The sequence below is a fragment of the Gymnoscopelus braueri genome (genome assembly GCF_963280865.1).
Source record: "Gymnoscopelus braueri genome assembly, chromosome: 6".
Taxonomy (NCBI): Eukaryota; Metazoa; Chordata; class Actinopteri; order Myctophiformes; family Myctophidae; genus Gymnoscopelus; species Gymnoscopelus braueri.
This window is the reverse complement of record NC_137607.1, coordinates 35637545-35709633: the sequence shown is the minus strand read 5'-3', so window position 1 is coordinate 35709633 and position 72089 is coordinate 35637545. Positions and strand designations below refer to the sequence as shown.

At 40.9% G+C, this 72089-nt stretch overlaps 1 protein-coding gene and 1 long non-coding RNA gene across 3 annotated transcripts in view; both read right to left on the bottom strand.

Annotated features, from left to right (window-relative positions):
• LOC308087745 overlaps positions 1 to 23938 on the bottom strand; it is a 37560-nt gene extending 13622 nt beyond the window's left edge. Inside the window, exon 1 of the long non-coding RNA XR_013933362.1 lies at positions 23742 to 23938. This is a non-coding gene — a long non-coding RNA (uncharacterized lncRNA). The remainder of the gene's footprint in view (positions 1 to 23741) is intronic.
• A 15136-nt stretch (positions 23939 to 39074) lies between these two features.
• Positions 39075 to 71506, bottom strand: kdr (kinase insert domain receptor (a type III receptor tyrosine kinase)). 2 transcript variants are annotated; one of them, XM_080431883.1, is made up of 30 exons: positions 71208 to 71506; positions 69568 to 69661; positions 67423 to 67625; positions 66415 to 66536; positions 64018 to 64186; positions 63164 to 63303; positions 60882 to 61065; positions 59599 to 59722; positions 59002 to 59171; positions 58373 to 58529; positions 56132 to 56261; positions 55260 to 55371; positions 54795 to 55139; positions 54176 to 54319; positions 53900 to 54031; positions 51788 to 51894; positions 49520 to 49655; positions 48473 to 48577; positions 47834 to 47947; positions 47109 to 47197; positions 45867 to 46029; positions 45382 to 45473; positions 44121 to 44243; positions 43889 to 44000; positions 42339 to 42438; positions 41746 to 41851; positions 41420 to 41562; positions 41211 to 41295; positions 40896 to 40972; positions 39075 to 40213 (listed from the first exon to the last, which is right to left on the bottom strand). In XM_080431883.1, the coding sequence occupies exons 1-30, from the start codon at positions 71272 to 71274 to the stop codon at positions 39994 to 39996; spliced, it is 4065 nt and encodes a 1354-aa protein (XP_080288009.1). In that variant the 5' UTR covers positions 71275 to 71506; the 3' UTR covers positions 39075 to 39993. The 2 variants fall into 2 exon arrangements, with proteins under 2 accessions (XP_080288009.1, XP_080288010.1); XM_080431884.1 differs by having other exon boundaries at positions 64018 to 64183.
• Positions 71507 to 72089: the final 583 nt, after the last annotated feature.

Below are 72089 nucleotides of genomic sequence, written 5' to 3'. Positions count from 1 at the left end.
TTGTAATTAGTTGTGGCTTTGTGTCAAGCAGTGACGTATGTTTATTCCATACTCATACAGACAGATGCGGCTGGCACCGCTTACCAATACAAGCTCAGAGTGTGTCAGACTAAGTGGTTAATGCATTTGAAAGCATGGATTGAATTGATAAGACTATCTGAAAAAAAAAAAGAAAGAAAAAAAAAAATATATATATATATATATATATATATATATATATATATATATATATATATATATATATATATATATATATATATATATATATATATATATATATATATATGGCAGGCTATACATTTATTGCTGCTACAAAATATTTGCTCATGTACACAAGATGTAATAAAGAAACATTACAAAATGTCTTTGGCCTACAAATATATAAACTTGGGCCAGTGCACTGCTGACTGGAGGAGTCTGATTTCACCTTACCAGAGTAAAACTTCTTTGTACTAAACCCAATATACTTCTAAAAACACAACATCCAAACATTTATGACAGCACTCACTCAACAAATAACTTTAAAAAGAAAAAAAAGGAAAGAGACAAAGTGTCTTTGTTTGAAACTTCAATCCTTTTTTAGAAAAAATACTTAATAAAAAGATTTGTAAAAATAAAACAACAAATTAGGCCACAATACAACTGTCTTAGTGTGAAACTTGAGCTTGTTTTGCTGAACACAGAGTTTGTATCCTGGCTGAGGCAAGCACACACGGAGCTCCCAGTTGACCACCAAAACACTCGCCCCGAAACACAGTCGCCCACCTGGTATTCCTAAACGTAACCTTATTCCTAAACGTAACATCAGTAAAACTATGCCTAAACCTAAACTTATTTCTAACCTTATCCTCAGTAAAACAAATACAAGAACCGCTGGTCCACGAAAACAAATGGGGGTAAGGTGCTTTGGGGCGAGACTTTCGGTTACCCCAGTCAGCCAACGTCGCTGCAGCCGTGGAGTAATTAAACACCACAAATTACACGGATTATGTTCACACTAACACCCTGGAGCGATTTAGAAGCACTTTATATGAAATCTAACACTTATGTAGTGTTTTATTGTTGGACATTCATCATGGCAGGTTATAACATGGGCTTGCCGGTACGACGTTCAGGTCCGCCGTATCGGCCCGTTCCGACCCACTTTCACCCCTGAGTACCTGCCAGGCGAGTACAGTGATGGTCCCATGAAGACAAAGCCACACATTTGCAATTATGTGTGCGAGGGTCGATTCACTGGATGTGTGTCGGTGTCCGCGACGGACGATGAGCAATGGCGCCCATGACGCATCTATTGTTCTGGGGGGAGGGGGTTGATTTCTTTCTTTTTCATTCGGCACACCTAGCATTATCCTCACGGCACAAAAAAGGTCCGATTGCCAGGGTTGACAAACACTGGGATATGGTATAAGTGAAAACTTACAGCCATGAACCCATAACTTACAGCATACAACAGCACCATCTTGTGTCTGTAGCAATAATGAATCTTGCAGTAGCTCTGTGTGGAACATTGATTGATGGCTGCATGTCATGATGTCATTGGTTGAAATGTGTTGGTACTTGCTGATGTAAGCCTGCATTATATTTGTCTTACATGAAGAAATCTCACACACACACACACACACACACACACACACACACACACACACACACACACACACACACACACACACACACACACACACACACACACACACACACACACACACACACACACACACACACACAATGAAAAAGTATAATTTAAAAGGGTTAAGTTTCATGTTTCATTTCAGCTTTAATAACCTACCAAATACCAGTACACACAATACAACTGATTCATTTGTACAGTATTGCCAGATGTGTCATCATCATCATCACACATAAAGATCCATCTTTTGAGCTTGCTTAGAGTATAACACTCTTGATTTTGTGTTGTCTTGTGTTGTGTTGTGGTCTGTTTGATTGTCTTTGCCCACACAAAACGAGATGCGGCATCTCAAGGGGTTATCATCATCATCATCATCATCAACAGAAATATTTACATCATCAACAGCAAAGTCATAGTTCACAGTTGTTCATTGAACTCTTCCCCCTTGTTTCATGATTTTTGCATAATGACATATCCAGATACATTTATGAATTCCATAATTACTCCACATGAAGCTCTTGTCTAAATAGACCTTCCCATCCCCACACAATCATCACAATTATGTTAACAACTTTCATGCATTTATCAGTTTAGTAGCATATATGCTACAGAGATTCAAACAATATGGAATTCTCTGTCATTCATGTTTTGCACCCAGGTCTCCCGCGTGGAAAGCCAACATCTTAACGCCAAATGTGAAAAGATGGTTGCTTGAAAACCAAAGCTGCAACCATTTGTGATCATATTTTAGGTTCATTTTTAGGCTATGTGATGTTATGTAATTGTATTTCACCGTTTGTCTGTTTTCTGATGTTATTGTTTTTCTGATTTTATGTTTTGTGTGAGGACTGCGGATGAAAATTAGCATCTTTGCTAAATCCGGTGTATTTACGTTCATGTGACGTGTGAGGTGACCATCACCATACGTCCTCTTTTACCCGGACGTGTCCTCTTTTGAGGTGCTGTCCGGCTTAGACATATAAAGGTAGACGCCTCATTCGGCTCTGAAGCGTCTGTATCTCGGGCGCGCTTCCTGCTTCCGCAGGGCTGCCGTGTGCGTCACACACGCGGAAGTTCGGTAGGCCAATCAGAGGCAGGTGGGGGCGGGTCTTTTTGTAACCCAGCTCTTAACCCAGCTCTTAACCCTTTGAGAGGCAGCAGCTGACAGCTGTGCGCAGCATCTAGTTAGTTGGAACTTGGCAAACTCCACACTCTATTTGTGAAATTCAAATAAGAGACTGGTCCTTTTTCATATCAAGGTCCATTATTTATTCAGCATTTGAGTCACGGAACACTGTTTGATAAGCTTTAGCCTCTCACACCCAAAACGTAGAATATGTTATCGTTCGATAAAGCTGTTGTCAAAATAACAATTGTTTACGTTCTCTAATTGTGTACTTGTTTAGTAAGTAATGCAGATGTTTAACTATTTGACTCTTGACAGTGTGAAATGTTATACTCAAGATTTAAAGATCTATAAGGGTCCATTTGGTTATTATCAACTCTACATCATTTAGCTGGGTACCACCTGGAACCCCCTCAATGACCACTGGTGGTTCCCGGACCACTGGTTGAGAACCATTGCACTGACAAGTCCCGGAAAAGACGCACTGTGATTGGCCAGTAGTCAACGCACTGTGAGCGCTGTGATTGGCCAGTAGTCACTTTGAGTGACAGGTTCCCTGCGGAAGACGGAAGAGCCGCCGTGTATTGCGATACAAGTCGCCCCAATGAACTGCAGAGGCCAATGAGGTATCTAGGTTTCTAATATCTATGCTGTCCGGCCTGTCCGGGGGGAGTTTATAAAATCCTTCAAATGTCCGGTGTTTTGGGATTTTATTTTTTTTTACACTGAAAGCGCTAAATATGGTCCTTCCGTAACCCTGGTTCCGCAACACGGCTGCTGACAGGCTGCTGGAGGCACACGTGACTCACGTGTGCCTCCAGCAGCCTGTCAGCAGACGTGACCAAACACACACACTCACACACACACTCACTCACTCACTCACTCACTCACACAGACACACAAGGAACAGTGTCGCGCTCAGCGCTGCCTATCATTGCTCCCCGAAAAAGTTACACAGACAGACAGAGGCGGAGAAAATGCCGAAACGCAAATGTAACTTCACGGATGAAATGCGCAAAAAGTACCCGTGTTTTCGTCTGGGTCGTGACAAATGCGAAGCAGAGTGTACTGTTTGCAAAGCAGGAACATATGTCTCCGTGGCAAATAAGCCTTAATTAACAGGTTTTGAGGCATTTTTAAAATTTTTCCATGATTATAGACATGAGAGAGATGTTATTTTGAAGAATGGGGTACCTAAACATTAAATAACAGGCTACTTCTCTTTTTTCTTTTTGTTTAATTAATAGGTTTTGAGGCATTTTTTTAATTTTTCCATGATTATAGACATGAGAGAGATGTTATTTTGAAGAATGGGGTACCTAAACATTAAATAACAGGCTACTTCTCTTTTTTCTTTTTGTTTAATTAACAGGTTTTGAGGCATTTTTTACATTTTTCCATGATTATAGACATGATAGAGATGTTATTTTGAAGAATGGGGTACCTAAACATTAAATAACAGGCTACTTCTCTTTTTTCTTTTTGTTTAATTAACAGGTTTTGAGGCATTCTTTACATTTTTACATGATTATAGACATGAGAGAGATGTTATTTTGAAGAATGGGGTACCGAAACATTAAATAACAGGATACTTCTCTATTTTCTTTTGTTTAATTAACAGGTTTTGAGGCATTTTTTACATTTTTACATTATAGACATGAGAGAGGTTATTTTGAAGAATGGGGTACCGAAACATTAAATAACAGGCTACTTCTCTATTTTCTTTTGTTTAATTAACAGGTTTTGAGGCATTTTTTACATTTTTACATTATAGACATGAGAGAGGTTATTTTGAAGAATGGCTCCCCCAAAATAATTAAATAACATAACCCTAACCTAACCCTAACCCTAACCTTAAAACCGAAATAAAGTTTAAAAAAAACAGTTACAAAATCCACCCAAAATCCACCCATTTTTGCCCAAAAAAACGGCCAAAACCGCCCAGAACCGCCCCAAAAAACGGCGCGCGCGCATTCGTTAGGTGTCCTCTTTTTGGGAATTCAGAATATGGTCACCCTCGACTATTAGGGTTTATACTCTCGTACAAACCTAATTAACCTTATAAAATAATAAAAAAAAGAAAGGCCGTCTTTCTCCATCCTCAATCCTTCATATGCTGCGAAGGATTGGAAAGTCAAAACCAAACCCAACACGATACCAAAATTGACACCAGCAACACTAAGAGCAATAGCAATACACAGACTAAACGGTAAAATATTTTCAGCCATTGTTTTAGGGTCAGCAAAATGACGCTTATGACAATTAAAACCTATACAAACACCAAAAAATAAATACCCAACAGCAACACCAATAACAACACCACAACCAGTGACGCAACCAAAAAGAACACCACAAACATCAACAAACACAACATAACTTATACCACCAGCAAAACCATATTTCTTAAAAATAAAGTTCAAAGGACCAAAGATAAAAGCTAAAGTTATTAAAACACAACCACAACAAAAAGCACCATAAAGTACAGTTAAAACAAGCCAACCAACAAAAGCAACAAAAGCACCATAAAGTACAGTTAAAACAAGCCAACCAACAAAAGCAACAAAAGCACCATTAAGTACATCAGTGGTGTTTCTTGATGATGAAATCTCTCCACATGTAGAATCACTTGAATGATTTCCTGGTGTTATCAGTTGAAGTCCAATGGATTCACAGCTGGAATAATATTTGAATTAGTTCATGTTAATTTGATGAATTTGCATGATGAAGGTTGGACTTGACTCTTCTGTAAATGACACTTACTCTGTGTGTTGTTGACAAGTTGTAAATGTACCATCTGAATATGTATCACCAGTACAGTCAGCACACACAGTATCTGTAAATGATGTTCCTATAATAAAACAAAACAGAGTCACAACACAAGATACAAGGTCAACATACTTCAATAAATATTCCAGTTCGTATGTGCAAGGGAACATATTACCACATGAACCATAGCGTCCCTCAGTGGTGGTAAAAGTACTCACATTTCTTACTTAAGTAAAACTATCAATACTGCAGTGTAGACATACTGTTACAAGTAAAAGTATGGAATCCAAAATTTATTTGAGTAAAAGTACAAAAGTATTGGTATCAAAATATACTTTAAGTACCAAAAGTAAAAGTACTCTTTATGCATAATGTCCCATTTCACAAGTTTTCAATGTATAAAACGTATACAAATCTTTAGAAAATAGCAGATCTACAAGCTCACAATGCGTCGCATCGCGACGCATTGTGAGCTTGTAGATTGGCTATTTTCAAATGGCCGAAATATATATAGGGTTGAGGTGGTTATTGTGTTTTTTTTTTATAATAATCAAAATCTACAAAGTAACTAGTAACTAAAGTTTTCAAATATTTGTAGTAGAGTAAAAGTTATTTGCCTTTGAGATGTAGTGGAGTAGAAGTAAAAGTACTGAAAATTGGAAATACTCAAGTAAAGTAAAAAATAACTCAAAATTGTACTTAAGTACAGTACTTAAGTACTGTACTGTACTGGCGTCCCTATTCTGTGCATGTAATAACGGGCCAACATTCAAAAATAGCAGATATACAAGCTCATTGTGGGCTATTTTCAGCTTCTTTATTTTCTTTTCAGCTTCTTTTTCTTAATTAAAAATCCTGAAGAACATTTTGGGGGATCTGCTGAAAGGTATTGCTGTGTAATGATACATCTTGATTGCTCCTTGTTGTTATCCTCCTATCATTAGAATCAGTAGAAGCAGACTAACCTCTTTGAACAATATATTGACCAGGCTTGCAGTTGATGTGTTTCTGTGCTTTAATACATCCCTCCTTTGTTGGTGATACACAGTAGAATCCCTCTAGTGGTTCAAAAACTGCTGATGAAATCTCTCCACATGTAGAATCACTTGAATGATTTCCTGGTGTTATCAGTTGAAGTCCAATGGATTCACAGCTGGAATAATATTTGAATTAGTTCATGTTAATTTGATGAATTTGCATGATGAAGGTTGGACTTGACTCTTCTGTAAATGACACTTACTCTGTGTGTTGTTGACAAGTTGTAAATGTACCATCTGAATATGTATCACCAGTACAGTCAGCACACACAGTATCTGTAAATGATGTTCCTATAATAAAACAAAACAGAGTCACAACACAAGATACAAGGTCAACATACTTCAATAAATATTCCAGTTCGTATGTGCAAGGGAACATATTACCACATGAACCATAGCGTCCCTCAGTGGTGGTAAAAGTACTCACATTTCTTACTTAAGTAAAACTATCAATACTGCAGTGTAGAAATACTGTTACAAGTAAAAGTATGGAATCCAAAATTTACTTGAGTAAAAGTACAAAAGTATTGGTATCAAAATATACTTTAAGTACCAAAAGTAAAAGTACTCTTTATGCATAATGTCCCATTTCACAAGTTTTCAAATGTATAAAACGTATACAAATCTTTAGAAAATAGCAGATCTACAAGCTCACAATGCGTCGCATCGCGACGCATTGTGAGCTTGTAGATTGGCTATTTTCAAATGGCCGAAATATATATAGGGTTGAGGTGGTTATTGTGTTTTTTTTTTATAATAATCAAAATCTACAAAGTAACTAGTAACTAAAGTTTTCAAATATTTGTAGTAGAGTAAAAGTTATTTGCCTTTGAGATGTAGTGGAGTAGAAGTAAAAGTACTGAAAATTGGAAATACTCAAGTAAAGTAAAAAATAACTCAAAATTGTACTTAAGTACAGTACTTAAGTACTGTACTGTACTGGCGTCCCTATTCTGTGCATGTAATAACGGGCCAACATTCAAAAAAAGCAGATATACAAGCTCATTGTGGGCTATTTTCAGCTTCTTTATTTTCTTTTCAGCTTCTTTTTCTTAATTAAAAATCCTGAAGAACATTTTGGGGGATCTGCTGAAAGGTATTGCTGTGTAATGATACATCTTGATTGCTCCTTGTTGTTATCCTCCTATCATTAGAATCAGTAGAAGCAGACTAACCTCTTTGAACAATATATTGACCAGGCTTGCAGTTGATGTGTTTCTGTGCTTTAATACATCCCTCCTTTGTTGGTGATACACAGTAGAATCCCTCTAGTGGTTCAAAAACTGCATTTGATGTTGTCCTAGCAGGCCTCTTCACTTCCAAACCACCAGGACCTGTCAATTACATTGAGTAGAAGTTACCGATTGTGTATCAGTATGTTGACTGGATTTAAGATTTTCCACTTAGGAGCAACCTTCCTCTAAAACACAGTAAACATGCTGTTTATGTCAGTCTAATGATGGAATACCTTCATAATATGCTTTATGATCAATAGGTTTTACTATCCATGGTATTAACATCAGAACACCTTGGAAAAGCTCAGCAGGTTGTCCAATGCTGTGATTCTCATCATGGGTCCCCAGCAAAATTGCACAAAGAGCAGGGTTCCCCAATCTGGGGTAGTCTATACTTGGCGCATTGGCTGGGGGTCCACGATAACCTGACTTCGCCAAATGGAAGAAGCTTGTGACACACATTTTGTTTCACAGCCTACTTCCATCTGAGACTCCGGTAGCAGAATCGATGCCAGACGGCGTTTCATTTTTTCAAGCTACTCGGCAGGTGATTGGATGATCCCGCCCCTAGTAGCCGCTGATTGGTTCGTACACGCAGAGACCGGGCAGCTTAACTCCCTGAGAGATTCCAGATCAGGGTGTATTGTGAAACTCAATACCGCCCTCATCTGGCTGAGTCAGATTAGGTCCACGATGCCATGCCTCATAAAAATTATACTTTATTACTACTGCTTTGGGTAGCAAAGAAAACAAACAGCATAGCCTCCAAGGCAATTAACAACAGCATTAAGGACTCAACGAGAGTGGCTTCCCCCTCCGCTCACCACAGCTGCGGGCAGCGGGGCAACTCGCTCGGTGTTCAAACTGTTCTTGTTAAGAGGGGACGATCAGCGCAATCAATTCGTAACTTTTTCTGTATTTTATGAAAAAAGGAAAGGTATAATCCCGTTAAGCTACAGATGCCTGTAGTTCCGACCGTCTGGAAAAAAAGTTATCGATGGATGAAACAACCTTTTAAACCAGGTTTTTAGCCAGCCTGCCACTCCATGTTGAATATAAACGCGTGTCCATTACCGGGAAAGCGCATGCACTATTCCATTCTATTTTAATGTATCTATAACATTACGTACTCACCAAGGACTCGCTGGTTGTCAACTGGGCCACGGTAGACCACGACTACAGAGGTAAAAACCCCAACCAGTGCCAGCACCATGAGCCAGGTGTAGAAGCTGCCTCTTCCAGAAGCAGACACTGAAAAAGAGACAAGCAGAAAAGGGCCTTTTGTCACTTCAAAAGATAATCCTATTTGTGTTGCACAACAAAACCCAAACTATGATAAGCTTGATGGATTTCAGCATTCAGCAGAAACACAGTCAAATCATTATACAATTGTGGAAAATAATAAACAGCCGAATAAACAACAGAAGCAAATATACTGGTGTTCCATTTACATTGGTTCAGAGTGATGCCTGTACATCATGTGTTCCTATGTTACAAATTAGAAATAGATATCTGACTTTGAGGGTAGAGGCAAAAAAGGAGAAAGAAAGAGAGAATAGATGATTTTACACTAGAGTTGAAGATCCTTATTTGTGTTACCTATCTCTAAAGTGCAAGATCTTCTATTCCTGTAAAAGGCTGTCCTTGCCTATTCTTGCTTTGACATCGGCATCTGTACCTCTCTGTTTGTTTGCAGGAGTGCTCCGTTTTGAACAAAATGCCTCAAATCATGAACACAGCATGCAATTTCCGTGAAATTTTGCACACACATTCCCACTAGGCCGAGTTTCATCAGCCTCATGGTGGTGCTATAACAGGCCGATTCGTGTTTTTACCTATAACTGCACCGATCTGTGTAAAACTGTATGGCACTCCTTAGAGGCCAAGGAAAAACCTTTGCCCTGCATTTTTCAAATCTTCCTTTTATAGCGCCACCAGGAGGCCGACTTATGTAAAACAATTTTATTTGTATTACTCCTTCAGATTTTATTGAAATTTCACTCAAATCGTCACACATGATCTCTATAGTCATGTGATCAAGACGGATCTGTTTGATTTGTCATAATGTGTCAATCTTAGCCAATCAGCATGGAATATTATTCCATGCAAAAAATCAACACCACGCAAATTGGTACACATTATCTCATGGTCATGGGATCAGGACTGGTATGTCCTAATTTTCTTATTCCAAAAATGCTGGCCCACAATAACCTACCTGACCTGGCGGAGACCTGTGCTACGAGGAGCACTCTTTCTAGTTACATTATGAGTTGCTACAGGGGGTGATTGGGGGGTCAGTCATATCTTGGTTATTACTAGTAACAGAGCATTTTATAGCATTGGGAAATCTGTCCATTTGATGCCGATTGATGCCTTCCAAATCCTAACAGTTTTCTGAAAAACTTATGTTGCTATAGCTAAAATCTAAAATGACAGTGTGTGAGTGTGAAGCAGGGCCTTCCTGAAAAAGGGAATTTGTTTCCAGCAAACCTATCTTGGGTAAATAAAGGTAAAAAACAAATACTTGAGAACAACTAGAGAAAGTGCTCCTTGGAGCACAGGTCTCCGCCAGGACATGTAGATTATTGTGGCCTCCTGGTGGCACCATAATAGGCCAATGTGAAAAGGGTGCCATTTGCACGGCAATCAGACTTTGCATTCATGATTTGAGGCATTTTGTTCCAAAAATGCTGGTGGCGCTTTAACAGGCCAATATCAAAAGGGTGGCATTGGTTCCTCAACATAGTTTGAATGTGCGTGCAAAGTTTGACCGCAATCGGACGCTGCGTTCATGATTCGCGGCATTTTGTTAAAAACAAGCCACTACTGCAAACTTTTGATGTGAATCTTCATGATTTGAGGCATTTTGTTCAAAACGGAGTACACAATTTTAGCCAATCAGGATGGAATATGACAAATCTGAAAGACCAGTTTTGTGTAATAACTATAGAGATACTATGTACTAGTGATGTGCGGGTCGGGTTTTTTCATGACCCGCCCCGCCCCAACCCGCGACGGAACGCGACCCGCCTCAACCCGCCCCGCGAACCCATATATAAATCTATGGCTCAACCCGCCCCGCGACCCGCGGTGGGAATATATATATATATTATATAGCGCTCTTTTAAGTACCCAAAGTCCCTTTAAATGTCTACAGTAGCACAACATTGTCATGGGCTGAATAAACAAGCATGTTGGTCAAAATAGGGTTTTTTTTTTTTTTTTTCGTGGAGAGCGGCTGACCCGCTCACCCTCAGCCCGCATAATTTTCTCTGAAATCCTGACTCGACCTACCCGCGCCGCGGGTTGACCCGCGGGTCCCGCGGGTTACGGGTCGACCCGCTCATCACTACTATGTACCGAATTGCAATTGAAAACTTTGGGGCAGAGGTTCTGCTCTGGCATCCAGGGAGTGTGTGTGCACAGTTTCGCTTCGGTCAAGCCAACGGTGGCGGAGATTAGCTGTTCACAGACGGACACACGGACAGACGGACAGGGGGCAAAACATACTCTCCGGAGACAATAACGTCTCATATTGTTGAGAAACGTGTCAGTATCATGGTCAGTATTATGGTCAGTATCATGTCAGTATCATGGTCAGTATCAGATCAGTATCATGTCATTATCATGACAATATCATGACAATATCATGGTCAGCATGATATTAGTATAATGGTAAGTATCATGTCAGTATCATGGTCAGTATCATGTACCAACAAGGTCGACTAATGGTTACACTAGTCAAAAAGCCCACACACACACACACACACACACACACACACACACACACACACACACACACACACACACACACACACACACACACACACACACACACACACACACACACACACACACCTGTATTCCTATTGGCTGGGCTTTAAACAGCCATAACTCCAGTGCCCAGCATACTAAACTTCCCAAACTTAGTAAGTGCTCTTAGACGGCCAATAGGGACAGGCATGCTTAAAGGGATATTTCACTTTCAAATAAACTTTTGGTCATTTTATCGTCTCCTCAGGCCTTTGTGAGCCCCCCAGACAGTTTTTAAGTTGCTCGATTCAGTATTTAGACATTTGATATTCATTTTATCAGACCCTTCCTATACAAACCCATTGTAACTTCAAACTCCATTTTAACCATGTTAGATTCATCAAAAACACCCGTCCTTGGTTCTGGTAACTCACCCTGCCCCCCTAATACGCGAGGGGGACGTGTTTTTTCAATTAATTTTTTCATTTATTTTAAATATTTTTTGGGGAAAATTAAAATTAAAATTAAAAATTAAAAAATTAAAAAATTAAATAAAAATAATGAAAAACAATAATCGGAAAAACACGGCCCCCTCACGCATTAGGAGGGCAGGGTGAGTCACCAGAACCAAGGACGGGTGTTTTCGACGAATCTAACATGGTTAAATAGAGTTTGAAGTTACAATGGGTTTGTATAGGAAGGGGGCGTGTCTGATAAAATGAATATCAAATATCTAAATACTGAATCGAGCAACCTAAAAACTGTCTGGGGGGCTCACAAAGGCCTGAGTAGATGATAAAATGACCAAAAGTTTTTTTGAAAGTGAAATATCCCTTTAAGCTTCGCCCCTCTGTGTTCCTGTTGAGAAGCCTTGAAATGAATGGACAGGGATTTAACATTGTTCCTCTAGTTCATATAGCTTAATGAAATTAACGCATCAAAGGCACCACTCACTTCACACTGTGTGACTTTTTTGTTAACCAATGGTCACTACCAAACTTTTGATCATGTGTACATTTTTCTTGCAGAATACATTTCTATACAATCATTATATAATCAATACATGTATTGGTAATTTGGCTTTAGGTTAGAAAGTGTGTTTATCAAATGATACATTTAGATTAGATATTGCAGATCAATTATTCAAATACAATTTCAAGGCATGAGTTCTTCTCATTCCATCAGTCAGTACTCACCCAGCTCGTCTTTGCACTCGACAGGTTTGGTGGCGAAGGAGAACCTGCCCTGTCCCACCTGGTTGACAGCGGCCACTCTGAACTCATAGCTGGAGCCCTCCTTCAGGCCGGCGTGTGTGAACGTCTTCTCCAGCAGGGTGCTGTCCGCCCCCACGTGGCTGAAGTGGTCTTTGCCCAGGAGGCGGACCTCCAGGACGTAGCCGGTCACCTCGCACCCGCCGTCGTACTTGGGTGGTCTCCAGGCCACCGTGACGGATTCCTTGGTGATGGCCATAACTTCCAGTTCCTCTGGGCGCTTGGGGACAGCTGGGACGAGGAGGAGGAGAGAGAGAAAGGAAGTGAGGAAGAGTTCTGTTCTTTTCTTTACGCAAAAAGTTAAGCAGATCTATGGCACTCGGTGCCATGCTATGAGCTTGTAGATCTGCTATTTTTTTGAATAGCCAAAGTATAAAATAATGGTTTAAGTGTTACACAGATGCACTCCATTCACATGTTTTTCTCTTGGAAACCGTAAGGGCTAGTTACAACACTTGGAGGAGAGGTTCACAGTCCATTGGCCTACGCAGGAACAAAATTGTGACACCAGCCGGCCTCATAGTGGTGCTATAACTATAACAGACAGCTTTACCTTTTGCCTAAAACTCCTGAACCGTAGGTTGTAGAATCAAAATTGAACCATGAACGCAGGATCCGATCAAAAAACAAATTAGAATTGCATGTTGTGATTCTAATCTTTTGTATTACATTTTGGGGGGTTCAAAATTGGAGTATCTGCATACCGACCGATAGGGGGCCAGCCCAACTAGTTTGCGACGTCAATCAACTTTAAACAGTACTGACCTGGGTCAGATGCACTTGCTCCTTTGGGATGTGCTACACTGAGTGGTGGAGGAGAAGGCTGAGGGCACCTGATGAGAAATGCAAAATGTTATACTAACTATATATATATAAATATACCAATTCAAATGAATGTTTGGTGTAAATACCAAACATGAGTCAGTAACTCAAATCAACATGTTTTGTCTCTATCAGACCACTTCACATTCACCTCACGTAAACAATCAAATTTAAAAACAACATTCCTGTCAAAATAATGAAGGAAATCCTGGGTAACTAATTCAAATTTGTAAGAATTAGAAACGGAAAGAGGATACTTGAGAATGATACATGATACTTATAGTCAGGGGATATTAGCAGAATATTTTCCAATCTTGGAATAAATTCCTTACCAAAAAAAATCTTCGCCAATGTGTCTAGTAACACATCTCACAAAGACTGAAATGCAGTCCCCCTAGGAGTATTTTTGACATTTATTTTATTTTAAAAACGGCCCAATCTCAATGGGCTTTTTACACAAAAAGTATACCTGGAAAAGGATGGCTATGGCCGTTTTTAGCCCAAGGAGTGGTTTTGGTGCAAAACAAATGCTTGCAATGGATTCAGAAAAAACACCCTAGTTTGACCCCTCACATGCTACTTAAAACAGAATTAAATTTTGTTTTGTTTTTTCATTGATTTTTTTTTAACCAAGGTTATGGTGGGTACCCCAACTTTAAGGAGCTGTCAAAATTTCTCCTAGGGGGACTGCATTTCAGTCTTTGTGAGATGTGTTACTAGACACCTTTACAAACACATTGGTGAAGATTTTTTTTGGTAAGGAATTTATTCCAAGATTTTTTTAATATCCCCTGACTATTAAAGTATAATGGCCTGAAAAGGTGCATTCTCTTGTACTAATACAACGTTTAGCCTAAACATGAATTTAAATATGCATTACTTACAGATCATCAAGAAGATACTCCTCATATTCCTTAAGACCTTGGTAGAAAATTTCTTTGGCCTTTCTTGAGTTCAGGAGTTCATAGAGTGCCCTCATCATCTCCTGAATGTTGGCCTTATTTCTCACATTATCATAGCCCTCTTTGTTGATGACATTCTTCTCAAGAAGCATATCCAGGATGTTATTGACCTTTTTCACGTTCTCTATCAGCTTACGTCGGTGTTGATCAATAAAGTGTTTCGCTGGAGCTAAGTGGAATGAACATTGAGTTGTGGGTGAGACTGTGTGGGCAAAAAGTATTTAAACACGTTTCTGAACATTCTATGTGTGAGAGGTAGGACCCTAGGACCTGGGAGCCTAGAGCAGGTAGTGGCAGTATAGTATAGGGCATAGAGCACCGAAGTCTGACGTAATTTACTCATCCTACCTGGGTTGCGGTTTATTTCCCCCATTCAGAATTCCCATAGACTTGTTTAATATCACGTCAAATAAGAACTGTGTTCCAAAAATAAACAAATGACCCCGGCGGTTTGACTCATATGGATATGAAGCATCAACTGACGGTGAGAAAACGCTAATGTTACTGTGGCCAAATTAGTTACATTTTCGCCAGAAATAGACTCAAATATGAGTGACTGACTATCATAAACGATACAGCGACACATCCCTGACAATATCGCCGGGACAGTTTGTTTATTTTTGGACCACAATTCTTATATGAGACGATTCTAAGATGACCCAATGTTATTCTCCATAGAGAAATTACTTCCGCAACCCAGGGGATGAACGAGTGACAGTGATAGTACTCTATAGCAGTGGTGGCCATTTTGTGGTGCCACAGATGGAAAACCCATAGAGATTTCGGAAAATATTTATATAAATTATGTTAAGCCTGGAACCAAGCCATCCAGGCTCCTAGTGAATCATGACCATAAAACATTTAATAATGTGTCAAAAAAATATTTGAAAAGGGCATTTATTAAATATAATATATAGGAGTGGGACAAAATATCGATATTGTGATGTGTCGCAATACTTCCCCTCACGATAACTATATTGATACACAATCGGCAAATATCAATATTTTACTACACCATGCATTTGGCTGCCATAACCTATTATATTTGTCATTATTTTATTTTCACTCCTATTTATTTTATTTTGCTAAAAAGGTCTGGAAGTTACGTTCTGACGACTTCCGGCCGTCGCCTTATATGGTAGTGTGCCGGTTGAGAGCTCACTATCTCAAAGTGAGTTTCGCTTCCGTGAAGACGGATGTGTTTGTATTTGTTTGTAAGCACCTCGCTGGCAAGGTTTGTTTTATTGTTTTGAAGGTCAACATTTGTGTTTTATGTTAGGTTTCATTATGAGTTTAATTGATCGATTTGTTTTTGTTTCAGGTTTGTTAGTTAGTTGTTCTTTTGGGTTTCCTGGACGCATTCCCTTCACTGCAATATGTAGCCAGTGAGGCAAATTTCATTGCAAGTGTATTTTCTTTCATTATGTTGTCATGGCAGTTGGGAGGTCTGTACTGTCTCTTTAACTTCTGCTTGTTTGTCCATTAGGTTGGAGCTGCACTCTGCTTGTGGGGGGGTGTGTCCTGGCAATTACCTGGCTGTCTTCCATCCTGCAATTACCTGGCTGGCTACTTATACCTGGCTGTGATTGCACTCAGTGCTCAGTGATATTTTCCAGCTAGTGCACTGGTGCAGCTAGTACTAGGTCAGTTCTGCTGCTCGCTTAGCTTTAAGACCAGATTCTTTCTTGACCACTAGTAACTCCTGATCTCTTCCACAGTCCAACCTGGACAGAAGACCGCAGATCTATAAGGAGGACTGTCTTTGCTCCATGCTACTTTGGACCCCCTGCTTAATCTCCTTTGTGGTGAAAACCTACCTACGTTATTACTCGGCTCTTGGAGCCTGTACCTTCGTTCTTTTGAATTAAAGACTCTTTAGTTTACTTAAATTAAGTCTCCTTTGTTTGTGTTCTGCATCTGGGTTCTCTCACTGTCTGCCTTGACATATGTTTTGTATGCGTTACATGTTATGTTTATTCTGATCGTTGTTTATTTTTGTGTCTTTTGTACCAGTTTTGATGTTGGTCTGTGTGCCGTAAGTGTGCTTAATAAACCATCAATCAATGAGAAAACATCTGACTTTGTTTGTGAAAGGGAGTGACAATGCATGTGCTCTATGGATTCCCCCGGTTGCCACAGACTAGAGTGCAGTACTTCATGTCGCCTGTCCTGTCTGTGGTGGCGATATTGAGATAAATGAGGGTAAACTAATAAGTTTGCATAAAACAAATTGGTGATATTTACTAAGCACTGTCAGGTTTACATAAAACAAGTTGCTACTCACTGCTAAGAAAGAAGTTTTCCCCTGTTAATTTTATTTGCACACAATATTTTAGTGAGGGGTTATTTTGTATCCTTTCTTGTTTGCATTCAGTGTTTTACTGTTAGGAGGAAGCACTATGAATGCATATTTTTGTCCATTGTACTAGGCCAGTTCGTTATGCACAAAAATGTAATACGATTTTGGGATTAATGCATAATTCCAGATTTTTGACTTTAATGGGTTTTTTTTCTTCTTCAGTTACAGATATCGGGATATAATTGTTGATAAAAATATATATAATATATCGAGTATCGCAGATATCGTGTATCATGATATTATCGTTATCGAGGGCCAAATATTGCCACAGGTATCGTGAGCATTCCGTATCGTCCCACCCCATCCATCTTCAACCGCCGGAGTCGGGTTCCGGTCCCACCCCTAATAGTATATAATATAATTCAATATTCAAACATTTGTTGACCCAGAATCAAATGTTTTATGGTCATAATTCACCAGGAAAGAAGGGAAGTCTGCACGCCTTTAGCTCCCAGTAGAAAATGATTTAATAGTTTCAGCCTGAAACTATTAAATCATTTTCATCATGTAAATCATGTACGTATTGTTGTCCAGCACCCGATAAGTTGTTTTGGGATGTGCGTGCTTACCTCTGGACTCTTAATTCACCAGGAGCCTGGATGGCTTGTCTTCCAGGCTTAAAATTATATATATATATATATATAAAATATGTTTTTCTCTGAAAGCTCTATGGGGGAAATGAATGGGTTTTCTATCTGTGGCACTACAAAATGTCCGCCACTGCTGTGCCCTATAAGGGAAGGGGCGATCCCGTGGGATCAAACTACTTACCGTAATCAGAGGCGGCCATAGCTGAGTGGTCAGTGAGCACGCCTGGGCAGCCAGAGGCCCTGGTTGTCACAGGTTCAATTCCAGGCCAGCGATGTGTCCCTGAGCAAGACTCTTAACCACTAATTGCTCTCGAGTGCCACACGATGGCTGCTCACTGCTCCTAGTTGTTATAGGATAGGTAAATGCAGAGGACAATTTTCACGTATGACGGAACATCCAGGGCTTACAGTCTGGATTACAGTCCAGGGCCATAGGGATATTTTTGTGCGAATCAATCTAAAAGCACTACATTTGTCCCAGATGTAACCCAGGGCATGCTCTAATGCTCTAATGATTTAGCAAATTAGAAATGTTACACTTTACTATGTTTCCCTAAACATAAGTATTCTGAACATTGTACAAGCTCGCAACACGTGTTGTGAGCTTGTAGATCGGCTATTTTCGCTGTGCAACATGCTTCCATTGAAGACAACATGCTGGCTTCTATGGAAGCCACGACTGAAATCAGTCGTGGCGACTGAGAACTTTAATCCATGCAGTTATCTGTGCTATCTCTGTTGCCCGGGTAACAAGAGAGGGAGACTGATGACAGTGATGAGCTGGTGGGGACTGAGGTTCATATTCTAGATTATATTTTAACCCCGGCTCCAGTGTTATCTGACAGAGAGAGAGCATAAGCAAACAAACAAAGACAGTTCATGTGAGTTTATGCGGGTGCATGAGTGTGCAGGTGAAAACTTGTAGTGTAATCCATAGAAAGTGAGTCTGCACTCTGTACAACTGTATGTGTCTATGTGTGAATGATTTATGCAATACATTGAATTTTCCTAAACCTTAAATTCTAAACATTCATTACGTAAATTAAATGAATCGCTGTTGCATTCAAAGCTGCTGAAAGGTATAATTCAGACAAGCAGTAGATTTTTGAGATGCAGCAGTTATAAGGCAGACAGGAAGTTTGTGGTTTCCTCACGACCAGCGTTCCTCATGTATTTTGCAGAAGGGGGAAATCACCCCTCAAGGGTCTCTGTCAGAAATATCCGCCCACACCGAAGGAAGCAGTTGGTCTGTCTGTCCTACATATTAAAGTTAAGCTGCTAGTTGCAGCTTAAGGCACACTGTTATTATTGTGGGATCGCTAAAGCGATCACACTAATGTTATTGCCACTATTTATTGTGGGATCGCTAAAGCGATCACACTACTGTTATCTTCAACACCGTTATTATATACTTCCCCCCGTTTTTTGACGGCTAACTAGTCCTTCATACTTTTAGCTACAAACTCCGTTCCAACTCTTCAACGTTCGGCCTACTCAGGACATGTCGGCTACCATTTGAATTTTTGAAATAATTTGTACTTTTAGAGATATTTCACTTTTTACTTCTAAAAAACTCCCATTCATTTCAATGGAGAAATTCATACTTTTAGATAGAAACTCCGTTCCAACTCTATAACGTTCAGCCTACTTAGGACATATTGGCTACCATTAGATTTTTTTTGAAATAATTTGTACTTTTAGAGATATTTCACTTTTTAAATAGTAAAAATACTTAAAAGTTGATAAAAAGAGTAAAAATACTTAAAAGTTGTAAAAATTAGTAAAAGCTACTTTAAAGTAAATAAAGTGACTAAAAATACTTTAAAGTAAATACCTTGAGTAAAAATACTTAAGAGTACTTATATTGAGTAAAAATACTTAAAAGTACTCAAAATGAGTAAAAATACTTAAAAGTTGAAAAAAATAGTAAAAATACTTAAAAGTTGAAAAAAATAGTAAAAATACTTAAAAGTTGATAAAAAGAGTAAAAATACTTAAAAGTTGTAAAAATTAGTAAAAGCTACTTTAAAGTAAATAAAATGACTAAAAATACTTTAAAGTAAGTACCTTGATTAAAAATACTTAAGAGTACTTATACTGAGTAAAAATACTTAAAAGTACTCAACATGAGTAAAAATACTTAAAAGTTGAAAAAAATAGTAAAAATACTTAAAAGTTGTAAAAATTTGTAAAAAATACTTTAAAGTAAATAAAGTGACTAAAAATAATTTAAAGTAAATACCCTTTAGAACCTTTCAAACCTTTAGAACCTCTTAAACCTTTAGAACCTTTCAAACCTTTCAAACCTTTCAAACCTTTAGAACCTTTCAAACCTTTAGAACCTTTCAAACCTTTAGAACCTCTTAAACCTTTCAAACCTTTAGAACCTCTTAAACCTTTCAAACCTTTAGAACCTCTTAAACCTTTCAAACCTTTGAAACCTTTAGAACCTTTCAAAACTTTAGAACCTTTAAAACCTTTAAAACCTTTAAAACCTTTAAACCTTTCAAACCTTTAACTCTAACACTATCAATACTCAATACCATCAACATTCTTAGCGATCCCACACTGTTTCTTCAGGAACAGTACCTTCTAGTTTATTTATTTATTCCGCCCGTTTTTTGACGGCTAACTAGTCCTTCATACTTTTAGCTACAAACTCCGTTCCAACTCTTCAACGTTCGGCCTACTCAGGACATATCGGCTACCATTTGAATTTTTGAAATCATTTGTACTTTTAGAGATATTTCACTTTTTACTTCTAAAAAACTCCCATTCATTTCAATGGAGAAATTCATACTTTTAGCTAGAAACTCCGTTCCAACTCTATAACGTTCAGCCTACTTAGGACATATTGGCTACCATTAGAATTTTTGAAATAAGTGTACTTTTAGAGATATTTCACTTTTTAAATAGTAAAAATACTTAAAAGTTGATAAAAAGAGTAAAAATACTTAAAAGTTGTAAAAATTAGTAAACGCTACTTTAAAGTAAATAAAGTGACAAAAAATAATTTAAAGTAAATACATTGAGTAAAAATACTTAAGAGTACTTATATTGAGTAAAAATACTTAAAAGTACTCAAAATGAGTAAAAATACTTAAAAGTTGAAAAAAATAGTAAAAATACTTAAAAGTTGATAAAAAGAGTAAGAATACTTAAAAGTTGTAAAAATTTGTAAAAAATACTTTAAAGTAAATAAAGTGACTAAAAATAATTTAAAGTAAATACATTGAGTAAAAATACTTAAGAGTACTTATATTGAGTAAAAATACTTAAAAGTTGATAAAAAGAGTAAAAATACTTAAAAGTTGTAAAAAATTAGTAAAAAATACTTTAAAGTAAATAAAGTGACTAAAAATAATTTAAAGTAAATACATTGAGTAACAATACTTAAGAGTACTTAAATTGAGTAAACATACCCAGTAGTACTCAAATGAGTAAAAATACTTATACCTTTCAAACTTTTCAAACCTTTCAAACCTTTCAAACCTTTGGAACCTCTTAAACCTTTAGAACATTTCAAACCTTTCAAACTTTTCAAACCTTTAGAACCTTTCAAACCTTTCAAACCTTTCAAACCTTTCAAACCTTTCAAACCTTTAGAACCTTTCAAACCTTTCAAACCTTTCAAACCTTTAGAACCTTTCAAACCATTCAAACCATTCAAACCTTTAGAACCTTTAGAACCTTTAGAACCTTTCAAACCTTTCAAACCTTTCGAACCTTTAGAACCTTTCAAACCTTTCAAACCTTTCAAACCTTAAACCTTTCGAACCTTTCAAACCCTTCAAACCTTTCAAACCTTTCAAACCTTTCAAACCTATAACACTACTAACACTATCAATACTCAATACCAGCAACATTCTTAGCGATCCCACACTGTTTCTTCAGGAACAGTACCTTCTAGTTATTATTATTATTATCATTATTATTATTTTATTTTATATATTTTTCCCTATGTTCCCCAGGGTTCTATGTTCCCCGCTTAGCAAAGGGGTTAGGGTCTTTCTTTCTTTCTTTTTTAAATTAAGGATCCCCATTAGCTGCTACCATAGCAACCAGCTAGCAGTGGTGGAAAAAGTACTCAAATGTTTTACTTCAGTAAAAGTATCAATACTGCAATGTAGAAGTACTCTCTGTTACAAGTAAAAGTCTGGAATTCAAAATGCACTTGAGTAAAAGTACAAAAGTATTGGTATCAAAATGTATACATTGAGTAAAAATACTTAAGAGTACTTATATTGAGTAAAAATACTTAAAAGTTGATAAAAAGAGTAAAAATACTTAAAAGTTGTAAAAAATTAGTAAAAAATACTTTAAAGTAAATAAAGTGACTAAAAATAATTTAAAGTAAATACATTGAGTAACAATACTTAAGAGTACTTAAATTGAGTAAACATACCCAGTAGTACTCAAATGAGTAAAAATACTTATACCTTTCAAACTTTTCAAACCTTTCAAACCTTTCAAACCTTTGGAACCTCTTAAACCTTTAGAACATTTCAAACCTTTCAAACTTACATAATGAGTACTTTTACTTTTACTCAAGTACATTTTGAAGTCCGGACTTTAACTTGTAACAGAGTATTTCTACATTGCAGTATTGATACTTTTACTTATTAAGTAAAACAATTGCGTAGCCTACTTTTTCCACCACTGTCTACCATATAGATTGGACAAAATTGCATATTCATAAAAAAGTCTAATCTTTGTCTCTTTGTATTTAAAAGCAAACTCGCCAGTGAAACGGAACGGCCAAGACTGCACGTCAGGAGCTGCGAGCTTGACTGAGTGAAACTGCTCTAGTGTTTCACCACAGCAACTGGCAGCAACTTTCAAGCTAGTGGTTAGCCTAAAGGGTGTTGAGAGAGATTCTCATAACCCTTGGGCCATTGTTGCCATCATATGATTACACTTATTGTGAAAGTGGAAGTCAGTAAAAATCATATATGCACAATCAACCGGGTTTGAATTCTGGGCATTTCAGTTGAAGTTATGTACCTCAGAGAATACACAGGAATGTATAGTTATTTCTACATTTAGTTAAGAACTATTTGGGTCAGTGAAAGTAAATCCATGTCAATTAAACTCTCTCTCTCTCTCTCTCTCTCTCTCTCTCTCTCTCTCTCTCTCTCTCTCTCTCTCTCTCTCTCTCTCGCCCTCTCTCTTTTTCTCACCGCCCCCCCTCCCTCTCTCTCTCTCTCTCGCTGTCTTTCTCACCTCCCCCCTCTCTCTCTCTCTCTCTCTCCCTCACTCACCCCCAAATACAAAAAATAAAATTGCCTGAGATGGCACGGCTCATGTTTCTGATAGGTACGGATCTACTTCATCTAAAAAAAGGACTTAAAAACGTTTACAATTGTATTTTAAAAATCATTGAAAATGGAAAATGGCACGTTTTCGTAGAATGATACATTATCATGTTGCAGTTGTTGTTGTTGTTGTTGTGTGTGTGTGTGTGTGTGTATGTATGTTATAATGTTCTACTAGCAATATTCACAATAATAACAGCCATGGTGGGAGCAAAAAACAAATTGCGCTGAATGTTCCACTTTTAACAACACAAAACTATCCACAAGTTTCCTAGGGCGTTGTGGGCATCACTTCCTGTCGATTTGATCCCTGATACCTGATCAAATCGACAGGATGTGATGCCCACAAAGCCCTAGGAAACTTGTGGAAAGGTGTGGCTGTTAACCAATGCAGACCGGGAACGCATCTGTGTGTCATTTTTAGATTTCTTTGGCTATTCAAAAATAGCAGATCTACAAGCTCATTGCGCGGCACGCGCTATGAGCTTGTAGATCTGCTATTTTTGAAAAACTACAAATGTCTTCAAAATCCTAACACTTTTCTGAAAAACGTTGCTAACGTACGTGGTTTTCACACCTTTTTCATGTCAAGGGCCCCCAAAATTATATGTATTTGGCCACGGACCCCCATCTCAAAATATGTTGTTCCAGGGACCCCAGAAGCAAAGATTTTAGTTAAAAATGTATATATATATATATATATATACAAAGAATTGCACAAATTTTCACAATTTTTCAAATAAATAGCATGATGTACAAGCTCATAGCGCGGCACTCGGTGCCGCGCTATGAGCTTGTAGATCTGCTATTTTTGAATAGCCAAAGAAATCTTAAAATGACACATGATGTGTTCCCGGTTTGAATGGGTGGCCTACCTTGAAATGTCAGCAGGTATCACAGGAGGTGACTTCTGTCTGCTACGTTGTCCAGAGTCATGAGAATATCCTTGTCCATGGACACCAGCAGCAATGTCTCCTTCAGGGTGGAAAATAAAATGTTGCAGGTCACTTGATGAATGGACACAAATCTAGATGAATGAACTTAGGTGAGACCAATTATGTGAAAGGCACAGGCATAAGAGTCTGTGTAACAAAAACTTTTTTTATGTCTCTAACCTCGGAGGGTTGCTTTCTCAGGAAGACAGCCTGGCCTGGGGAACTGACAGTATATGCAGGAACCTGCCCCTCCTCCATAGTGGGGGAAGGGTCAGGCCCAGGTGCACACCTCAATAGCATAGTGGTACACAGTAAGTCACAACATTTACTTTAATACTGTACTTGAAGGTTTTCATTTGTATTGTTTTTGCATGGATTTCACACATCTCAAATAGAAACATGGTACTTTTGACTCCTCTATATTTCTAGGAAGGGACTCATCAAAAATATTATGAATTAACCACTTAGGTCCTGTTTCAAATCAAGTGAAAATAGCAGATCTACAAGCTCACAACACGTCGCACCGTGACACATTGTGAGCTTGTATATCGGCTGTAGAAAATCCCCTCCTTAAATCCTCTGTGTGCGTGTCAGATCAAATGAATATCAAATATCTTAATACTGAATCAAGCAACTTAAAAACTGTCTGGGGTGTTCACAAAAGCCAGAGTAGGCGTTAAAATGACCTCCAAACATGTTTGAAAGTGAAATATCCCTTTAAATCTAAATCGCAGTGTGAGTATGACTCTCACCCACACTCACTCCAGAGGGCCACATTGCATGTACCGTCGGGCAGACACCCCTTATCTCAGTATTTTAACCTTTTTCATAAATTAATGGCCTACTTCGCCATTCTATGTCACACAAAAGTAGCAAAAATAGCCGATCTACAAGCTCAAAACGTGTCGCAGTGCGACGCGTTTTGAGCTTGTACATCTCCGATAAGGGGCCGCATTAAGTGAAGGTGGGGGCCGCATGTGGCCCCCAGGCCGCCAGTTTCCCATGTATGACGTAGGCAGAACCTTTGTTAAACACACTATGTAACACACCGAGTGCCGCTCTATGAGCTTGTAGTCTGCTATTTTTGAAAAACTACAAATGTCTTCAAAATCCTAACAGTTTTCCGAAAAACTTTGCTAATATTCGTGGTTTTCAAACCTTTTTCATGTCAAGGGCCCCCAAAATTATATGTATTTGGCCACGGACCCCCATCTCAAAATATGTTGTTCCAGGGACCCCAGAAGCAAAGATTTTAGTTAAAAATGTATATATATATATATATATACAAAGATTTGCACACATTTTCACCATTTTTCAAATAAATAGCATGATGTACAAGCTCACTTTGAGCTTGTAGATCTGCTATTTTTGAATAGCCAAAGAAATCTTAAAATGACACATGATGTGTTCCCGGTTTGAATGGGTGGCCTACCTTGAAATGTCAGCAGGTATCACAGGAGGTGACTTCTGTCTGCTACGTTGTCCAGAGTCATGAGAATATCCTTGGCCATGGACACCAGCAGCAATGTCTCCTTCAGGGTGGAAAATAAAATGTTGCAGGTCACTTGATGAATGGACAAAAATCTAGATGAATGAACTTAGGTGAGACCAATTATGTGAAACGCACAGGCATGGAGTCTGTGTAACAAATTATGTGAAATGCACAGGCATAAGAGTCTGTCTAACAAAAACTGTTTTTATGTCTCTAACCTCGGAGGGTTGCTTTCTCAGGAAGACAGCCTGGCCTGGGGAACTGACAGTATATGCAGGAACCTGCCCCTCCTCCATAGTGGGGGAAGGGTCAGGCCCAGGTGCACACCTCAATAGGGCTGGCAAAGTTCGCTTGGGTGGGGGAGTGATTTGGGGGGCGTGGCCAAGATTCACCATGTTGGTTGGGTCACTACCAGTCTACAGACCCATCCAACAGGGTACACTACTATATAGCTAGTACACACATCCAAAGAATTACATCAACAATGTTAAAAGCCAACTGCAAAAACAAACTTTCAAATGTATAAAATGTATAATCATTTGAAAATAGCAGATCTACAAGCTCAAAATGCTTCTAGATCGGCTATTTTCAAATGGCCGAAATGTATATAGGAGAAATTGTGGGCTCACCTATCAGGTCAAAAACCTGGGTGTCATTTTTTACTCTGATTTGAACATCATTTTACCATTTAAGAAACATTGCCAAAGTCCGACCATTTCTGTCCCAGGCTGACACTGAGAAATTAATTCATTGTTTTATCACTAGCAAGCTTTATTACTGTAATTCTCTCCTGTCTGGAGAGCAGCAGAAAAATATGCAGCAGCACGTGTGTTGACAAAGACCAGACGGATAGCACACATTACGCCTATTTTAAGGTCCCTGCATTGGTTGCCTGTCAGTTTTAGAATAGATTTTAAGATCCTTTTACTGGTTTTGAAGTCATGTAATGGGAATGCACCTGCATACTTGTCAGCAATGCTTCCTATGGACGTGCCTGCTTTACTTGTTCTTTTAAATTATTTGTATTATTATAATTTTTTAAATGCATGTATTAAATGCATGTATTTATTTATATGCATCTCTGCTTTTTATTTTCTATTTTTTTCTTGTCTTGAACTTTTCTTTTCTTCCTGTGAAGAACATTGAACTGCACTTGTTGTCTGAATTGTGCCGTATAAATAAAGCTTGATTGATTTATTGAGAGTTATGTCAACATTGCTCCGAAGCATCTTTGTCACTGAACGTGTGTGTGTTTGACATGCCTCAACCAGCTAGAGAATGTGTGTTAATGCCCTACTTAATTACACAAAAACAACAAAAGTAGCCGATCTTCAAGCTCAAAGTGCGTCTCAATGCTGTGACACATTATAGGCTAGTTATTTTTTAAACCTGCACCTGAGCCCACTTTGGGGTGGATGTACTGTACACACCAGTTCACCTTTGTACAAACTATGATGGACTATGAGGATTAAAGGAAAAGAAAACAGTGTTCAGATAAAACAAATTATTTCATTGACTAATATTCATTATTTATCCATGTATGGCCATAAAAGGGACACAGGCAGACAGACAGATACAGAGATCTCCATATATGGGCACACTAGGGACACAGACAGACAGACAGACAGACAGAAAAAAAGACAGACAGACAGACAGACAGACAGACAGACAGACAGACAGACAGACAGACAGACAGACAGACAGACAGACAGAAAAAAGACAGACAGACAGACAGACAGACAGACAGACAGACAGACAGACAGACAGACAGACAGACAGACAGACAGACAGACAGACAGACAGACAGACAGACAGACAAACAGACAGACAGACAGACAGACAGACAGACAGACCATTAGTTACTTTGTGGACTTTCTGGCTGCATTCACTACATGTGGGAGCATCTTGAAGGCATTCATCATCTTAACCATAGATGGTTGAATGATATGAATTCTCCCCTTTGGGGGAGGGAGAGTGGTAGTGCAGTGCAGGCAGTGATTCAAAGTGAGTAAAGCATGAGGTTTTACACACATGTAACTCAGAATGACAGTCCTTTACCAACTAAAATTCAGGACTTTATTTTGATGATGACATACTAGAGCTCATGTGTGTGTGTGTGTGTGTGTGTGTGTGTGTGTGTGTGTGTGTGTGTGTGTGTGTGTGTGTGTGTGTGTGTGTGTGTGTGTGTGTGTGTGTGTGTGTGTGTGTGTGTGTGTGTGTGTGTGTGTGTGTGTGTGTGTGTGTGTGTGTGTGTGTGTGTGCGTGCGTGCGTGCGTGCGTGAGTGAGTTCTGGGAATTGAACATTTCCTTGGTGAGAGAATGAAGAGTTGACACTAATATGCAGTTTAGAACATGTATTCAACACAAAAGATGACAATACTATGACAATAATGTTTTAATATAATAATGAGAATAATGAAAATAAGAGTAAAGAATAGAAGGAAAAGGGATGGAAGGAGATAAAGGAAGGAAAGGTGGACGGGGTACGAAAGTATTGGCATCAAAATGTACTTATAGTACCAAAAGTAAAAGTACTCATTCTGCAGAATGTCCCATTTCACAAGTTAATCATGTATACTACAAATATTTTGAAAATAGCAGATCTACAAGTTCAAAATGTGTCGGATCGCGATGCATTGTGAGCTTGTAGATCGGCTATTTTCAAATGGCCGAAATATATATAGGGCTGAAGTGGTTAATGTATGTTTTGTGATAATAATCTAAATCTGCAGAGTAACTAGTAACTAAAGCTGTCAAATAATTGTAGTGGAGTAAAAGTACAACATTTTCCTCTGAGAAGTAATGAAGTAGAAGTAAAAGTATTTAAAATTCCTCAAAAGTGTACTTAAGTACAGTACTTGAGTAAATGTACTCATTTACTTTACACCACTGGTGACTGGGAATGGAAGGCCAATGCTATACGCCAAGGCCAGAGTCACTGCCCTAGCCAGAATACTGACGCCTGATACGAGAAACGTTCTCCTTGCGTTCAGAAAACCTTATAACTTGTCATCTTCCTGTCTGGGTCTGAAGCTTGCCTACAGAGGAATGGCTACTTGACCTTGCTGTATGAGCCTGCTGCTTAATAACTACACTGAAGGTGTACTCAACTCATAAGAAATATTATCAGACTCATTCACTTGTTCAAAACAAGTGGGTTGGGCACATCCAGTTCCTTGCTGGTGCTGGACACAGAATAACAGTATAATAGAATAAAAGTCCGCACAGAAGCTTTGCTCCTCAGTGTTTAGTTTATTTAAAACACTGACATTACAGGGTACATCATTTACTTCCCTTGCTACAACATTACATTCAGACACATCAGCATACAGTCATATATTAATATAACTGAAGTAAGATGAATACTAAATATGTAATACATCTATAATCGATAAATCAATAGCCTAAAAGGAATATAAATTGTATTTACTTATCAATAAAAGCAGAAACAACACAAATGAACCAAAGACTCAGATCTGACAGAATCTTTTCTCAGGAGTCAGTCAAAACTGTTCCAAATCTGACTTCATTTTGTTGACTAAACGGCAAATGTTTCTTTGACTACCTTTTTTCACTGACGAAAACTACATAAAAACACAATAACAAAGTAAGCTAAACAATCACAAAATATTTTGTCAATTTAAACAAATAAAAACTAGAATAAAAATACTAGGAGACTAGTTCAGAAGAGATCCAGTATAATAACTAAGACAAGCATTTTATGCTTGGTAGCGCGTGGGTGTCACGGTCCTAAAATAGCTATAAGCTCACAGCGCGTCGAGCTTGTATGGAGCATAATGACGGTATAATAATGACACAAGGCCTGCTAAAATAATGTAGTGTCGACTACATCGACTGTAGATATCTAGTCAACTAAAACTAAAATATTTCAGATGACTAAAATATTACTGAAACTAAATGGAATTGTATTCAAATGACTGAAACTATATGGAAATGTGCTGTCAAAATGAACACTTGCTCCAAAGACAGTTGTTCTCTGGCAGCACAATGTCTTACCTGGCTATCAGGTGACGGCTATCAATGTGAGTGAAGCTTTTTGCTGCTTTCACACCCTGGATGCCCCGAGTTGAAAAACATTCACCTCGAAATAGACTATTCACGTTACGCTGTTTCTACCCACGGCCCAATCAGATGAGTTGAAAACTGGCCTTCTGTGGCAGTAGTGGCACGATTATTAACTGGGGCGAATATTCAGTGAAACTAGCAGATTTAAAAGCTCACAAGGCCCTTGTGAGCTTATTATTATTATTATTATTATTATTTAGCACAGTCTGACAATATTCACTTGACCAAGTCTCAAGAGGCAAGAGCCTCTTGAGACTTGGTCGAGCAAGAGGACACACACACACACACACACACACACACACACACACACACACACACACACACACACACACACACACACACACATACACACACACACACACACACACACACACACACACACACACACACACACACACACACACACACACACACACACACACACACACAAACTCGCACACGCACACACATATAAATTGTGTGTCTCAAAACATACAAAAATACAATATGAATTATAACCACTTCAGCCTTATTTAGTGAAATTAGCCAAGCTGTATGTGTACAAGAGATGTACAAGCTTACGTACATGACAGCACGTTTGAGCTTGTAGATTGATCAAAATGTTTGAAATGCAACCAAAAAGGGGGGGGGGGAATAATTTGGATGGGAGACCACCTGTGTCATAAATCGTGTCGTTGGTGACTGCATGTGACTTCACATTTGCCACTATTGTTTTGTTTGATTTCATTTCATTTCCTTTCATTTCATTTCATTTTTATTTATTCCATTTATGATCTTACATAGTAGGCCTACATGAATACATTCATTAACTTCCATTCTTTCTTTCTGTCTTTCATATTCCACAAATGAAAAGGAGCAAGAGGAAGACAACTGTGACCCAGTTTTGTGATCTCTGGTTGAGTCTTGGTAAAGTCAATTATGTTCCAGTTCCAGTTAAGCTAGCATTGTCAGTTTTCTCCACATGCTTAAGCATTTACAGGTCATACAGGCTGTCCAGTTCCCAGGTTGAATGCATACCTCCACTAGACAAAGAATGGCTCAAGGCTCCAGGTGGTTACATTTGTACATTCTTTGAGTTAAATGAAATCTTACTAGACCGGCGCCCTTCGAGCAAGGTGTGGGTGTGTGTGTGTGTGTGTGTGTGTGTGTGTGTGTGTGTGTGTGTGTGTGTGTGTGTGTGTGTGTGTGTGTGTGTGTGTATGTGTGTGTGTGTGTGTGTGTGTGTGTGTGTGTGTGTGTGTGTGTGTGTGTGTGTGTGTGTGTGTGTGTGTGTGCGTGCGTGCGTGCGTGCGTGCGTGCGTGCGTGCGTGCGTGCGTGCGTGCGTGCGTGCGTGCGTGCGTGCGTGCGTGCGTGCACGCGCGTGTGTGTGTGTGTTATCAACTTTAACAACTTAAAGGGCAAGACCACTTTGGTAGAGGTTTGGGTTGTGTAGTTACCTTGCCATGATGTAACTCCAAAGGTGGGCAAGAAATAAAAAATAATTGCTCCATTGATTAGAAATTGATAATTCAAAATATGCTCCTCATTGACTTACATTGTACGGTAAAACTGCTCTCAAAGTCACTCTTTTAGCACAAAAACAAACGCAAACAAAGTTGATTCAGACAATATAGAACATCACCAAACCCCAGTACTGTTTTTTTAAATAAAAATGTCAACTTCCTGTTGATTTTGCCATTTTTAATAAGTAGAAAACCCGGACTGGATCGGCGGATCCGGATCCAGATCTTCAAATAGTAAAATCAACAGGAAGTTGACATTTTTATAAAAAAAAAAAACAGTACTGGGTTTGGTGATGCTCTATATAGTCTGAATCAGCTATGTTTGGGTTCATTTATGTGCTAAAAGAGTGACTTTGAGAGCTGTTTTACCGTACAATGTAAGTCAATGAGGAGCATATTTTGAATTATCAATTTCTAATCAATGGAGCAATTATTTTTGATTTCTTGCCCACCTTTGGAGTTACATCATGGCAAGGTAACTACACAACCCAAACCTCTACTAAAGTGGTCTTACCCTTTAAACCCTATGTACTTGACCATGGTCCCCCAGGGGTCTGTACTCGGCCCCCCCCCTTCTTCACCGAATCACTTAGCAACAGATACTGTTGCAACGGGGTAGATCTGCTATTTCCACTGAATAATTGCTTATTTTAATTGAATGTTCATATTACACACAATTCACTAGACAGACAGACAGACAGACAGACAGACAGACAGACAGACAGACAGACAGACAGACAGACAGACAGACAGACATCATAGCACTTTCTGTCAAAATAAATTGTGATGTGTGTACATGTTTGACTCTACATGGGTCAAAGACGTATAAGGTTTTCTAGGTATATATTTTTAAACAACAATTACAGTTCCCTAAAAGAGTTTATGTTCATTGGAGCGACCACAAAGAGCGCGGTGACATCTTGAGAGACAGAGGACGGCCGGAGAGACGGCGAACCGGGGTGGAGAGGGTTGGCAGCCCAAACCACTTCTTCTGTGAGGAAGAACCCAAAAGCTGCGGACTGTGGTAAAACCTGCACGGAGGGTTTAAAAATCCATCAAGGCAGAATGAGATGTTCTTGCCCAGCAGCAATGACGACGCAACGCACAGAAGAATGCCCACTTCTGGTCAGACGAAGGAGGAGCCAGGCCCGGAGGCAACTCACAGTACCTAGAGCCTCTTAGTGTCGCCAACACCTGCTGCTATCTCACCTGCCACCCTAAACCCCCAAGAGACAGTGGGGGCAGTACCACTTGGACACAGGCCGGGGTCTGATCAGCCTCGGTCGGGTCGCCTGGAGGAGGGTGTCTGTTGCAAGACCCGAAACACCCAGTGACTCCAGGAAACAACACTGATGATGTGTTTGAACGCATACCTCCACTGGAATGGACAAAGAATGGCTCTTGGCTCCAGGTGGTTACATTAGTACACTCTTTGAGTTAAATTCATTCTTACTGGACCGGCGCCCTTCGGGCATGTGTGTGTGTGTGTGTGTGTGTGTGTGTGTGTGTGTGTGTGTGTGTGTGTGTGTGTGTGTGTGTGTGTGTGTGTGTGTGTGTGTGTGTGTGTTGAAACATAATGGTAAACAAGATATAACCTGTTCTCCTACTTGAGTCCCCCCCTCTCAAAGTTCACTTAAAACCACAAATCACAGCAGAGTGACATGCTAGTTGACACTCACTGACTTATAATTACTGCCTTGTCCGACACGTTGGATGAGCCAAGCCTGATTTTCTATCCACATTCTATAGCAATTGTCTAGTGTGTGTGTGTGTGTGTGTGTGTGTGTGTGTGTGTGTGTGTGTGTGTGTGTGTGTGTGTGTGTGTGTGTGTGTGTGTGTGTGTGTGTGTGTGTGTGTGTGTGTGTGTGTGTGTGTGTGTGTGTGTGTGTGTGTGCGTGCGTGCGTGCGTGCGTGCGTGCGTGCGTGCGTGCGTGCGTGCGTGCGTGCGTGCGTGCGTGCGTGCGTGCGTGTTTGTGCGCGTTGACAGGCCAGCCGTAACCTTTCCATAACTCCACGGCACATTGGCAACAGCTTCTCAGTGGACTCCTCACAGGTCAGCACAGAGGAAACTATTTGGCAATGCTCGTTTACAACAAATATAATGTAACTATCTAGATTTCATGACGCACCTGTTTTGAACACATTTAGCCAAAGTGCTTTAACCCATTAAGACCTGAAGCCTATTCTACAAAATGTCTTCTAAATCCCAACAGTATTCTGAAAAACCTATGTTTCTATATCAGTGGTTGAAGGTTCTCAATCTTTTTCATGTCAAGGACCCCCAAAATTATATGTATTTGGCCGCCACCGACCCCCATCTCAATATGTTGTTCCAGGCACCCCCAGAAGCAAAGATTTGAGGTAAAAATGTTTGCTTTAAAAGAGTATATCGTTGCTGTCGTTGAATTTTTTTCCATAAATCAGTGCTATACACCCTTTACATCTGTGTGTTGATTAAAAAAATATTGAACCAATGAAAAGTATTAAAAAGCGCTTCTGACAAAACCAGCTAACTCCATTGGATCCTCAAACTTTCTGCTAAACCAGCCAAGTCCACCAAAGGGGGGTGGAGTTAGCTGGACTCCAGGCTCCACCCCCTTTTGACCCCCAACCTCATTGAGAGCTTGGAGGTCCATTTAGCTGTTCTTATCAATGATGAACAAAACCTCCTAACTCCACTTTTTGTTTTGTTTTAGTCATTTCCTGAAAAATGAACATTTTGGAGTTAGCTGGTTTCTGCCAGACAGCAGACATATAAGATTTGCACACATTTTCACGATAAAAAAAAATAGCAGATCTACAAGCTGCATTCCAGGTCTAAATGGGTTAAATATCAGAAACCCTTAACTATGTTATGCTATTCCTGTTTCATAACAAATAAATGATTAAATCAACACTCACTCACTCCTTGGCGATGATGGTTGGTGATGCCCTAACAAAAAAACAAAAACAAAAAAAAACTGATCAAAAATATTTCATGAAAAAGTGAAATACTGGTTGAAATCAAACCAAAGCTGCAAACACTAATATGTTATGCACGTTAATAATGTTAAAGTCACTGCTTTCATGACTGTAATTTGGGAATGTTGTTGCTTTTGTACTTGTTTAGATTAGAGCTTCATATTATGTGCTTTTTGTAATTGGATTGGATTTTTGGATCTTTTAACTAGGTAGATATTTGTATAGAAAGGCCTAACCAGGGACTGGGGTCTCAAATTAGCCTCGGCCAGAAACCACATTCAATGCAATGGTTTCATGTTTTTATAACATGAAACCGTTATTTATGCTTTTTTGTTTTGTCCCTGTCAAATTAACATAAATACAAAATAAAATAAAAACATTATTTTCTGAACCGCTTCGTAAGTATGACCAGTTCGGACGCAGTGCTCTTGTGTATCCAAGCATTTCTTCACAGAAGTGATGGTCCTCTATATCAGTGGTTCTCAAACCTTTTAATGTCAAGGACTCCCAAAATGATATGTATTTGGCTGTAGAACCCCGCCTCAAAATGTTTTGTTCCAGGGACCCCCAGAAGCAAAGATTTTCGCTTTTTGTGTGTGTGTGTGTGTGTGTGTGTGTGTGTGTGTGTGTGTGTGTGTGTGTGTGTGTGTGTGTGTGTGTGTGTGTGTGTGTGTGTGTGTGTTTAAACATAATGGTAAACAAGATATAACCTGTTCTCCTACTTGAGTCCCCCCCTCTCAAAGTTCACTTAAAACCACAAATCACAGCAGAGTGACATGCTAGTTGACACTCACTGACTTATAATTACTGCCTTGTCCGACACGTTGGATGAGCCAAGCCTGATTTTCTATCCACATTCTATAGCAATTGTCTAGTGTGTGTGTGTGTGTGTGTGTGTGTGTGTGTGTGTGTGTGTGTGTGTGTGTGTGTGTGTGTGTGTGTGTGTGTGTGTGTGTGTGTGTGTGTGTGTGTGTGTGTGTTTGTGCGCGTTGACAGGCCAGCCGTAACCTTTCCATAACTCCACGGCACATTGGCAACAGCTTCTCAGTGGACTCCTCACAGGTCAGCACAGAGGAAACTATTTGGCAATGCTCGTTTACAACAAAAATAATGTAACTAGATTTCATGACGCACCAGTTTTGAACACATTTAGCCAAAGTGCTTTAACCCATTAAGACCTGAAGCCTATTCTACAAATGTCTTCTAAATCCCAACAGTATTCCCGAAAAACCTATGTTTCTATATCAATGGTTGAAGGTTCTCAATCTTTTTCATGTCAAGGACCCCCAAAATTATATGTATTTGGCCGCCACCGACCCCCATCTCAAAGATTTTCGCTTTAAAAATATACATATTCAAAGATTTGCACACATTTTCACGATTAAAAAAAAGTATGTAATTTGGTTAAAGTGGTTAAAATTAATGTGAAGCTATATTAACTACTTTTGCTGGGGACCCCCTGGTATCCCCACTGTCCACAAGGACCCCTGGGGATATATATATACCTGGCACCAAATATTTTCAGATGGGGGGCCACTGCTAAATGCATATTGTGGGGGTCCTTGACATGAAGAAAACACTGCCCTAGGGGTCGAGTTACTATGGTTGAAGACCCATTGTTTATATGCATAGTTCCTTAACACTTTTAAATCATTCTTTTACAGTCCCCCCTAACTTGTATGTGGACCCAAATAAAATGTTTGATGGTAATGATTCATCTCGTAGTTAGTTGGCTTGGTTCCAAGCTGTCATTTTTGTATAAGGATTTTGTGAATAATGTTAAATGATGGGAAATTCATTCAGCGCAAACTGAGCTGTTCAAACAATTGGAGTTATTGGACAGTCGCTGGTGTGCTGTTCACGTTGTCCACTTGAGGGCGACAGAGACAGCAGAATGAAAACAGCAGCCTCTTCCAGCTTCACCAGCTTCACCAAGTTCTCAATCTCATCTAAACAAAATGTTTGGCTTTATTATGGCTTTAATATATATGTTTTAATGAAATATTACTGTTAATAAAATAATGATAATACCAATGATAATGAAAACATTATGCAATGATAAGGAACAGGGTAATAGTAATAATAAAAATGATAGTACTTTAAACTAGTCCATATAATGACTTGGAACATGCATTTTCTGTTTATGAAAGAGTTGAAAAGACCCCTGTTACTGAACTATCTATCTATCTATATTTTGTCCACACAAATTAAGGTATAGTGTATAAAGCATTAGCATAAATATACTTTTATTATTACTTGAATTGCATTAATATTACTTTAAGCCAAGAGTGAAGATGGCATTTCAGAAGTGATAGTTACATTCAAAGTGGCATGTCTGGAGTTCCTCCTCCCCAGTGGTGTAAAGTTTACACTACTGGGGCCAGTTGCTAACCTGACACCGTCAAATGGAAGAAGCTTGCGACACACATTTGTTTCACAGAGTGCTTCGCTATGAGCTTGTAGATCTGCTTTTTTTTTTTGTTATGTGAACATTTTTGCAAATCTTTAGATATATATATATATTTTTTTAATATATATATTTAAAGATTTTCACACATTTTCACGATTTTTCAAAAAATAGCAGATCTACAAGCTCATAGCGCGGCACTCGGTGCCGCGCTATGAACTTGTATATCAGCTATTTTTGGAATAGCCAAAGAAATCTAAAATGACAGAGATGCATCCCCGGATTGAATGGGTTCAGCTATAACGAGGCTAAGTTTGAACTTGGTGTGAGGTGGTGCGACTGGCTCCAGAGGAGGAGGGATCAGGGTGGTGTCAGTGATTCCAAAGGGTGGTTATGAGGCATGAGATGAGTATGGAGTGGTGTATGGTATCAAAAGCAGCACTGAGGTCGAGGAGAATGAGGATGTTGAGTGAGCCAGTGTCGGAGGATAGCAGAAGGTACATTGGTTACCCTGATGAGGGCAGTCTCTGTGCTATGTTTGGTATCCGGAAACCAGATCGAAAATTGCTCATACAGGTCGTTTGTATCCAGGCATGTAGTGATTTGGTTTGCAACAACTTTTTCCCAGAATTTTTGACAGAAACGGGAGGCCTGGTTGGTGGTGGCCTAGTGGGGAGGGGGTCCAGGGAGCAGGTTGAGGATTTCATACTCTGCAAGTGCAACTACTGATGCTACCGAGCTCAGATGAGCACTTTTTCCACCACTGTCCTTGATAGTGTCATTAAAAGGGAAAAAAGAGCAGACTGAGTTTGACTGATGAAGACAATACCACTGAGCTGTCCCTTCAGAATGTACACTATACAGTCAGTAATGCGTGTGGGAGCTTGAAAACAATCTTCTCAGAGGCTGCAAGTCATTTCCTCCGCTACGCTATAATTAGCCCTTCGGTTGTCCATGATTGCAGGCGAAATCTGTTGTTGTGTACTCACACTCACACACACCATCCATAACACAGTCAGGTTGGCACCTCTATGCTGTTATCTGCCCAACATAAAAAGTGGTTATTTAAAAGGCCATATGGTTCAACGAAGAGAACCATTTAGTGAATGATCCCTTCATGTTCTTCACAATGGTTATAGAAAACCTTTTTGTCAAAGTTTTTGTTTCTTGTTGGCACCTTGAAGCACTTAAACCCAAGCATCCCAATTTTGTGCAAATCTTAATAGGCAAACATTTTCCGACAATAGCAGATCTACAAGCTAACAATGCGACACATTGCAACGCGTTGCAAGCTTGTAGATCAGCTATTGAGTGGGGAGTGGACCAAGTTGATGATACATGGTTCTTTGAAGAACCTTCTGAAAGGTTCTTCCATGCCATTACTCTGAAGAACTAGTTTTGGTTCCAGTTGGCAGGCACCTTTTATTTTTCTGTGTGTAGACCTATTGGTGCGGGCAACACTTCCAGATTAAATTATGCTGCAGGTGTAATGGAGCAAAGGAATTGTGTAACACATTCAATGTGCATTAGCTATATGTGTTTGTTTTGGTACCAAGAAGAGGACATCATCGACCATTAGCAGTTCTAGGAAGTCATCAAAACTGTAAACAAATTCTTGTCTTTGAACTAACTCATCCTTAATTGTAGGTTGTGATCAAATTGCCTGATTTATGTGAAGCCTAATTTCCTGCCACATCAAGGGGCTATGGTCACAAAAAAACGAACATCTTAAGACACACTGTGAAAGCCCTCACAACAAAGACAAGGTGAACAAAACTGGCCTACTATATTATTCATTTAGCTAGCATCACCAGAGCCCTGAACAACCTAGTAATACTTTCCACTCAACACCAAAACACTCTAGTGGAGTTGGTTGCAGACTGGCTGTAACTCAGTGTGTATTAAGTATGAATATGAGTATGGAAGTGGTGACTAAGAGGAGTGGTTCTCGACCCCCATTTTGCCATGAATTAGGCCACAAACCCCCATGACTATGACAGACCCGTAAGGGTCTATTTGGTTCCTAACTATCAATCATCTTTGCGGGGTACCCGCTGGAACCTCTTCAAAGACCCCTGAGGTCCTCGGATCCCACTTTGAGAACCATTGAAAAAAAAGAGAGAAATTAAGCCTTACCACAAGTCTCCTAATCATTTTCAAACACATTCCCTACTAGTAGCTACAGAAGTGGACAATACTGTCTCCATACTGGACTGTAGTCTGCTGACAATACCTCAGAAAATAACCAAGGTTGGATTGTATTGTTTCCATAGGGCTCACGGAGACGTGCAGACACACGCGCGCGCGCGCGCACACACACACACACACACACACACACACACACACACACACACACACACACACACACACACACACACACACACACACACACACACACACACACACACACACACACACACACACACACACACACACACACACACACACACACACACACACACACAAAGAAGACAGAGGTATTGTTTTCTTAGGGGTCAGTAAGACCCAGAGAAAGGATGTGAGGTGTACACAAACATGCCTAACATTCTGTACTGGACATACAGTACCAACACACTGTACAACGATACAAAAACAAAGTGGGAGAGGTTCAAATAGACAAGACCTCAGATCGACATTATTATGTTGGCTATCGAACCATAGTAAAAGGACACTGGCATGATGAAAAACTAATACAAAGGAATACTCTTAATCTGCAGGTATATTTATTTTTATAAAACTAGATACATTTATCACACGTGTAGTTAATAATACACCTTCAACAGTATGGTAAGTCATGAATAAAGGAACTGTACAAGAAACACCGTCTGGAAACGAGCCGAGTGAGAACAGTTTCCTCACCAAAACGTTTTATTAACAACAAAACAATAAAAATAAAAACTGCTTGGTTCCCTCCAACAATTATGTCACCATCGACGCAAAAAAAATGAAAATGAAAGAAAGAAAGCACTTGCGCACTCAATTGTCTAAAATTTCTGTTGCCATTTCCTGCAATAGAGGAACTGGGTGGACTCCGCTCGGCCAGGAAGTAGGTGTGTCCACGTCATCCAGACTCCCCCACAGACCCTCCGCTTGCTGTGTCAACACGATAGCATTCTCCCTGCGGTCCGTAGAGAGCCCTGTTCTTTGTAGAAAGATCAATTCTCTCCTCCCCCCTCCCTCCCCCAATGAATATATTAAGTTATCTTTTGAGAAAATTGCGTAATAGCGCCATCATGAACAAAGCTCCTATTGGCGGGTGATTGTTCCTAGTTGAGTGCTACCTGGCTTAAGGTCAAAAGAGTTCTGTACAGTGAAGAAAGGCTCATTTATGCCTGATCTATGCTATAGTTGCGTGGCCGGGGTCGAGCATAAAAAATAGCCGATCCACGAGCTCACAATACGTCACGTCGCGACGTGTTGTGAGCTGATCGGCTATTTCCGATGCACAACCAAGAATAAATCAGTCATAAGGATTGTAAGAGAGAGAGGTGTATAGGGGTGGATACAAGGGATGAAACAATTCATCGTGAAAAAGTTAAAGATTGATTGAAATTTGTGACGATTTAAATCGGTGGACGAAAAAATGAATCCCCTTTTTAAGCACTTAATCTAGTTTTGAGTTCGCTTGTTTACCACACACGCTTCCTTGCTTGCTCACGCTCATGGGTTGAGTGAATGGTTACATCTCTGGTGGATGCTATTGGTGGTGGTGGTGGTGGTGGGTGGGGGGGACTACTCAAGGGTCAGACCGGCGGCGTGCTGTAGCGGACCTCCGCGCTGTACTTATCGGCCGTCTTGGGCGGCGGTTGAGGCCGCCTCATCATGCTGTGCTTCAGGATCACCTCCTCGTTGGCGTAGATGGGCGTGTCCGTGTCGTCGGAGTGGTAGCCCGACTGGTAGCCGCTCGTCTGGTTGGACGACTCCGAGGCCAGCGACTCTTTGCTCTTACTGCGGTGCAGTTGGCTGTGCCGAGGCAGAGGATGGGACGTTCTTTTTAACATACAATGGTATAGTACACGAGACAGCATGCTACCGCATAGTAACATCTTGTGTTAACATAGCCCTGAGTGTAAAACTCTTTTTAAAATTGGGTTTAAAATACATGAATGCAGTAGATCTTACTCTGCAACTATGACATGAATCAAAAAGATTCCAGTACTTGATAGTACTGGAGTCCACATCTCATGGCACATCTGTAAGTGTACCCATGCAAAATAGCCTCTACAATATGTTTTATCACTCTGATCAATCTGTTTTATTTACTAATGCCCCCCCCCCCCCCCCCCGTAAATAAATACATTAAACAAATGCTTTAGGGGTATAGAATTTGCCTCTTTGTTTGAAAATGAGTGTGCACAAAGTACTGATAATGTAAGTTTAAATAATTCATAACTTTTTGTATAGTTGTATATATTGCCTAATAATAATAAGAATGGTGGTTGTCACAAAATCCCAAGGCACACCCGGACTGGTCTCATGGCACACCAGTGTGCCTCAGCACCATTTGGGAACCGCTGGTACAGTATATAGGATAATATTCTAGCCCCTAAATATGTTTAATACATGTCCTTTTCCATTCTCAAATGGATGCTGCATTATGTTCAAACAGCCGTTGTAATGTAAGAACAGTTACATGTGGCCTCACCTGAAGTTGGGCGTGCGTGGTAGCTGGTGGTCTTTCGTCTCTTCTGGGGAGAGGCTCATGCCGACTGTATGTCCCTCCTGTAGAAACACACACACCACACACAAACGAGGGAATGAACACCACAGGTCGACAACACACACCCCCACACGTTTTTTGCTGCACGACAACGGTGCGCAACAAAAACAATCAGGCAGAACTCTGACCCTTACCCCTAAACCTAACCTCTAAATGTCTAATCACAGACACACATGCACGCACGCACGCACGCACGCGCATATATCCACTGTCTGTGCTTATGGGGGGACAGACACTCACCATGACACTGCTACGCTTCAGAGGAATGTCCTCAAATGTCTTGATGCTGAGCGGCCGACTGCTCCTTTCAACTTGTTGGGTCACCCTGCAGAGAGGGAAAAAACAATAACAACTAGCTTTATCAGCCGTTCACACTCCTGCACACTTACAGTAGTGGGGAATCCATGCCTCTGCTTTTGATAACCCCCCCCCCCCCTTAATGTACTGACCCGAGGAGTGGGGCGTTGTCATACTGCAGCTGGAGTACAATGGTGTCTCCACTTTGGGGCCTATTGAAGGGGCCCTTGGGGTCAAGGCCCGCTAGGGCCCCCTGAAGCTCGCCGTCTGTGAGAGGAATGTAGTCTTTTCCATCCTGGAGGGAAAAAAAAACACATTCTCAAACACATACCTGGTAAACTGAATCTGCCTCAGAGATATTTTAGTGAGCAACATTTAGCATTCACTGAGGAGGTTTATAAAACATTCACAGGTCGAGAAGTGATGGCAGCAATACTGTATAGTGTATACAGTATGTACTGATGTTTGAGGAGCGGACCTGTTGAGCGCTGGCCTGTAGCAGGTTCCCCAGGTGCTCCACCAGCTCTGTGAACGTGGGTCTGTCTGTTGGACGGTCCAGCCAGCAGTCCAGCATGGTCTGGTATCTGGAGGAAACCAAAGGCATTAGAATGGCAGCAAGCCAGCGACATGCGCTGCTGTGGCGTTCGTTAGACCTCATTTACTGCATAAAATCTAACAAAACATAAACGCATTGGAAATCTGAACACCATTGTGACGTCAGATGTCCGGGTCCGGGACCACAAACTCTAACACTCTCTAGGCAGTGGTTCCCAACATTTTCTGCTTCAGGCCCCACTTGAAAATCTCAAAAGTGTTGTTTGCAGCCCATCCATCTTAAGTGGAGCATAGTATACTTTAAGTTCCTATTTATTGGCATCACAATGAAAAATACATTTTTCATTGTTTTTCATTTCAGGTTTTAAAGAAAGAATACCACGTTCATATTTTTTACATTAATGCTATATTATCATTCAAATCTTAGTTGAGTATCAATGATTTGCGGGCCCACTTGCGATACCCTCGCGGCCCACAGGTTGGGAATTACTGGTGTGATGTCATGCTTCCACTCACATGTCAGTGGTGGCGTAGTCGGGCGCTCTCATCCTGGTTCCTTCCTTCAGCCTCCTGCAGAACAACTCATCGATGCAAACTCCAGGATATGGAGAAGCCCCTGCAGTAGGACACCGCTAGTTAGAGAGGTACTCTCAGAGAATACAAGAACGCTCGCCCCAAAACACGCTCGCCCCTGGTCAAATCCGGTGACCTCGGAACGGTCTCCACCAGGTATTCCTAAACTTAACCTCAGTAAACTATGCTTAAACCTAACCTTATTCCTAAACTTAACCTCAGTAAAACTATGCATGCCCCTAAACATACTCCTAACCTTAACTTCAGTAAAACGACACTGCACTGCAGCCATTATTTTGGGGCGAGCCTTCCGGTTACCATTATGTGCACTGGCAAGCTGGTAAGATCCCAGGGGCCCGAGGGCTATCAGGAGACCCTCAACGACGCAGCGGTTTACACATTTTGTACTAAATTCCTATTCCTTTGAGTTTTTTTCTTTACAACTGAGTTCAATTGAGTTGATCGTTTAACACATCTGATTTCGATAAAGTTAATAATGTACACTGCTGATTTAGATGGATGGAGCTAATCAATGCCTAAGCCATTTTTCTTTTTTTTGCAGCTTACCAGTATTTTATTTAATCTTGAGACTTGCTTCTTCTTTTTTTTTGTCGTTGTCTTTTACTTCAGCAGGAATGTGTGTATGTATCAATAATATAAAATGTTAAACTGTCTCCTGCCACCTGTCAGCTGCTTGTCGGAGCCCCGTGATGGATGGGCATCTTAACTAGCCCCTAATTTCATACATTACTTCCTATTCTGAATACATTTCAATGTTCATTAAATATGAACTATCAGATATGATGACTCATCTGTGGAGTTATGATTCCAGAGTGAGATTGTCAGGGACACTAGACCATGCACAATTACTAGGCTACAGTAATTGCCTGAGCGCAATTATTTTGGATTAATCATTTGAATTGTTACCATTCATCTGTATGAAAACAGCTGGATGCAGTTAACAGAAATGTCACATTATTTCGACGTCGTTGTCCATGCTCTTAACCACTTAAACCCTATAATGTTGACCGGAGTCCCTCAGGGCTCTATACCTGTACATTTTCTGTTTTCTGTTATTGTGGGGAATGATTTTGCAGAAAATAACAGGTCGACAAGCTCGCAACCCAGATGCTGGGGTTTAAGTGGTTAACCACTTTCAACTTGGCGGTCCTATTTTGGGCATTTAGAGCAAACATTATCTAAAATGTGCAAAGGCTTTTAGCAATTGTAAAAAAATATATAGCAGATCTACAACCTCAGTCATTTCTTTGTATATTTCAGGAATAGGCTTTGTTTATTTACGTTTTTTTGTCATATCTGCCCAGCATGATTTTTGTTTACAATAAAAGGCAAACAGAAATGTAATTTCTATCCATATTTTTCAACGTTCAATGCCAAAAACACAACTAAATCATTAATCACTATTATTTGTATCACAAAATAATCAACTAAAATGTAATGATTGTGACAACCCTAACCGACACTAGACTCACCGAGTGAGAAGATCTCCCAGAGAAGGACCCCGAAAGACCAGACATCGCTCTGTGTGGTGTAAACCCTGTCAAAGATGGTCTCAGGAGCCATCCACTTGAGAGGGAGGCGCGCCTGAAAGCACAATTCAAATGTTTTACTACACAGCCGTACAACTTTTTGTACAGGGAACTTGCTTAGCGGCCCGTACAGTAACAGTGGCGTCTGGAGCGCAGTAGTTGAAGTGTGACTCACGTCTCCCTTGCGGACATAGTCGGGGTCTTTGTAAACGTCCCTGGCCAGGCCGAAGTCACAGATCTTCACCACGTTGTTCTCCGACAGTAAGATGTTCCTGGCCGCCAGGTCTCTGTGAATACACTGAGGAGAGACGAGGGGGTGAACACTGAACATCCACTGTACACTGAGCACCTTCATCCTAGATTAGCAGTATCACCTCATGAACTATATACATTACAACAGTGGTTACCAAACTGGGGGTCGGGACCAAATTATTTTGGGGGGTCCCCAGATGACTAGCTTAATATGCAACATTGTTTTCTGTTTTCTCACTCAACAGTAAACAAACCAACATACAGTATAAGTGTATACAGGGTATCTGCACATTTCTAAAGTTACAATTTAATGACTTTTAAAACCTTTTTAATACCAAATTGGCCAAATTGTCAAATGTTACGTAAGAAAGAGGCAAACATTTTGAAAATAGGCGATCTACAAGCTCACAACGCCTCGCTCTGCGAGGCGTTGTGAGCTTGTAGTTCGGCTATTTTCACAATATGTATCTGTGGAACCGAGTCAAACTAAATGTAATGCCTACAATTCCAAGTCGTTGTCAGGGTGGGGGGTCCCCAGTTCAAATATGATTATTTTGGGGGGTCGCGGCCTGAAAAGTTTGGGAACCCTTGCATTACAACAGTGTTTCCTAACCTGGGGTCCAGGCACCCCTTGGGTGGGGCGGGGCGCCAAAGATCAAAGATGTTTGGAGGTAGTCCAACATATTTGATATGTTGCACAAAATCATAACTTGCATTTTGGGGTCATTATACTGTCAAAAATAGTCAAAAATACTTTAGTAAAAAAGTTTTTATTAAAATTGTGAAAATAGCAGATCTACATGCTAACGGTGTGAGGACATTATCTCCTGGGCATTCCTCGTTGCTTGAGGCTGGTAAACGAGGGCAGTGAGGAATGGCTGGGTGATACTTATGCCCCTCCACCACCCTACTTCCGTTTCGCCACTGCAGTCACCTAAATCATTCCTACTGTAAATCAATTAGCATATCTCGCTTGCTGCTTAGCAGAAATGGAAATTTTTCGAGAAGGGAAATGACAGACAGATGACATCTTCCTATCGTGGAGTTCAGGGGGTGTCGTATACTCTACATTTGAAGATTGTGGGAATAGTTGTCTGGCTTGAGAGACTAGTATAGGTGATACCACTGTATGAAATACTGTGTGTGGCTCTATACTGTATGTGTAGGAGGGGTATGGGTCCCACCTTGCGCGATGACAGGAACTCCATGCCCTTGGCCACTTGGAAGCTGTAGCTGATAAGGTCCTCCATGGTCAGGTGGTCATAGTCAGAGCTCTCTGTGGTCACAGGAGACATTTCTTAGTGATCATGCTATCGATTACTTTTTCGATTAATCTAATAATCGAGAAGCACGTTTTTGAACATCAACGAGTCAATTAACAACTAAACGTTATTTTATACTTTGTCAGAAAAAGGTGTCGTGCAAAAATAGTGAAAATAGTCGATCTAAGCTCTAAGCGCATTGCGACGCATTGTGAGCTTGTAGATCGGCTATTTTCACTATTTGTTTTTGTTTGGGTGGGAGGGTGGTCCTTTTCACCGATAATGAATGACATTCTTAAAATAGGGATCGATTATTAAACTATTCTTTAAAATTCTTGCGCTTAAAACATTTTTTAAACATTAAATCAGTTAGTCTGATTAACTGTTGCACCCCTAATTTTCAGCACCTTCGGCATTCTCCATGTTGTTGACTGATCCTCCGTCGGCCAGTCTGGAGCAGACAGCGGTTCCGGTGCAGATGTCCAGGTGCGGGCTGCTCCCCAGACCCAGGTCCCCTCCTGTCACATCCTCTGCCACACGCACCCAACCCTGGTGACTCAACCTCTTCCTCTGTTGGTGCAGAGATAACAGAGATGCCAGTTATGCCAACAATGACAACACCGTCAGTGAAAATAATGTAATGCAGCGCTTGTTGTGCCGCTGGCACAGACTTCTAACAAAAGGTTGAGACCAGATGTGAGCGTAGGCGAGACAGGTCATAAAAATACAATACATAAATCATTGCATTCATTCACTGAAAAAGAGAGGTAGTAGTGAAGGACAGCAGTGAGTGACGTCAGACGGTCGCCGGTTTGCCCAAGACACATCGCCCCTAACAGCTCCCTGTGTGATGTATTAATTGCAGTTAGGACGGGTTTAAATGCAGAGGACAAATTCCACGTACTGTATGTGCATGTGTACTGTGACAAAAATGTCTAAATGATTAAATTATGTTAAACAACCATTCTGGGGTGAACATTTGGAAAATGGATCGGCTATTTTCTGCAAAGATATTTGGTGTAGGGGAGGAAAAGGTATAGACTCCTGGGGGACCAGTAGTATGATCCAAACACTGATACACAGTATATTGTCATATGAAAAAAAGAAAGACATTTGTACAATCGGCCTCAGGTCTTAATGGATTAAAGGTGAAGACACAGTGTGGCTGCGACACAGAGCAACAGGGAGGAGATCATCCTGACAAGTTATTTTCCTTTGCCTTGTTGAATGCAGGTTGCATTTGTCTTTAACCACTTAAAGGGATACTTCACTTTCAAATAAAATAAACATTTAAAAAAATTATTAAAAAATAATGAAAGAAGTTATGGCAAAATAAAGGCCCCCTCACGCATTAGAGTGTCCTACTAATGTGTGAGGGGGCCTTTATTTTGCCATAACTTCTTTCATTTTTTTAAAATATTTTTTTTTAATGTTTATTTTATTTGAAAGTGAAGTATCCCTTTAAACCCCGGCGTCTGTATTGTGGGGAATACCTTTGCAGGAAGTAGCCGATCAGCGATGATAGAGCGACAACAGAAAAGTGTCTATTAGAGCCCTGGCCTGAGGGACCCCCACGTATAGGGTTTAAGTGGTTAAGCGTGACCAAAGCAGAGGCTTGCTGTGTTTTTACAGGCAGTGAGGGAGTTTACCTTATAGGGACTGTACTCTCCACGCTTGCTCTTCAGGTAGCTGGACAGGTTACCGTTTTTACAGTACTCCACTATCACCATCAGAGGCCCTGCATGTGGAGGGAAAGAGATGATAATGCCGGCTAATGCCTCAAATATGAATGTACTGTAAACTTTAAGTAAGGCATACTTTAATGTCATTTTAATTTAATATAATGTGCTTTATTGCACAATATGAGGTTTTGGGCGAACTTTACACTTGATTTTATTACCTTAGTAAACCTTTTCATGAACACTTTATGTTTTCAATCGCTAGTTTAAAAACCATCATGATATGCGTTTAGTAAATTATGGTCCCATTCATTTTTAAATTAATGATAAAGTAGGTTTCCGGTTGCATTTCGGACTGGATATAGAAGATCTATAGAAACCAATGGCGTAACGTTGTCCATATTGTTTTAAGGTCTATGATCGTGACATGTTGTGAGTTAAAAATTTCAAGTGGTTAAAAGTGTGTTTTTAGATATTGAACCAGTGAAAACAAGAGCTTGTGACTAAATAATGACATTGGATCCATTGGAGCACTGGTTGTTTTTTCCATCTCCTGAAAAGTAACGGTTTTGGACATAAGCTACAAGGTTCCCACGGGGCAGCAACGATATGGAAACCCTTTGCGTAAGTCCACTGCTTCTTCCCTAACATGTGTAGCATGTGTGCAGCATGTTTGACATATGATGATGACTCACCTCCTGGTTTAGTGCAGGCTCCCAGCAGGTTGACCACGTTCAGATGGTGACCGATGTGGATGAGAATCTTCAGCTCAGACATCAAGGCACGGTACTCACTACCGGTGCCACCCTCTGGAACACACAGCCATCACTGTACCTCTCCATAAGAGTGTGTGTGTGTGTGTGTGTGTGTGTGTGTGTGTGTGTGTGTGTGTGTGTGTGTGTGTGTGTGTGTGTGTGTGTGTGTGTGTGTGTGTGTGTGTGTGTGTGTGTGTGTGTGTGTGTGTGTGTGTGTGTGTGTGTGTGCGTGTGTGTGTGCGTGCGTGCGTGTCTGGATTAATATTAAACCATTAAGACCTGAGGCTGATTCTACAAATGCCTTCTAAATCTTTCACTTTCAAGATTTTTCAAAAATGTTCAAAAACAGCAGATGTACAAGTAAAGCTTGCTGTACATTGCTGTGCAAGCTTATATCTGCTATTTTTGATTAACCAATGCAAAAATCTAAAATTACAGAAACGCTTTCCCGTTTTAATGGGCTGATGTGTGTCTGTCTGTATTTATCTGTAGATGATGTGTGTGTTCCTAGTCTTCCTACAGTATATACAGTATCTGTGTAATGTATATATACAGGAAAGATGACAGCACAGTATTTACCTTTAAGCATCTTGACAGCAACAGTAGTGCAAGTGGTGGCTTTCTCGATACCAAAGGCAGCGGCCTCCACCACCTGTCCAAATGCTCCGCGTCCCAATTGGTCACCTTCAAGGCACAACATTCACAATTTTATTTGATTTCATTTGTGATAGATTTATGCACACAAACCCAAATAGCTTTGATCGTGTATTTGCCACACTAGTAATCAATTTAAGTAGTTATTTGTCCACGAGACTGTATTACAACCTACTTTAACTACTTGAATGAATGAATTTATTTGGTGATAAAAGGAAAGAGCACATCAGCACAACATAACAAAGACAATATTCCAGAGGAAAAAAACACAATAAAGCCCTAAGGCTTATTTCCATTGTGGTCCTCTACCGAACCCTAGAGTCCCTATTATGGACACATGCGGTGAAAATAGCGGATCTACATGCTCACAAAGTGTCGCATTGTGACATGTTTTTCTTTTCTGTTTCATCAAAAAGATTTGGCGTAGGGGGAAAAAAGGAAGGGACCAAGTATAGACCCCTGGGGGACCTTGGTAAACAAAATATATAGGGTTTAAGTGTTACAGGTCCTTCTAAACCAGTGGTTCTCAACCTGTGGGTCGGGACCCCCACATGATTTTGAGGTGGTCCCCAGGTGACAGTGAAGTGACAATTTAAGGACTTTTAAGACTTTTTTAATAAAAAGAAAGAAAGAAAAGAAAAAGACCATTACTGCATCAAAAGTAATAAACAAACTATACTATGAAAACTGGTCAAACATTGGCCAAATTGTCAAATAATATAAGAAAGAGGCAACATTTTCTTAGATATCCGATCTACAAGCTCAACTTAGCTATTTTCACAATATTTAGCTGTGGAACCGAGTCAAACAAAATTGAATGCCTCAACTACATTACGTGCTAGTGCTAGTCAGGGTGGGGGGTCCCCAGTTGAAATATGATTATTTTGGGGGGTACGGCCTGAAAAGGTTGAGAACCACTGTTCTAAACCATATCAAATACATTTGGGTGACTGAACCCTGCTAACGTCTCACCTAGCTTCAGCCTGTCCCTGGGGAACTCCCACTTGTTGGCGTCGTACATGAGCCGCTCACACTGCTCGTCCATGGGCATGTCCTCGGAGTCCAGGATCATGGACAGATAGTTTGCCTTCAGGTCCCCGCCGTACGGCTGAGGGACAGAGACACAGAGAGTTAGAGATGGGGACAGAGCAAGAGACACAGAAAGACATAGAGCAGGGCTCTTCCAACGTTTTTCAGGCCAAGGAAGGACCCCTTATAGCTGAAAGTTTGGGTTGTAAATTCTGTTGCAGATTAAACTTTTTCATAGATTTCATAGATAGCTGGATTCATGCTAATGTGTATTTTCAGACAGCTAACCTTTTAAACCCTCAATATTCGGTCAACTTAACCGTTGGCCCTGTACTTGGTCTGCTCCTTTTCCCTCAACACCAACTCTCCGAAAATAGCCGATCTACAAGCTCACAACGCCTTGCACTCGCGCTGCGATGTTCCCCATCACACAAAGATTTGGCGGACCCCCTGTAGTAACTCTGAATACCCCCTAGGAGTCCCGGACCCCCTGTTGAAGACCCCTGACCTAGAGAAAACAAAGACCAACTAGAAAAAGTGCTCCTCGGAGCACAGGTCTCCGCTAGGTCAGGTAGGTTATTGTGCACCAGCAATGAAGAATCGGACAGATCCCTCTTGATCACATGACTATAGAGATAATGTGTACCAATTGGCGTGATGTTTGGACAAAATCTGTATAGGAGTATTTTTTATTTATTTTTATTGCAAAAATCTGCCTCCTGGTGGTGCTATAATAGGGCAAATGGGTGGCATTAGTTCGTCAACGTAGTGCGAATGTGCGTGCAAAGTTTCACCGCAATTGGACACTGCGTTCATGATTTGAGGCATTTTGTTCAAAATGGGCCACTCCTGCAAACTTTAGATCTTAGCCAATCAGGATGGAATATGAAAAATCAAACAGATCCGTCTTGATCACATGACTATAGAGATCATGTGTACCGATTTGCGTGAAATTTAAAAACAAAATTGAAGGAGTAATAGAAAAACATTTATTTTACATAAGTCAGCCTCCTGGCGCTATAAAAGGCAGATATGAAAAATGCAGGGCAGAGGTTTTTCCTTGGTCTCTAGGGAGTGCGCATACAAGTTTTATGCAGATCGGTGCAGTTATAGGTAAAGATTTCACGGAAATCACATGCTGCCTTCATTATTTGAGGCATTTTCTTCTCATCCGCATACTCAGATCTAATTAAGCATATAATCCAAGCTTTGGTTCAGGCTCCATCCAGGGCATAAAGTAGCAAGTGAATAAAACCATGGGAGAGTCTCTTTTTCCGGTGTTTCTCCCAGGTGGACAGGGTTTTGAGGTTAGGTTTAGGCATAATTTATGTGAGGTTAGGGTTATGGTACGTTAGTGCATTTTCAGAACATGTTATGATCAATCAATTGATTGTGTTCCGGCTTGGATCAATAGAACTGACCGAATATATTCCAAGTTCCTATTTGGCAGAATCGCAATGAGAACTCACTTTTCAAGGATTTAAATAAACATAATTTGATAATTATAAAAAAAAATATGATTTTTTAATTATAAAAATCTTAGTGTTTTGCCAGTTATTTGGGGGCAAACTTGCAATATCCTCTCCGCCCACAGGTTGAGAATCACTGCTCTAGAACAGTACGTGGTTCTCAACCTTTTCAGGCCGTGACCCCCCAAAATAATCATATTTGAACTGGGGACCCCCCCGAATAATCATATTTGAACTGTGGACCCCCCACCCTAATAAGCACTTGGAATGCAGGAGTTGAGGCATTAACTTTTGTTTGACTCGGTTCCACAGATAAATATTGTGAAAATAGCAGATCTACAAGCTCACAACGCCTCGCAACGCATCCGCTATTTTCAAAAAATTATTTTGCCTCTTTCTTATATTATTTGACAATTTGGCCAATGTTTGACCACCTGGGGGTCCCGACCCACAGGTTGAGAACCACTGCTCTAGAATAGGGTGACTGAGCTGCCCCCATCCAGTGAAAAAGGGGGGGCCATGCCAGCGTCACGTGGGGTGCCTACGTGACTCACAGAGAGCACAGAGTGGCCCTGTTGTTCCTGTCGCACAAAGGGGTGCCAGGGCAATCAGTCCAGGCCGTGCGTGCATGTGTGTGCCTGTTTCAAGTCATTATTGTGGGGGCTTTGTGTGGGCAAGAATAGAAGGAAGGGAAAGAAAGTCGGGCAAAGGCCGAGGACGAGGAAGCGTGGTTCTCTCTTACCCTCTTTCTCCCGCGGATGACAAAGACGATGAGCAGCCAGAAGAACATGGCGATGACCACCGAGCCGATGGGAACGATCAGCTCCACGTTGGTCTTCTCCTCGGCTCCTGCAACGGTTGCCGTCAGTCAGTCACGTTTGTTCACAACTCGCCTCGCTCGTCCATGACCCCATTAAGACCCGAGGCCGATTCTACAGATGCCTTCGAAATCAGTAGTTCTCAAACTTTTTCGTAATTCAAAATGTTCAAAAATCTTCAAAAATTGCGGATGTACAAGCTTGTATATCTGCTATTTTTGAATAGCCAACGCTAAGATCTAAAATGACACAGATGCTTTCCCGGTTTAATGGGTTAAAGCATCTATGTTAAACGCATTGTCAAACTAACGAGCAGCATAGACCATGGGTTTCCAATTTTTTAAAAGGTTTTTGGGGTCAGAAAAGAAAAAAGAAAAAAAGAACAATAATAAATTAAATGTAGAATTTTCACCAATAATGACATAACCAAAATAGTGATGGCAGGTTGTGGATAAAAAAAAAGTGGATAGAATACAGTATATATTTTTTACCTGCCTGTATTGGGAAATGAGTACTGATGAAGTAAAAAAAACTAAAAAATGCATAACTGTCATTACATTACACATGTACATTAGTTGTACATTAATGTGTGGTTGTCACAAAACTCCAAGGCACACCTGGACTTGTCTCTCTGCACATTATTTGGGATACAATTGGCATAAACGACTTGTATGATAAGGAAGGGTTGTGTTCTTTAGATGCAACATACTGTTAGCATGTCTGTCTGTTTGGAAGATGGAATCTTTTAGTGACGTGTTTTGGCAGCGCTCAACACGGGAGCATCAGGAAAAGGGTTTGTTGGGTGTCTGAATGCGTGTTTGGGTTGGAGGGCGGCAACTTTTGGAATTGGGTCTGGAAACTGCCTGGTGTTTTATCTCATCATATCAAATGCTCAGGTGTGACCGGTGCCAATGTCGAAAGCACTTCTCCAGTCTGTCTACTGTCTTTGTGGAACCCCATGCCCTGCCTACCATCTACAACAAACCCTCTCTGGCATCCCCCATTTTGGCATTTTTAACCTTATTTCTTATCAGATTTTTCATTATAATCCGGAAGTCGGGAACAATGCAAGTTGGGAATGCATGCCCCACCCAGTCCCGGTTATGCAATACCCGTTGTAAATGTTGTACCCCAGTACCCGTTGTACCCGTCTGCCAGCCTGTGTCCCTTTTATGCCACGGAGATCTCTGTATCTGTAGGTCCTTGTCCCTTTTAAGCCCATATATCCCCTATACTGATGTCATCAGTAGGGTATCAGTTGGACCGGACGTTCTAGACAACTGGATCTCCATACATGCCTACATATGGGCATATCGGTCGGATCGGCGGTTCTAGACAACCGGATCTCCATATATGCCGACATATGGGCATATCGGTCGGATCGGCGGTTCTGGACAAGCGGATCTCCATGATTCTTGATTCCTATGTTTTCACTGTCCTTATATCCCCTGTCACCCCCCTCTCCTCGCTAGTGTGGCCACCCGGCGCCTGGAAAGCAGCTGACAGGACGATGGTCGGGGACGGGTCACGTAGCCCCCAAGCTTCTTGTTAGCGTGTTTGCTTGTTTGTTGCTGTGTTTCAATGATCAGTAGAGAACAGGCGAGGGGTGGGGGGGTGACTGGAACTGGGGCAGGGGCCGGGCCGGGGGCCTGGTCCTTTTGTCCTGAAGCCCCCTCATTGTTTTGTATTTAGAACCACCCTGGAGGATGTGTGCTAAACAGGGGCCGGCTTCCTGCCCCGCGGAAGTGTGGAGTTTTTTTGCGCTTCATCTTTTAATATAAAAAAATACGACAACACTTTTTTTAATGTGTGTGTGTGAGCCGAAACCTTGAGGCTGGGTATAAATACATTGGGCTTTGTGATAGTACGGACTGCTCTGACTGGTGAAAGGCCCACATCTCATCACTTCACTTACGAGAATGCAGTAATATTCCTTTTAACCAGTAAACAGGAAACGTATCATTCAACCTCCCATAACTTTTCAATTGGTTAAGTAGCAGCAATTCTTCGCTGGATGCTAAGAACAGGGTTCTGACCTTCAGTTACTAAGTTGGCCTGTGCCGTGTCACAGCCGCGGCTGTTACAGGCAGTACACGTGTATAGACCACCGTCCTCCGTCTTCACTCGCTGGATGGTCAGGGTCTGGTTCTGTTCGCTCAGAATCACACCTGGAAGAAATCCGTGACAAGCATTAGCAGCCGTCAGAAACAGATTTTTGGTGCTTTTCTGCTGCATGCTACAAAAGAAAGTGTGAGTTGTACCATGCATTGGAAAAGCAGCATTTGTGCAATGGCTCTATGCTACGTTCTCACCTGAGCCCTGCACCACAGTGCGGTTGTTTTTGGTCCAGATCACAGTGGGGCTGGGAGTGCCGGACACATTACAAACCAGCACAGTCGTGGCACTGATGTTGACTCTTTGGTCAGTGAAATTCAGGATCCTCGCTGCCTCAAGAGCTAAAACACAAGGATAATGAGGCGAGTTAGTTAGTTGTTGTCTATTTCCCCTCAAAACTATCGGCTAAAGAGCATCGAAATACTGAAACAATGGCTCCTGAAGAAGCGGTAAAACGGTGAAGCATGTCGGCAGCACCCGCTGGTGAAGAATGACCCATTTCAGCTACGACCACAATGGGCAACACAAAGGGTTAATCCGGCCCTGAGAGTCACAGTTACTGAGTAAAATAACATGAGTGAGGAAGCCTAGAGGTGTGTATAGGTGTATCACAGACAAACAAACACACGGCCTCTTTACAGTCGCTTCACACTCAAATGCTGTGTCAAAAATAAGTCCTGATTTAAACGCAACTGGGTGCCAGACAGTGTCACGCATCATGGTGCAACGCATTGTAAGCTTGTAGATCAGCTATTTTTTTAACACAATGCCCAACCAAGTGTAAATCAGGCATTAGGAGCAGTACGTTGGTCGCACCTCTGAGGGACAGGAGGCGCAGCAGGCATGTCCTCTCGCCGGTTTTAATGTTCTCCACCTGGCAGGCGTACCAGCCCTCCTCCTGACGGGAGACGTTGGGCAGGAGCAGCTCCAGGGTCACGTTGGCGCCCTGCAAGCCCGACAGCATGGCCTGGGGCATGGGCTGCAGGGGCAGGGGCAGGACGCGGCAGGGCTGGACCGGGGGAAGCTGCTCCGACTCGGGGATGCCTCTCAGCCGGTACCAGGCCAGGTTGCCGTAGATCAGCCTGTCGGCCTTACACCTCAGAGCCACCTGGTCCTCCTCTACGGGCTCCCTGGATGGAGACAAACTCAACTCCAGGCCACCTGGTGGGGTGCAAGATGGACGTACAATGAGCAAATCATGATTGGAATTGACAGTCTGACGGTCAGTAAACAGGGCTTCCCTCAAATGAAGTGAGAGAACAGAGACGACACGGCGCTTACGTGTTACGTGGAAGAGGATGACGCGTGAATCCTGGCCTACTTTGTTGGTGGCCACACATCTGTAGAGGGCGTGAACCTCAGCCTTCTGGATCTTCAAAGAACTCATCGTTTTCTACACATAAAACATTTGAGACTGATTGATTGATTGATGTAGTTTATTTAGTAAGACATGAGAATAGACATCAATGATTCACTTGTACATTGCAAATTAAATAAAATTGCAACGACAATTTAGGCATTTAGCAGACGCTCTTATCCAGAGCGACTTAAAAGTGCTAGATCAGAGTAAATGTTATGAACCCTTGTCAACAAACAACACAATTTAATGTTTAAAAGTCACTGGTATACCAGGTAAACATCAAACCTTGTGTCTTTCTAAACATGCTATCCTAACATTCTTAATATCTGAGGTTATGCAAACAGTATACTTACTGTATTTAAAATATATATTAAGTATATCTAAATAACATAAGATACAGTAACAAACACAGTATTGAACATATATCTGCCTGCATTTGTGCCTTTGTGGTATAAAGTAGAGCAGCGAACTATATCATTACAATATCGATATCATGATATGACACTATATATCGTCTGGGATTTTGGATATCATAATATTGTGATATGGTATAAGTGTTGTCTTTTCCTGGTTTTACTCACTTAAGCCCTATTTCATACTTTTAAACAATTTTGAATATTTACAAAAACAGCAAAAATAGCAGATCTACAAGCTCACAATGTGTCACAATGTTATGTATTGTGCGCTTGTAGATCTGCAATTTTTGCTACTTAAGACCTAAGATCTTTGAAAAGAAAAAGTGAAAAAATATGATTTTATCCATATCGCCTATCTCTAGTGTAAATGCATCTACCTTCTGGGCATGGTCAGTGTCAGGGTTAATTGGGTCGGTCACAGTGGGGTTGGGTCCGGTGCTGGTGCTGTTGATGCTCCTCCATCCACTGCACTGATCCAGGTTCACCTCTGACCTCAGCAGTCCTGACCTGAACAAACAGTCCGTACAATCCCACTGAAACTCAACAACATGTGAACAATGGAAGTTCTCCGATCCCCCTGTGTTCCTATACCTCTGACATGCACGCCCAGTTGCAGTCGCGAGGAGGAAGACACAAACATAATAGAATAAATAGAGAACGGGTTTCATTACTGAAACCCTTCCGTTTTTTTTTGTTTACCCATTTACAGAACATCATCATCATCATCCTCTGTTTAAAGTCCGCTTTCCAGGCAGCGCTGGGTTGGACTGGATTCTCGACCAACCCAGAACCGGTGTCATAACTGAAACCCTTCTGTTTGTTTTTGTCCCATTTACAGAACAAGAAATGTTTTGTGGGGTTTACACAACGTTCTTCCAGATCTAACTCAGCGATGTTATGTCCACAAACTCACATACATGTACACATGCTGGGGAAAACCCTGCATTCTCTGTGACAAAATATAGAAATCTATCGACACATTTGACCTTAGAGCAGTGGTTCTCAAACATTGTCATGTCAAGGACCCCCAGACTGATATATATTTGGCAGTGGCCACGGACCCCCATTCAAAGAGATATTGTGCCAGGGACCCCCATAAGAGAAAGATTTGTCAAGACTTTTTTTCTTTTTAAATAGCCGATCTATAAGCTCACAATGTGTTGTGATAAGATGCGTTGTGAGCTTGTAGATCGGATATTTTCCAATAGCCAAAAAAACTGAATCAGGCTTAAACTGTTCCTCGTTTTGCTGACCACCCCCCCTGAAACTCCACTCTCAAGGACCCCTGGTGCTGGTCCCCGGACCCCGCTTTGAGAACAACTAGCTCAGAGATATAGATGAGCGTCCTGTTGCATTGGGGACAGGAAGTCATGCGAGCAGAGAAGTTGCTCTTGATAGGAAGGAGTCCCTTATTCTGATGGAGAGGACGGAGGAACAACAGGAAACGTAGCGTAGATGCCTGAGGAAGTGCTCTGATGTGTGGGCTGGAGATAAGAGCCTGCTGATGCTCTGCTCCAGCCCCTCTCCCCCCGCCCCCTCCCTTCTGTCAACAACCCTCCAATCACTGACATACCTGAGGAGGATGCTGCTCTGTAATCCAGGAGTTCTCCAAACTTTTTCATGTCAAGGACCCCCAAATTATTATGCATTTGGCCGTGGACCCCCATCAGAAAATATTTTTGTGTCAAAAAACTGGTACAAGATTTGTGTCAAGAAAATATAATCTTTTCAAAAGAAAAAAAGAAAAGAAACAGCCGATCTACGATCACATCAAGCGCAATGTCATGGTGTCGCATCGCGACACATTGACTATTTTCAAATAGCCAATGTATAGTGGTTCAAATCAGATTTTGACCATATTAACTAATTTTGCTGAAGACCCCCTGGAACCCCTCAAGGGCCTCTGGGGATCCCTGGACCCAACTTTGAGAACCACTGCTTTGATGTGTGTGCTGTAGCCCCTACACTGAGCTTCTAGTATCAACACCATCAATAGCAGGGCCAAACAACAATAAATACAATTTGTCTTTTACACCTGCCATTTAAGCAGCTAATCTATCTGCAAGTTAAGGTACCTTGGATTTATTTATGTTGAGTGATAAAACTAAAATCCAAAGAGCACAAACATAGCCATCCATGGAAGTGTATAATATGACAGGACTCACGTAGCCAGGCGATCAGAGATATCCGCCCGGCGCCTACCGATCTAATGTAGCCATATAGCTAGAAATAGATTTAACAGCATTGCAGAACCAATGACAAACATTAAGGTGGTCCTTCATATTTAGACAGTAAGGATTGGTTTTCAAAGGCGTAGGTTTGTTAGCGGCTGTTCTCATAAATTGAATTTAGAAATTGAAGTATGACGTTTTGATAGGCTGAGATCTCTGATCTTCTTGCTATGGGAGACTGTAATAATAATACACTGCAACGTACAAAGATAATCTGGGGCCTCTGCTAAATCAACAACCTGTTGACAAGCCTCTGGAGGCAGAGGTTGAATCCATAAAGGGGGGTTCATTGCACACAAACACACGTACGATGTGTAGTGTACACACACACACACACTCACGCCCGTGCGTGCACACACACTGAGGAGAGGTGTAAATACAACTTACTGAAAGGCGGCAGGACAGTCTTCCTCGGACATCCATTGCCACTCGATCTTTGCAGGTGTGGGGATTCCGCGGGCGCTGCACCTGAGGGTGGGACTGCTGCCGTACATGTAGACATCAGTGTCCACCGCCACTTCCTTCTCAATGATATGGGGAGGGACTGTGAAGGAACGACATTAAGCTTTACCATCGAGAGTGAGCAAAACAAGGGAGCTACGAAATAGACTTTCAGATCACTCTGATCACATTGATAGTTAACCACTTAATCCCGTATGATGAATAACATAAATAGCTGATCTACAACACCTTGTGATGCTTGTAGATCTGCTATTTGTGGTTTTAGATTTTTTTTTAAAATTTGTTTTAAATGTTTTTCACCTAAAAAGACATGTTTCCACAAAGGACGCCTTTCAGGCAAAACCACCTTTAACTGTATAACAACACCATCGAATATGTCATTAAAACTAGCTCTAGTATAAGATACACTGCTGACTACACAGCTGTTACCAACAAGTATTCAGGCAGACAAAACGTTCAGGAAGGTTATGTATTGCAAAATGATGGTCAACCGCGTTAGGGCAGTGAATATTAAAACAGGGAAAACATAATAAGATATGAGATGGAAAACATACCATTGACCAGCAGCTGAACGGAGCGTCTGTGCTCCTCCTTGGTGATCTTATTGGTCAGAACCACAGTGTAATTGCCAGCATCCTTCTCCATCACGCCGCGGATCACCAGCTCATCATTTCTGGCCTTTAGTCTGTAGTCATCTTTACGGATCTGCTGGCCATTCTTGTACCTGACACAGGCAGATCGCGATATCAAATCATCAAATCGTCAAACCAGATGTCTTCTTTTAAGTCACTTCTTAAAACGTACCTTTATCGAAAGGCAATTCCATAATTAAACATTTTATATGGTATCTTTTGATTCCATGTATTTATTTATTTTATAATGTTTAGATTTTATACAGGTCATCATGATTTTATTCTGATTTGTTTTAATTTGTATTTATTATTATTATTATTAATAATATTATTATTAATATTATTATTACGTATATCTGGTCAATAATGGACAGTATTCATGACCATGCCCCAGTTTAGCAGGCCACAATGAAATAAGTCATAAACAGTACCATACACATACACTCTGGTGCAATGTTGCTCGATAACATGAAAATGTATTGTATTCAATACACTACTGCCACTACTACCAGAACGTACCATTTGACAATAGGCTCAGGGTAGGCTGTGTACTTGACAGGGATGGTGGTCTCAGGTGTTCGATCACGGACGTTGACCTCAATAATCTTCGTCGATGCGTCCTTCAGCTCAATGAATGGCTTTTCTGGGATCACACAGAAGTCACAAAAACAGAGTAGCCTAAGCTTCATTCACCATCAGTATACTTAAACCCTATTCTTATTTGACAAAGTATACTAGGCCATCTCCTGTCTACACGAAAATAGGCGATTACAAGCTCACAATGCAACGTGCTGCCACCAGCTGTGAGTTTGTTGATATTTTCAGTGAATGTTCGCCCCACAATGGGGATGCTAGGGTTCATGTGGATAAATGGGTACATGAAGGACCCACTGATGATGTCACACACACCTCGCTCAACACGTGTAATGCTTCATTTATAGGCTACTCAGGCTTATGCTGTCTTTGAGAACATATCTATGACAGCTATCTCTTTACCTCATTGGTGTAACACAATTTACAATTTAAGCATTTAGCAGACGCTTAATCTAGAGCGATTTACAGTAAGCAAGGTAAACACGAGGTAATACATCAAATGCATAGAAATAGTAATCATCATAGGTGAACCAAGAACTTTGCCGTGCGCGCGCGATTTTTTTTCTGGTTATTCGGGTTATTTTTCTTTTAATTTCGGGTTTAATTCGGTTATTTCATTGGATTTGATCGTAAAAAAAAATGTGATCATAAAAAAAAATACAAAACAAAATCGGAGGCCCCCCCAGTTGGAGGCCCGTGGGCTGCAGCCCACCCTAGCCCAACGGTAAGTCCGCCCCTGGCCACGGCAAGTGCTACGGGCTAAGGTGGAGTCTGAAGAGGTGAGTCTGAAGAGGTGAGTCTTCAGATTGCGGCGGAAGATTGGTAGTGAGTCTGCTGTTCTAACCGCAATGGGGAGTTCGTTCCACATTTTGGGAGCCAGAAGGGAGAAGAGTCTGGGACGTGTGGAGCGTTGTCCCGGATGTTAGGGAAGGTTCTGACAGCTTCCCTGTGTTGATCCACACAGTACAACCACCCACAATTCTCAGACACTTTGCAGTGCAGTGGTTCATACAGCAACTTATTGTTGTCCTTGTCTTCAAGTGTAGTGGTGAGTGGAGAGTAATACGTTTGTTTGATAGTCGCCATACAGAGGGTAAGCTGGATTAAACCCATGGGAGACTGACAAAGACAATATTTTTTACATGACTTTTATCATAAATGATTAATAAACAACAACATTCTCCAGGTGTGTACAGTAAAGTACCTACCGTAGACCTTCAGGGATGCAGACGAGCTCTTGTCCATCTGTCCGCTGGAGGCGGTGCATGTGTATTCTCCTGTGTGGTTGAGCGTGACGTTCTCCACTGTGAGCGTGTTGGACAGCTCCAGAGAGTTCCACAACTTCTTCTTGTGTGATGTTGTATGTGAGGCCCCCGAGCCATTCAGTGAAACCTGACACATGGCAAACAAGAATATTAGAATATTAACCACTTTCAAAATAGCGTATCAATATTGGGCTTGTCATTATAGGTGAAAATGTTTTTAAAAAATCCCCCAAATAGTTTTAAATTTGTAATCCCCCTACAAGCTCACAACGCGTCACATCGTGATGAGCGACATGAAGAAAGCAACATCTGACGTTTGCAGCTGCAACAAAAGATACAAATACAAAGCTACACATTCAAGTTGAGCTGGGTTCAACTTCAAGATACAAAGATACAAAAGTACAACTGTAGCTCCGATGACGCAGCGCTTGATGACGTCACCGACCGTGTTGAGGAACACAGATAGATACAAAGCGACAAATATGCTGTGTATTTTTGTATCTTTGTATCTGCCCGTGTGAACGCAGCATAACACTCTCCACTGTGTTCTTGCCACATGCAGTAGACTAGACAGTCGAGGAATACTGTACTGAATCATATCAACAACTTTCATGTCAGAGGGGGACCCTGAGACAAAATCATTTCAAATGAGGGGTTCATGGCCTGTATCAATTTGAGGGTCCTTGACAATGACATTACTTTTTTTAGAACCACTGAAATAAGCCATAGGTCCCCAATGGGCGAAGATAATACCACAGGGAGAAGAAAAAAAAAGAAAACATCAGGTGAACTCTGAACTTTGACCTTGTGCAGAGACCAGCTGAAGGGTTCCTGAAAGCAGGAAGAGAGAGTTCTACGGACGGACAGGAAGGAAGCCAGATAGGCTACATATATGATGACTCTGGTGTCTGTCATGAATGTCCCACTTGTTGATTTCAATATCAGTTACATATCAACGTACACTGAGGCCATTTCACAGAGTATTAAACCGTGACAATGGCATCTCCTTCAGAGCCCCATGGTAACTGCTCTGACCAGATGTTGGATTTGCATCTGGCTACGGTCTTGCACTTGCACTTTCCACTGCATAATGCCTGAGTGCTAATTTAACATAGACCTTACAGGTCCATTTTTACAATCTCTGAATTAAATTAAGACTCAGGATTTTTGCACTGTCCCCTCCCCACCTCTACAGCCTGTCTCTGGACATTGAACAGACAAAACAAAGGAGAAACCCCCTAAAATACCCTGTCTGTTTTTAACCACTTAAAGGTGGTATATATATAAATTATATATTTTTAAATACGTTTTAAAAAGCGCTATATTCTGATCAGATCATAGGTCACAGGATCTCAGCTCTTAAATAAACAGATTTCAGGTTGGGATACCACTTCTATCCAATCAGTAGAGAGAACTCATACAGGATAGAGGATAAACAAGTGAAATTGGAAGTGATGAAACCACAAAATGAGCAGGTAAAATTGGAACTCAAACGCTATAAACTTAAGCTGAGAAATCTGTGATTGGATGAAATTGGCAACCTACCTGAAAATATATTTTCTGTTTATTAATGAGCTGGAGCTGGAGAGACCCCTGTTACTGAACAAACAATCTATAGCAATGAATATAGAGCTTTAACTTTTTTACAAAAAGGGTTACTTTTTTTTAACCAATTAAGCACATAACTTACTTCACCTTTTTATCCCCATATACTTGGTTGTCCAGGGTTCACCAGGAACCTATACTAGATATATCCTACTGTTTCCTTACCAAATCTCTTTGCCGAAGATAGCTAATGTACAAGCTCAATATGTTTTCACTGAATGTTGTCCCCAGTACAGGAACGCTATAGGGTTAACACACTCACCGCCAAAGGGGAGAATTCTCCCCTTTTCAGTCAATGGTGTTTACCGCCAAAGGGGAGAATTCTCCCCTTTTAAAAAAAAAATTATTTTGTTTTTGAATTTCTAAAAAAGGTTTCTCTAATTTTTGAGTATAATTTTTTTTCCGTTATTCACAACGAATTAATTCAATTAATTAAAGAAAATTAAAACAATTCATTCACTTCAATGTTAAAAAATAAACGGACAAATAATTAAAAAATTTTCTATAAAAAAATGTTTAAAAACCCTGGCAGTGGGTGAGTGTATTATGAATAAACTCTGGCAGTCAAGGGTGTTTTCTTTCACAGAAGCCCAACAGAACGGGGCTTGCGTGCTTCTCACCAAGGCCTGTCCAGAATGTGCCCAGTTGAATTCGATGGCCACGTTGAGCTCGGTTTTGGCGGTACAGCTGAGCACCAGGCGCTCCCCCACCGACAGCCTGACTTGCGCGGGGGTCAGGGTGAGGTCATGGATCTTGTATCCTGCGGAAAAGGGAGGGAAGACGTTGGCCCTGAGAGCTCACAGTCCATTGTTCTACTGAGAGAACATACACCCCCCTCGCTCTCTCTCTCTCTCTCTCTCTCTCTCTCTCTCTCTCTCTCTCTCTATCCCCTCTCTCTCCGTCTCTCTGTCTCTCAATCTCTCTCTTTCTCACTCACCAACTTCATTCTTATCTCGGTCGCTCTCATTTCACTCTCTCAGTCTCTCTCTCTCTCTCTCTCTCTCTCTCTCTCTCTCTCTCTCTCTCTCTCTCTACATATACGTGTATGTACAATCACTGCAGCAAAGTGCTGCTGTTATCAAGCATATTTGCGCGCGTACACACACACACACACACACACACACACGCACACACACACACACACAGCCTACTGTACACTAGTTATGCATACCTTTAACCACTTTCAACCTGGTGTCCCTATTTTGGTGGGTGAAAATTTACAAATTGTAAAAATGAACTTTAAATGTGTGCTTGTAGCTCGTCTAGTTTTGATATTTGTCGAATGCCAAGTGTTTAAGTGGTTAATTGAAACACACACACACACACACACACACACACACACACACACACACACACACACACACACACACACACACACACACACACACACACACACACACACACACACACACACACACACACACACACACACACACACACACACACACACACACAGTACAGATGTGTTTCTTACCAACAACAGCGACTATGTAGAGAGGAGACTTGAAGGTGACGTTGCGTAGGCGCGCCTGGCAGTAGACCACACCGGCGTAGCTGATCAGGTGACTGGGGACCGTGAAGCCCCACCTGGCGTCCCACAGACAGTCCTTCCCATCCGGATGCAGCTCCTTCTTAGGATACTTCTGACACACACACACAGAGAATCACAACTTGTCATACAGTGATTTATTTCAAGGACCCCAAATTGATGTGCATTAGGCCACAGACCCCCATTTGATATAATTTTTTATTTATACGCTGTAAAATCCTCCATGTTCATTTAACTCTGAGAGTGTAAAAATGGAACCAAATGGACCCGTATACGTGCATTTGGTTCCATTTGTACACTCTCTGAGTTACAGGCCCGTAAAGGGTCCATTTGGTTGTATTTGTACACTCTCATAGTTTCGGCCCCATCGTGGTCCATTTGGTTCCTAACTATCAATCATTTAGCTGGGGGACCCCTGAAACCCCCTCAAGGACCACATGGGGGTCCCCAGACCTCACGTTGAGGACCAGTGACGTAAATGGGACCTTTGAGTTGTGCATCTTTTGTAGCGCTGTGTTGTGTTTGTGACATGCAGAACAAAAGGTGACTGAGAAATCTAGGTCTTTGAGAATTCCAAATGTGACCAAATCAATGCACACTATAAACCAGAGAGTTCAATTAATACTCCGGAACCCAGTGGGATTAAAACACCATGGGAAAGCAGCTTTTCATTTCAGATTCTGTAATGACAAATACTGGCTGCAGTATGACCAATTAAAGGGATATTTCACTTTCAAATAAAATAAACATTAAAAAAAAATATAAAAAAAAAAAAAGAAGAAGTTATGGCAAAATCACGGCCCCCTCACACATTAGTAGGACACTCTAATGCGTGAGGGGGCCGTGATTTTTCCATTACTTTTTTCATTTATTTTTAATATATTTTTAAAATGTTTATTTTATTTGAAAGTGGAGTATCCCTTTAAGTACTCATTAATTTGTAAAGAGGGTATGCTAGTAACATACATACACTGTTTTTGTATGCCTTTTGTTATTGACCTGCATGTGAAAATATAAAATAAAGAAACCTTGAATGCTTAGACTACTGCAACTCCTTATACTCTGGCCTTCGCAAAAAATGTGTTCAGAACTCTGTCACAAGGCTCTCCACTGGTTGCCTATGAGCTACAGAAGCGATTTTAAGATTTTACTAATCACTTTTAAAGCCCTGTTTGGACAAGCTCCCAAGTACATTACGGATCCTACAAGCCGGTGCACTGCCTTAGATCCTCAGGTAATGGCTCTCTTAGTTGCTCCTAAGACCCGCCTCGCTACTCGGGGTGATCGGGCTTTTGCGGCCCGTGCCCCTGGGCTTCTCAGAGTCTGAGGATCTGAGAAATCAGTGCTCTCCTTCAAATCGCTTCTGAAAATACACCTTTATGTTAAGTGTTTCTCTAAGGATTATTTTAGGATTATTCTACTGTTGTAATTTGTTTTGATCTGTTGATTTAACGTGTTGTTGTTGTTCAAGCACTTTGTAACTTTGTTTAGAAAAGCACTATACAAATAAATTCATTATCATTATCATAGTTCATTGTAATATGAGGTATTTGTCAGGGGTGAGATTCAAAAACAATTTACAATTTATTGTCGAGTTTTCTAGTTTTCGTTATTTCGATTTCGATATGGTTATTTTAGTTTTATTTAACTATAATAACCATGCTGCTGACCACAGGGAAACTTGGACTGATGTGTGCTTCATTGTACTAGCTGGTGGCTGTCTGACCAGGGCAAAGGCCTCACTGATTTTCCAAACTGCATCCAAGTGGAATGACACTAAAACTGTGTGTAGGTCACAGGTTCTAAGTGATGGGTGGAGGTAGCACAGACAGGAAATGGAAACCTGCTAAATGTTCCCCCTTTGTGCTGACTGACACAATGAAAAGTTTTATGTTCAGTTTCCAAAAAGTTATTATCTGCCGCCCCAATAAAATCTGCCTGAATACAGGAGGCTGCCTGCCTAGTTTATACTTTGCCATACAACAGTATAGTGCGGCGAAAATAGCTACTTTGCTTTTTGGCTGAATTCTCATTGATATTTTGCAGAATGTTTGGCAATTTCTGCTGAATTTTCACTAATAATGACATGCCCAAAATGGGGATGACTGGGTTGTGAGATCCTGTGGGTCCAAATGGACCCCTATGAGTCTCTCATAGAGTGAACAACAGGTCCATTTGTTTGCCTTTCACACCCCTCAGAGTCAAATTAACACTGAGGGGTTTACAGTTTATATTGGGGTCCCAGAGATTAAAAGAAAATCATATCAAAAGGGGCCATTATTAGCTGATAAGCTAGACGTTTGGGACAGTAGCAGTGCTTACGGTGTGGAGCGTGACGTTCAGATCCTCCATAGAGCCGCGGCACGGTATCACCACCCGCTCTCCTTCTCGGATGAACACAACCTCGTACTCCTTCTCAGACGGCACGAAGGGCACCTTCTCATCTAGAATCACACATTTCACAACTCTGAGATTGAAAAGTTACAGGATACCAGAAACAAGTTTGGTGCGTCTAGTGCCCAATTGCAGTCTTCTTCAAATAACTTTACTGACATTGTCAACCATTCGGTGTCCTACCCGACACCAGGGTGGCAAGTAGGGGAGACCACCTCCAACCACTGCAGATGTGCTAGTGTAGTTATATTGAATTAACATTCTCTGCAGTACAGATTGGTTCAAATAAGATTGTATTCATTAAAGTAAATCCAGATTGTAGCTTTAGATCACTCGTCATGCAACATGCTTACCTTGGAAGGATGGGTGTCACGCCCAGTGGTGGAAAGTAACTAAGTACATTTACTCAAGTACTCAAATACATTTTGAGGTACTTTACTTTTGAGTATTCCCATTTTTCAATACTTACTCCACTACATCTCAGAGGCAAATATAGTACTTTTTACTCCACTACAATTATTTGAAAACTTTAGTTTTTAACTAAAACACCTTTTAACTTTAACATGAATTGGTTAATGTAAGTTACTTACATTACTTACAACCAATTAAGTCCTATTTTATAGCTATTCGAAAATAGCCGATCTACAAGCTCGCAACGTGTCACACCGTGACGTGTTGTGAGCTTGTAGATCTGCTATTTTTGAAAGATTTAGAACATTTTTGAAGACTTTTGAAAAACGTTCTGCATAATGTAGTAGTTTTACTTTTGAGACGTACGGTATATTTTTATGCCAACACTTTTGTACTTTCACTCAAGTAAAACTTTGAATGAATACAAGCCTTTTAACAGAGTACGTCTACCTTGTGCTTCTGCTTCTTCCACGTACTGGGCGTCACGCCCTTCGTTCCGAGGTTACGGTTAAAGTGAAGTCCTACCATTGACAAACACGTAAACAGAGGCAGCGGTTTTGCCATCCTCAACCTCCAGGTCTTTGTAGGAGCAGCGGTACAGCCCCGTCTCATTGGCGGTGGCGTTAGAGATGGTCAGCGTGGTGCAGAAGAGTCCAGAGCCACTGCAGTCGGAGGTGGAGAGACGACTGCTGGAGTAAGGAGTGGTCCACGTCAGGAACTGCCGACCGCTGGGAGGTCAATGAAAACTGGGATCAGTCGGTTTCCCATAGACACTTAAGACTCTGTTGATGTCACTTTCATACCGACTAAGCATTTTAAAGTGAAATATATATACATCAGTGTTTCTCAATGGGGGGCAGTACAACCCCCCAGGGGGCGTTCAGAGAACATGAGGGGGGGGGGGGGGGGGCTGGAAGCAATATCTATGAAAAGGGGTGCTGTAAGGGGTCTTAAGGAACCTTGACGTTGGATTCAGTAGCGTCTTCCCCTGAAGATTATTCATCATCACTGCTGAAAATACTGTCTGCTGCAATTCAATTTGCCTTTTAGCATTGCTTGCGTAATTGTACTTGCTGTACTGTTTGCAATTTGTTAATAAGGTATTCAATAATAATACGAGATCAGTCAGTCTTCAGCTTCCTTGATTGGCCAACCGATCGGCCTTATGGATTTGTCAAACTTTGAGCGACATTTGTGCCACTGAAGCAATACAAGTGATAACGCACAGTCACACACATTAGTGAGGACATAATTTCTCGGAGTAAATTGGTTATAGTGTGAGAAATGTTCTGCTGGACGGTACTGGATGGATCCAAACAGATACCTTTATGTGAATGTTGCAGTGGAGCACAAGCTGTACTCCTTTGGAGGTAACATGGCTCAGATGGACGTGAACGTTTTTAACACAGTGTCTATACGGTGGAGGAAGTTTGCCCAAGTGACTACTGGAAGAGGAGAACGTCCCCTTCAGGGGCACACAGCTGTGTTAATTGAAGATATCATCTACATCTGGGGAGGGTATCCTTACTGCAACGTGCTTTATGCATTTGATGTCGACTTCCACAGATGGTTCAAACCCAAGATTTCTGGGACTGTTCCAGAGGAGAGGCTGTACCACCCAGCCTGTGTCTTGGGGAAGGTCATGTATATCTATGGAGGATACACCCAGCTGACATTCACTAATGACATCTACAAGTTGGAAAACACCACAAAGGTCTGGCCTTTAATTAACACCACCACCTCCTGCTTCAATGGGCCACTCTGCCACCATCATCGGGACAAAGATGTTTGACACAGACCAACTTCTGGCTGAGCACGCCTTCTGCACAGCTTCTTCCAGAGGACGCTGGGGTCATTCAGCCTTTGTCTACAATGGAGAGCTGTACATATATAATGGCTGGAACCCGACCTTCAATGATCTGTGGGGATCTGTGGGGAACGATCTCCCACCATGCACCCGCACATCTGCATGTGCAGATGTGCACGTGCATGGTGGGAGATCGTTTCATCACAAGTGGCTGTACATCTCAGACTTAAGTCCGAGTCTGAAGACGTTATGCAAGCTATCCGTTATTCAGTACAGTCTGGAGCAGTTGGGACTCCCACATGACATCAGGCGGGAACTGGCAGCCATGACTACCAATAGCAACAGTCCAATAAATCAATGAATAAACTAAACTAAAATGACTCTGTGGCACAGATTCATAAACCACAGATCAAATTATTGCTTTTTTGTTTCCGTTTGTGATCAATAACGAGACCCAGTTATAGTCTGATGTTCCAATATATAACTGTAGCTGTTGTTTACTAGTAAAAAATATAATAGCACTCCTGGCAAATCCTTTTTTCTTCTCCCTGGGAAGTAGACTAATAATCACATTGACAGTCCATTTTAATATAAAGTTATGTGTTATTCATTGAGATGTTTTCTAAACTATATATGCAACAGAATAAATCAACTTTAATGTCAAGAGCAGAAACATAGCCTGCATTTTAAATGGGTGTGGGGGGCGGTAAGGGACCTGCATTGGATGGTGGGCGCAGGTTGAGAACCACTGATATAGATAGAGGGACTGATGGATTGGAGAGACAGACAAGGGAGGGACGGACGGACGGACGGACGGACGGACGGACGGATTGATTGATTGATAACCATGTCCAGTCTCTGACCTGCAGGTGAGCTCCAGGCTGTCTGTTTTGTTGATCCTCAGGATGCCGCTGGCATTCATTGTAGGAGGGTCCGGCATGTACCGCAGATCTAGAGCTGTTGAGAAGAAAAACAAGTATGATCCAGGGAGCTGCAGTGGTTCTCAGACATTTAATTTCAAGGACCCCCATAACTCTGAGTTACAGACCTGTAAGGGTCAATTTGGAACCCTGAGGGTCCCTGGATATATCACACTTAATCTGTAGTACATTTGAGTCCTAACACTTCAGAATCCACATTGGTCATAGCACCATGGTCTGAACACACACACTGTGAATTTTTAATACAGTGCGTGTCTACTCTTTTCCTGTGACCAAAACGCTATATGAGAAACTACTGTAACAAAAAATGCCATATTGATTTATTGCCATAATAAATCAACAAACTGCTTCTCAAAAGTCTCAACTGAGCGAATTAAAGATGGTGAATGTTTGGTTTGCTGGCTAGCTGGCTGGCTGACCGGCTATAATATACTGAGCCATTATTCCATTGCCACAGCAAATGGCGGAGCTGTGTCAAAACAGGAAGCCTGGGGAAGATGGGCCGGGGCAGACTCAATAGCCAGAGCTCTGGAAGGTCTAGGTGGGGTTCCTGTTTCTGAGGACACAGGCCTGCAGCAGAGCAGAGCAGATCTGCCCCCTCCTTCCCGGAGACAAACACACCGTCTACGCAACCATGGAACACTTTACACTGACTGGGCCATTTGACGAAGTCAATGAAATCAAACGACTTGTTTCCATGTATTCAATCCCAAATTTAACACAAAAACATGATAATGATAATACTAATAATATTATTAATACTTATAATGATTATTATTATTATTATTGTTATTATTATTATTTAGGCCAATCAATGACTATATTGTAAATACAGTGGATTCTCTACTTGGGAATTGCTTTTTTATTACTCTATCATTATTTATCTAAAAGTCCAACCAAAATTGTGAGCTTACTTAAATTAACTGGAACAAGAGCAGCCAGACTGCACTTAATGATGAATCCATAATTGGTTCAGCCTATTCCTTTTTCGGTCATTGATTGTGTGGATTATTTATTGTGTGAAAAGGATTGGTGTAAATATCAATAATGTGTTTGTTTTTTACTTCTTTGTCTGTTGCATATTCAACATTTTCTCTACAGCCTACACTTGTATGACCGAAATAATAATAGTATTCATAACATCTTCAAGGGTTATATTTGACATAATAAATATAACCCTTGAAAAGCAAGCATAAAGACGACTTATATGGACTGTAAAACATGTATCCCTCAACACATGTTACTTGTCTGGAGTCTTCAACCCTTTAAGACAGGGAAAGCATCTGTGTCATTTTAGATTTATTTGGCTATTCAAAAATAGCAGATCTCTATCTGCTATTTTTTTTGCATAAATATATATATTTATTTATATATTCCTATATATGCCTATAAATATTTCGAGATGGGGGGGGGGCAAATGCATATCATTTTGGGCCCTTGAGCTTGACATGAAAAAGTTTGAGAATATAGCATTTTTTTTAAATAGGATTTAGAAGACTGATTGATTGATTGATTTAAATTAATTCTTTAAACTAAACAATGCATTTAGGATGATCTCTCACCAAAAAGCCAGTGGATTTTTAAGATCAGCCCCAGAAGCGGTATGACGGACATTGCCAGAGCCACCATCCGACGGTCAAGAGACGATCAGTCCCTTCACGAACATCCAATAACAAAAAGTTTGGAACTCCCGTGATAATGAATCCTATACGCGGTCGTTAGGAGTCCATTTGACAGACAATGACTTATCGATTTCTAGACTATGAAAGTTATTTTAAAGCAAAAAACAAAAAAGAATCATGGACAGTTCCCAAAGCGATGTGATGTGCGCGCTGGTCAAACGTGCGCTCCGCCAGTCATGGAGCTGATGGTGCTATGGTCTATGGAGGCAGGATGGAGCGCACAGTGGATAGTGGGCGCAAAGGGAGGAGTGCATGTGAAAACGCTCGCCCCAAAACACAGTTGCCCCGGGGCAAATCCGGCGGCCTCGGAACGGTCGCCACCTGGTATCCCTGCTAAACGTTACCTCAGTCAAACTTAAACTATGCCTAGTAAACCCAACCTTATTCCTAAACGTAACCTCAGTAAAACTATGCCTAAAAACTAACCGTAGCCTATTCCTAAACGTAACCTCAGTAAAACGGTGCCAAAACCTAACCTTATTCCTAACCTTATCCTCAGTAAAACAAATACAAGAATTAACCTCTGGGGGCGAGCAGTCCACGGGGAAAAAAATGGGGGCGCGCGTGTTTAGGGGCGAGACGTCCGGTTACCGCGCAGATGCGTAATTTGTAGCCTACTCTGGGTGGGAGATAAACCTGGGTGTGGGAATAGCTGATCTACAAGCTTGGCTATTTTCAGGCTTAGGATATCCCCCTAGTATCTACAGTGAATCACTAGACGCTGCGTGCAGCGTGACTGACTAGTGTGTTTGGTCATTTAGG

What these genes read in the sequence shown, in the direction of transcription:
- kdr (XM_080431883.1), bottom strand. Translation starts at nt 71,274, where the DNA reads ATGGTGGCTCTGGCAATGTCCGTCATACCGCTTCTGGGGCTGATCTTA. An exon ending in AGCCTGGAGCTCACCTGCAG is followed by an intron (nt 67,626 to 69,567) that starts GTCAGAGACTGG and finishes TTGACCTCCCAG; the next exon opens with CGGTCGGCAGTTCCTGACGT. An exon ending in GACTGTCCTGCCGCCTTTCA is followed by an intron (nt 56,262 to 58,372) that starts GTAAGTTGTATT and finishes CTGTTTGTTCAG; the next exon opens with GTCAGGACTGCTGAGGTCAG.